Consider the following 72,089-nt stretch of genomic DNA (forward strand, 5'->3'; position numbering starts at 1 on the left):
CGCTATTGTGCTCTCAGAATATACCGCCCCTGAAGACAAGTCAAATGAATGATAAAACAACTATGTATATATATATTTTTTTTGTCTTATGTTACTAAGAAAAAAAAAGCGATATTGTATTGAATGGGTGTATTGAATGAATTCAATAAATAACAACTTAATAAAAAAAATAATAATGCCTTCGTGATACGGAAAGCGCTGATTTGTCGCCAATCTCGTCAGAATGGTCCATGGAGATATACTTATACTTACTTAGGGATACTTTTTTTTACCTCAGGTACCAATTTAGTGGCCCTTCTCTGTACATTTTCTAATGCATGAATATGTTTCTTCAAGTAAGGACTCCATACGGCATGTGCATACTCTAAATGTGGTCTGATCAAAGCTATATAGGAGTAAAAAGTTCCCCTTGCTAAACAAATGTTCGTCTTATCAGATTCATTAACCTATTGGCTTTATTGATCTTTGCCTGAAAATGTTGGTCAAAAGTAAGCTTTGTGTCAATGATCACGCCTAAATCTTTACTTGTTTCAACTTGTAATAGATTATGTGTAGCATTACCGTGTGTCATTGTGCAGCCATTAAATTCATCGTTCTTTTTTCCAATTGTAAGTACACAACATTTATCTGGGTGGAACTTTACTAACAGCCACTTGTCAGACCAGGAAACAAGACGATCTAAAGCTTTGTTGGAGCGGTCGTGGAGCGGAGAGAAAAAATCATCACCGCTCGCTACCGTTCACCACCGTTTAACCAAAGTTGGCCTCCGTTAAGGCAACGCCAAATACGCTCGGCCACCGCTGATGGTCCCTCCTACCGCTCCGAAAGTTTTGAGCTGCTCAAAATATTGCGAGCGGTGAGGAGCGGTCAATTTTCCGCTCCAGCAAAGTTGACTACTGCTCTAACAACGCCCAGTCAAAGTTTGGCACCGCTAGACGAAAGTTCGTGAACGCTTGGGTCCTCTAGGCCAACCCAGAAATCTTGAACGCTGGACAACCGCTGCTTCGCCAGCGTTGCCCGGCTGGTGATTAAACGGTTCACAAACTTTGTATATTGGTGGAGCGGTTGTAAGCGTTTTCCGAGCGGACACGGGATTGCTGGAACAGTGCTGGGCGTTAAAGTAGCGATCCATTGCGGTGATGAACCTTGGTTTAGCGTTGGTATGGAGGTGTCGGAGCGGTACCAGAATTTGGCTATAAATACGGGGAGAAATGAATAAGGAGCTCACTGTTTTAACTTATTTCTCTGATTTTATTTATAGACAAATGGACAAAGGTCAAATGACAGGCGCAGTCTTTATAGACCTGCGCAAGGCATTCGATTCAGTAGACCGTAAAATTTTGATAGAAAAACTACGTAAATATGGTATACTTGGAAAGGAAAGACATTGGTTTATCGAATACTTAACTAATCGGAAACAAAAAGTGGTATTAGGGAAATATGAGTCTGATTGGGGTACCACTGTGTCAGGTGTACCACAAGGCGCCAATTTGGGCCCGTTATTGTTCACTATTATGGTAAATGACCTTCCAAATGTGGTATCCGAATGCCAAGTGATGCTATACGCAGACGATGCTGTTCTGTTTTTCAGTAGTCAAAGCAGTGATGAAATTGAATCAGCCTTGAATTTTGATTTAAAACAAGTACACAAATGGTTAAAAGAGAACAATCTTACGTTAAATACAAACAAAATTGAATTTATGTTGTTTGGATCACAAATAAAATTGGCTAAACTTGAAAAAAATATTTCCATTAGAGTTAACCAACAACAAATTTTACAGGTCTACACTTACATGCAGATACTAAGGGGTTTGGCTAGATCCAACATTAAATTGGAAAGAACATCTGACAAAAACCAGTAAAAAAATAGGATCGAGGATAGCATTACTTGGTCGTTCGAGAAGATACTTACCTCTGGAAGGATTAAAACTCCTTGCTAATGCATTGATTTTACCTTTGTTTGAATACTGCAGTAATGCCTGGTCAAGTTGTGCTCAGAACACAAAATATATCATAATTAAACAACACAAAAAAATGGCCAGGGTAATTTTGGGAGCCAATCTAAGAACTCCTACCCAAACTAATTTAAACAAACTGAAATGGGTTCCAATCGAAGATAGATGGAAATATTTTAAATGTAAAATGATATTTTCTGTATTCTTTAATCAAAATCCAGCCTATTTGTTAAATATCTTTAAAAAATCTGAAACTGTACATAGTATTCGTACTCGTAGTGCACAAAGCACAGGTTTGATTTTACCCAAAATTCGAACAGAAATGGGCAAACAAAGTTTTTCATTTGCTGGTGCATTCATTTGGAACAATTTACCAAATTTTTTAAGAAATGCCCAATCCGAATCCTCATTTAGTCTTTTATTTTGGCGTTATAATAATCTTAATTTATAAACTGGCCCTTATGTGTTGTTCTTTTCTTTACAGTTTGTTCGTTTCAACTTACATTGTACACTATTTTACCCATGTTTGTTATATGTTTGTATTTTTGTTGTAGGGCCTCCAAGGACAACAGTATACCAATTACTGATGGAGCCACCCTACTAAAAAAAGACTTATAAATAAATAAAAATAAATAAATAAATTTGGAATCGAAATGGGATGATAATCCATGTTTTTTGCATTTACATGAGAAACGTTTTGATTTCCGTTTAAATTCTATCATCATCATTTCGCCCGGTGTCTAAGCTTTAAAGCCCCCTCACACCTGACCGAATGTAAGCGGACGAAGGGTGACGAATGGGAAAATGAACGAAATGCACGCGAATTCAACGAACATTTCCGTTAAATCATGCGATCAGTAACTATTGTCAAATTTTATCAACAAACGGTAAGCGAAGGATAAATATGACATGCACATTAAGGATATCGATTTTTCTGTTCACCTCTTTGAGAAAATTGCTGCCGAAGGTGAGCGAAGGGTTGATATAACCCAATAAGACGAAGGAAGAGTGAGCAATGGTTTGATATGGCGTGCGATTAGAAACGAAGACGAGGGAATAGATCAGGCAATCTTGTTCGCTGTGTCATCGTGTTGCTTCGTCACGGGTTCTTTCGAGATCGGTCCACTTTGGCAAAAGCGCGAAGAGGGACTATGTGCGACAAAAACATACGAACGATAAACGAACGATTACCGCAGACTAAATAAGAGATGCGAATTAAAACAGATGACCAATGATTTTTCAATTCGTCGGGAAATTTTAAACAAGTTCAAAATTTCCGCGCGATCGAATTTGAATAATCGCAGCTGTTAGTTCAGAAGATGTACGAACCCAAACACGAAAGGTAAATATGATTTATTATCAGTTACCATTGAAAACGATTTTTGAAAAATGCCTTTCGCCAGCCATCGCAAGGCATATTTCAGGCAATTCGGTTAGGTGTGAGGGGGCCTTTAAGTCGATACCAAATTTAGCTGCCCGTTTTTGCCCGTTTTTATGTTAGAGCCGATTTTACTTGAGACATCACCCCCCAAAACCTGTTAAAAAACGGTCATTTTTATACCGCGCAGTCATCGCAGCGCACCGTGTGGGGTGTACATTGCCGTTCATTTTTGCAATTTTGCACGGCGGGGACGATTCCCCTTCCATTCCATGAAATTCCGGGCATAATGTAAACAAAATGAAGGTTGATAACGCATATAAGGGCTACCCAGCCCTCTTCCAGAGATTAAAGTTACTCGTAGAATATTCAGCCAAAAACATTCATCATAGTAAAACATTCATTGTGTTATATACTCTGCGTTTTAACCAAGTCTACACAGCTTGATAAAGCGCGGTTAATATTTTTCAGATTTTAAAGTATTTTTTAATCTAATGATCATTTTGATGCCATGAAATTATTTTCAGGATCTCATACACACTTTTTAGGCATGTGAGAAGCATAAACCAACGTTCACTCTGATCATTCTTAAAGTAACACAACACAAAGTATATAAACTTCACATTGTTTAGCGTAATTTTTCTTTTCACAGATAGGTTTTAAGCAGCCAATCAAACTTTGTTATCAAAGTGACGTCAGACGGGCTTTAAATTATGTTTAGTCGATTCTACGCCCAAAATTACCCTTAATCTACATGTTAAAGTAAAAATATAACATGGAAAATAATTTTGGCGCACTTTCAACTCATTCTAGCTGGCCCACTGTTCGACGCCCGCATGCGCAGAACTCCTCTCTATCAACGCTCGAGTCACTGCTAAACCAACGCTAAAGCTACACTGGCTTCAGCGGTGCACCGCTAAGGCAACGCCCATGTTTTCGATTTTTTTCCCGAATTTTGTGAGCGGTGACGAGCGTTGTCGAAATTCGACCCTCTCTCCCTATTGCTCCACGACCGCTCCAACAACGCTCGGGCGGTGTGACCAGGCCTTAAGACTGCCTGTCATAGCTCGGCATCATTATCATTCCATGTTTATATATCTTCGTATCATCTGCAAATAAATAAATATTACTTGACGAAATCTGATCCGGCAGATCATTGATGTACATGACAAAAAGCAGGGGTCCGAGGACACTCCCTTGCGGAATTCCGCTAGTAACATCAGCCCAGTCAGAGAAGGCACCTTTAACACAAACACGGTGCTTCCTACCGACCAAAACATATCTGACCCACTCACATATGGGCTTGGATATGCCAAATCCCTCTACTTTGGCTAAAAGCCTCTGGTGCGGGACCTTATCAAAGGCCTTCATGAAGTTTACAGGTATATGACGTCAACTGCACCGCCAACCTCCAACATTATTGTCCAATCATCTAAAACATTGAGCAACTGCAACATAGTGGATCGACCAGATACAAATCCAAATTGGTTCACACTGAGAAGGTTGTTGCTTCTCACATGCTCATAATATTTCGTCCCCTAGAATAGACTCCATGATTTTACATACAAGTAAGACTTATAGGGAGTGGCGTAACTACGGGGGGGCATGGGGGGGCACGTGCCCCCCCAATCGGCTGACAAAAAAAAACGGGGAAAAGGAGAAAAAGAGGGAGAAAGGAAGAGAAACGAAGTGGGAAAGAAGACATTGTTCATTATAATGTTATATTATATCATAATTATGTTATGTTATATTACATAAGAAACATTTTTTTTCATAACTTTATGAAACATAATTCGCTCAGGGTCTATGTCTTCATTGTTCCTGGTGCTCGCGTTGTCTGTTTACCGAGATATATAATCCTGTTATACTAAAACCTCCCGTTTTCAAGTCAATATACACCAAACTGCCAAATATATTTCCTCGCACTTCGAGTTATTGTTTTATGTACAATAGTATGCTTCTTTTTCATGACTACTTAAAGTGATTGCCCCATTTTAAGGTCTTGATATAAAACATTTCCTGTCCGTGCTTACGTTCGCAGTAGTGGATTGGTGAAATATGTCTGCTCTCAATGAATTCCTAGAATCAGTCCTTAAATGTCCCTCTTTCTAATCTTAATATTAAAAATTTTCATACTATACAAGTAAGACTTATAGGTCTGTAGTTTAACGGGAGTTTGCGATCTCCCTTCTTGAAAACTGCACTAACATTGGCTTTCTTCCACATACTTGGGACTACGCCTGATGCAAGTGAGTTCGAGTAGATAATACTCAAAGGTTTTGCAAGAACAGATTCCAGTTCAAGCAAAACACGTGGATGTAACCCGTCCGGACCTGGTGATTTAGAAACATTCATTTTTTTTAATTTTTGCAATAGACATTCTTCAGTAATAATTACTGTGTCCAAAATAGGGACATCATGGCGTTGAACAGAAGGGATAGGTCCATCAGGATCTATAGTAAATACACTAGAAAAGTGTTTCAACAGTGCATTTTGATTTCTCTACATCAGATTTTGTCTTAATGAATCCAGTATATTTTCGTAATAGAGGTGGTATTCCACACTTAACTTTTGTCTTGAATTTTGCATACTGCCAGAATTTCTTAGGATTAGACCTAACCTCCTTGGCAATGTTTGACTCGTATCTTTTCTGACAATATCTTGCAGCTGCCTTTGCTTTATTTCTGATTGTGTTATAAATTTTCTTTTTCTCTACGGTTTTGTCCCTAATATACATTTCCCATGCTCTGTGCTTTTTCTTTATCAACTTCAAGTGTCATAATCCACTGGAAAATCACTACCCTTGCCCCATGTACGTCTACCACTTGTTTCAATAGGAGGAATACATTCTTCCTTAGCACAATCGATTATACTTAAAAGATTAGACCACTGCTGATATCAACATCACTCATTGCTGAAAGTTCTTCCTCCCAAGGAATGGCACTTAATTTCTCTCTCATACCTCTAAAGTTTCCTTTATCATACACAAAACGTTTTTCACCTTTGAATTACAATCGGCATAACAAAGCAAATCAAAAACCAAGACTGAGTGATCACCGAGTCCCAAGGGACTGCAATGTTTTCAATTGGCAACCATGCCTTCTTCACTAGTAAATATCAAATCAAGAACATTTGGTCTAGCATTGAATCTAAACCTCGTAGGATTTGTAACTTGTTGAAAGAGGAAAGCATCTCTAACACATTCAATGAATCTCAATTCTTCACTAGCTTCACTCTTTGAAGTAGTCCAAGAATTCCAATCAATCTCAGGGTAGTTAAAATCACCCATTAAGTATGTGGTCATATAATTTAACTCTGAAACCTGCGAGATCAGCCGACAGAGATTCTCATTATTCCCACAAGCAGCACTATCACTCCTATAAATGCCACCAATCAACAACTTATCAGATTGCTTCAAACACAACTCGATATGATATCGATCATATATTTTTTTTTAACAAGTAAAATAGCTATCCCTTCTGACAACAGCATCAGAATTGCTCCCAGCACCATTTGCAAGTCCTCTCAAACAGTGGATGACTCTTCATTTTCTGGAAACTCTCTCCCATGTTCGAAGTGTCCTTCCCTGGAAAGCAAGCTAAAAGAGTCTTCAGTGATCATCGATGCAAAAAAGACAGCTTGTGCATTTCTCAACTACGAGCATGAAAATGTATCTTATAAGATGCACAAGGTAAATCGAGAACTTGAGACTCTGAAGCGGCAATACTAATCTAATCTGAACACCTCTGCTGACCTGAAGGTTAAAATAACGGACCTTGAACTGAGATGCACGTCCATCCTCTCCTCAAATGATCATCTGCATGCTTTATGTCTGCACCATGGTATCATACCACCTGACTCTATCCCCCTGGGCAGTGCGGGTGGTCCACCTAAGGCCTCAAGTACTCTGAATAGAGGGACCTCTCAGGTCCTGAAAGAACCAGTTACCACCTCTAATCAGTTTTCTGTTCTCTGCGATTTGCCAGAAGCCACAGAGGGCTGCCCCTCTACCTCCTTCCCTGTCACCTCCCATCGTTTGAAGAAACAAAAACCGCCAACTGCATCTAACTCTCCTCGATCCAAGAGGTCTCATGCAACATATGCCCCTCGAATCGATGCAGTTTACAGCCCTACTCTCCGAAAATCCCCTCAAAGAAGACCCCCTCCTCCACTTCGTGAACAGAGACAGACCCCTCTCCCCACTGGGAATCCCCGTGGCTCCCCACCGCCTGTCAGCAATGTCCGCGCCTCTGTGGATCCACCCCTCCCGACCTTCAGAGCCAACAATATCACACCCCGCAGACGTTCATCCCCCCATCCTGTCTCTCCAAACTATGTTGCTCCTGTTTACGCACCGCCAAGTGACTTACCTCCGTGCCCTCCGTTCCCTAGACATATGAACTCCTTCACTTCATCTCCAGTGTCTACACTCCCGGGGCATACGTCCCATGGCCAGAACGATGCTGCTGGCTCATCCTATAGAGCCTCCCTCGCTGACCACTCGCTGCATACTGCTTTTGATGTCTCTCCCAACAACGCTTCTTTCATACCACCTCCTACTCTTAATCGCAGCGTCAGGATGAATATCGGCAAATCCTCCCCAACTTTAGCTCTTCCTGTTAGTGAGGGTTCCTCTCTACCGTCACATTCTCCCTTGCTCGCCAGCGTGAAGTCAGCAATATCCTCTGATGGCAAAGAACAGCACAGTCCCTCGCACCCTTCACAGGGGTCTGCTAGTGGCATCTCTCTCCCCTCCCCATGTCCCTCGACAGCTAGCACTTCTGTCCCCATCTCTGCGCCAACGACAGCGGTAGCTATTAACTTATCAGGCTCGCACTCACCGCCTCCTACTGGTCCTCAAAAGCAAACTAGTGATACGCTGATCTCCTCGCTCAACTCCTCGCACCACCCTCCCTCTGGCAAACCAAATCCTCTCACCAATGCTGCCCAGGTGAAGGCAGCAAACGTTACGAAACATTCCAATCACTACAGACATCTTCATAGTACCTCTATTTCACAAGCTCCCAGTACTCATCAGCATGTACCGCCAGCAGAATTTGTCTCCCAAGACTCCCTCCTGGATTTTCGCCAGGGCCGGGCCTCTCTGCGCACTCATATACAGCTCATGGAAACAGTGTACTATGCTGCAGCCCATGCCTTAAACAACCTGACTATCCCATATGTGTACCACGACAAAGTAATGATCTCCCAACTTCACATGATCCACCACCAGATCCTGGGAGCCACGCAAGCCAGTTTGAACCTCCTCCCCGCTCACCCCCAGTCAAATTAGGAACTCTCAATTCCCGTGGCCTTTCTTCCAGTGCTAACTTCATCACCTACCTCCTTCATGACTTGGATTTTTTGGCAATCCAGGAACACTGGCTGAATGTATATAACTGTGGCAAACTCTCCAGCATAGACTCTTCCTTCTCAACTTTCAGCAAGTGCCAGGAAGATATTCCCCTTCACAACCTTCCTGCTAGAGGCAGGGGAAAAGGAGGCGTGGCAGCCTTTCTCCGAACCTCAGCCTTTGGCAGTATACATGAGATTCCCTATTCCTCATCAAGAATCCAAGTTCTATCAACACGTCACCTTCCCGTCAGGCATGAATCTCACCTTCATAAACTGCTACCTCCCATGTAGCTCCTCTCAAGATGACCTGGCCGAATATAGCCTATGCCTATCCACCATCTCCATCATTATCTCTTCCCACACTAACTCTCTTATTGTCATAGTTGGGGACTTCAACGCTGACATATCTAGTCCTTCGCCAAAAAAGAAATCTGCTATTCTGCTCAACGAGTTCATTTGTGAAAATGGTCTAGCCAGTCTCCTACAAGATGTGGGCTCAAAGGAGCCAGATGATGGTTCACGCACCTCATTGATTGATGGTTTCTTAGTACCAGCTCACTCTTTCAGCCTCTTCAGCAAACCAGCAATCCTGAAAGAGCATCCACTTAACACATCTGACCATCGGCCAGTTATTGTATCACTTCACCCTCCTCACCAATCTGGTATAGTCTTCGCCTCATCATCCTCTGCTCCCATTGCTGAAGGAATTCAACGCATTTCCATCTCTTGGCCCTCTGACTCTGCTATCATCCGAGATAAATATACCATCCCTCTTGATTCCATGTCCGCCAAGATCTTTCTCAATTTAGACTCTCTGGAGCTTTCTTCCATAGACATTGACTCCATCTTCAATATCCTCCAGAAGAATATGCTTACTCTCTCTCTTGAACTTCCCCACAAAGTTAATTCAAAGAAAAGGTCTGGTAAACAAGAATGGTCACACGCTGTGAGCGAAGCATATGCCATCTCCCTCTCTACCTGGAAAGCGTGGAGGAATGCTGGCAAACCTACAGGCAAACAACAACTCACTCAGATCCAAGTACCTTACCGCCAAGAAGAACTTCCACAAATCCCTTAGGCAGTCCTCTGCTAAGGTTAAACTCAACACAAGATTGGAGATTGAAGGTGCCCAATCTCGTAATGCTCCTATTTTCTATAAGTTAGTCAACAAGCGAAAATCAAGTAATGCTCCAACTCAAAATCTAGCCTACTTAGAATATGACAACACACGCTTCACAGGAGAGCAGGTCATCGAAGGTTGGCAGAGATACTTCTCCATGCTCTCTGCCTGCCCTCTCAACCCAGCTGAAACCCCTGTAGAAGACCCGGACATCAATCATTCCCCCTCTCAGTCCTCTAGTTCCTGCCACTCCAAGGTAGCCTCCTCGTCATACCCACCCCTCCACTCTGGTACCGCCTCCACTCCTCAACAAGTTACTCTTACCCTGGAAGATATAGACAATGCAATAGCCTTACTCAGACCAAAGAAAGCCCCTGGATCGGATAACATAACCTCCAATCATGTCAAGCATTCAGGACCTATTACCCGCAGACTGCTTCTTCTTCTCATTCAATCTTGCATCAGAATTGGATACATCCCCTCCTCTCTGAAAGATGCCCTCATTATTCCCTTGCACAAAGGCAAAGGTAAACCCATACATGATCCATCTAGTTACCGGGGTATCTCCCTTACCTCGTGCATGTCCAAACTGCTGGAGAATGTTCTGAAGCCCCATATTGAAAAGCCTCTCTCCTCTGTCAATGTTCCGGACGAGCTTCAATTCGGGTTCCAGGCAGGAAAATCGTGTACTCTAACTTTTCTAACCCTAGCTCATGGAGCATTTTTACCCAATATTTTTTAGAGTGTAATAGTTACACCACTGGCGTGTAGAAAGAGGGGAAACGAAAAAAAAGTAAGGAAATTTTGTTGAAATGTTATATTTTCTGAATATTGTGTCAAAATCTTTCTCCAAATTATTTATTTTATTTAGAAAGGTGCATTTGGGGCCTATTCGCTTTGCTAGCTCATAAAATTTCAGAAGTTTTGCCCAATACGCCATTTTTGCCCCTCAAATTTATTATTTTCTCCTTGCGCCACTTTGTAACAAAGTGAATCAGGCCGGATGACAAGGGAGAGAGAAGGTGTCGTTTTCCGTATAGCACAAACTTTAAGGCCAATATAAAAACGGTTACAATTCGTAATTCCAAAGGTTCGTTTTTCCGAAGGTTCGTTATTCCAAAGGTTCGTAATTCCGAAGGTTCGTTTTTCCGAAGGTTCGTTATTCCGAAGGTTCGTAATTCCGAAACACGTAAATTTCTTATACCTCGATGTTCGTTAATCCGAAAACGAAAAAGGGTTCGTTAATCCGGAGATTTGTGGCGTTATTTAGAAGGTTCGTCAGTCCGAAAACGAAATAAGGTTCGTTATTCCAAAGGTTCGTAAGTCCGAAAACGAAATAAGGTTCGTTATTCCGAAGGTTCGTTCATCCGAAAACGAAATAAGGTTCGTTGTTCCAAGGTTCGTCAGTCCGAAAACGAAATAAGGTTCGTTGTTCCAAGGTTCGTCAGTCCGAAAACGAAATAAGGTTCGTTATTCCGAAGGTCCGATTATCCGAAAACGATATAAGGGTCTTTGTTCCGAAGGTTCGTCAGTCCGAAAACGAAATAAGGTTCGTTATTCCGAAGGTTCTATAATCCGAAAACGAAATAAGGTTCGTTGTTCCGAAGGTTCGTTAATTCGAAAACGAAATAAGGTTCGTTGTTCCGAAGGTTCGTTTATCCGAAAAAGAAATAAGGTTCGTTGTTTCGAAGGTTCGCTAATCCGAAAAATAAGGTTCTTTTTTCCGAAGGTTCGTTAATTCGAGAATGAAATAATCGCCGGTGAAGCCGGGAAAATGGGAAGGGTAAGCGTAGTGGAGGGGGTGGAGACACCGTTGCTGTTCAATTGTTATGAGGATGGGAAGGAAAAAGGAAGGGCGGCGGAGCAAAGACTTTTTAAATTGATTTCTGTTTATGGTATGATAAGTATTTAGGCTTTATTTTTCGCGAGAGTGTGTAACGAGAAAAATTTCCAAAGCTGATGTTGTAAAACTCGTTTTTGGTCAATTATTTCTAAAGGGCATCCTTGGGAGGTGTTGCGAACGTGAATCGTAAGCTCAAATTTTTGGACATATCAATAAGAAATGAAAATAAAACATTCTGAGCAGTTTTTGCAATCATTAAAAAGATGTGCATCTAACTGAAGAATTAAAAAGAGCGCGAAGTGTGAGCTGAAATATACTGACCAAAAAAAAAGGAACCTGTTAAGAATTGCGTTTAGTGTCCCATGGATAGGATACATCCATGGGCGTAAATCTGTCCCCAAAGGAAGGGGGACCAGGGGCTGGAAACTTTGACGAGCAAAGAAAAAAAAGGTTATCACCGAAAATTTAAGTTCATTTTAACCAAAAGCAATTTGTGAAGCAAAAAAAAGGGCATTCGCCCAAAATGTAAGGTCATTTAGTCCAAAATACATGAATTATTTCGATTGTGAATGATGTATTTCTCCATAATAACAGACCAAAAGTAGTAGGGGGCATTTCATATTGTGTACCCCCTGCTATTTTGGGTAGGGGGACGCGTCCCCCTGTCCCGCCCCCCCCCCGGGATTTCCGCCAATGTATGTAGCTATGCTAATTTGGAGTATGGGAGGAATAGGATTGAATGACATGAACACATAATCTTTAAATATGACCACATGAGTATGTTCTCCCAAATAATTTGATATCATAGTTATGTGGTACATGTTAACGCTTGGATGACCAAGAAGTTTTTTTTTGCAGTGATGTATATTTTGATTTGCGCCAAATTAAGGCATGATTGCAATAATGAATCCAGACGTCATGATGTCATAATCCTACAAGGGTTACATTAAAATCCATTTCAAAACACCTTTTCTGTAATTTACATTATAATTGTTTAATAAACACATTTTATTATCAATTCTCAGGTTGATTTCATTGAAAATGGATTAAAAAATATGTTTACTTACTCATGAAGGATTTTGACATCACTGGTATCTGGATTCATTCATTGCAGTCATGCCTTTCTTTGGTGCAAGTCAACACTTAGTTACATCACTGCAAAGAATACCTACTGGCTTCTGATTATTCACTTAGCGTGAAGACATACCACATAAATATGGTATCAAATTATTTGGGAGAATATATTCTTTCCAGCCATGTATATCGATTATGCGTCCATTACATATTTTTTCCTTAAATTGGGGATTTGTGAGGCGTCAATTCTTTTTTTACTCATACGGTATATAACACATTTCATGCTATACTTTCAACCACTTTCTGTAATAGAACTTCAGTGATAATATTCAAATGAAAAAAGAGTGTTTCTAATAGCAGCATTTTTAGTAAATTTGCATTAGGCCCTGTAGCATATAATATACAGTTGAGGCCAGAAGTTTACTTACACCCGGGAAATTAAAACAAAGTTGACACTTGCCAAACATCTTAAAATTTACTGTATCTTATAAAATGTTTGTGCTATCATGACGAATTCGATATCAAACATATGAGTATTTTTTTTACTCACACGGTAGTTGCATAAGTACACCTTTTTAAAGCCCGGCCCCACTGCACTTATTACGGATGCAAAGCGGATGTAAAACGGGAAAAGAAATCTTGCCATCCGTTGGAATACTATACACCGTTGTGTTCTGAATGCATACGTGCTACATACGCTCTATCCATCGAGCATCCGTCCACTGTGATTTCATCCGCGCAAACAGCTTTGAGCTGCACAAAACTTATAGAGTGGATGAACTTTCCGCCGGTACGAAGTCCGCAACTTATACGAGCAACAAACGTTCCATGTCCGTTATCATCGGTTAACCGTCCGCTGTATCCTCCATGCATCCTCTTGACATCCTCGCTACTCGCTACACAAATCCACTGAAGCTGAACAGCGGAAAGAGGGAGGAAAGACAAGGTACATGGAACGTCTATACATCGTTAGTAGCACGGAAATAGAATGGATGTAAGCGTATGCATGTCGTAAATAAAGTATTCAAATCAAACCCCCGCTAACCACTTCGGAGCAGTCATCCACTTCCATCCGTTTTCATCCACAAGGTTTCCGATGGACAACCGTTTAACATCCGCGCTACATACAACCCACGTCCGTTTTTTCGTTATGTTTTCGCAATTTTTGTTGTTGTTGCTAATTTTGTCAATTTCTAGAGCGGATGAAAACGGATGGAGCCATCTGCGAAATTTTGCTCGTCCGCTGTGTCCTTCATGAATACGTTATGTATCCGTCGGCCAGTGGGACCAGGCCTTTATATAACGCGGTTAAATGACTTTGAAAACGAGATTTATGAAAAAAATAAATCTTGAATCTGATATGCATACGGGAAATTCGTATTTATTACGGCTGAAATATCTGTACGAACAGATAAATAATCAGTTTAGTGTTTTCTCGAATTGCCATTTTGTATTTGCCCTTACCGACGAATTACAGTTAAATTAAATTGTACAACAATCTAAGTTGGTATGATGATTACGGAGAGTCTGGGGTTATATTTATTTATTTATTTATTATTTATTCGGCACTTCAAACATATTTAAGATAATTTACAAAGCAATATCGAACATTACATAAAATGACATACAAATCATACAGGTACGTGCAATATTTGATAGCAGTTTGTCCAGTGCATCAGTTGGTGGCCAGGGAAGAGGAGAGCAAACTTAATCACTGTGACCTAATGGTCCCTCCGCCCAACCAACCGATGCACTGGATATACTGGTAAAATTTGCATGAAAATAATCGCATCAGAAAATGAATAGGGATTATCAAATTGAAAATGATTGCACTAAATGTAAATGTAGATGTCCAATTTCAACTAAATGTTATATTCAAAGGGGTCTAAGGATAAGGTAATCAGTGTATAGGAAAATAAATGTAGAACTGAAATTTAGGAATATATCATAATAACCAAAATGAAGGTAATTATTAATGCATATACATTTATAACATCTTTATATTGAAACTGAAAGTTGATAATTATGGCACTAAAAATACTGAAAATTAAAGGATGAATATACTGTGATAATGTAATGACCATGACTCTTCAAACAGAGTATAGATGACGATGGCAAGAAAGCATAAAAAAGCATAACAGTGATAAAAGAAAATAATTAATATAGACATACATGTATATGAAATCTTCCTTAATAAGTGCAAAATATAACTGAACTAAACATAGACTTGGATTTATTGATTTGAAAAATGTCTTCATCAGATTTACATGCATTACTAACTAAATGGGGTCATGAGAAGAGATGTGAGATTTAAGACTGTTTTTCCAATTGTCATAGCTTACCAGTATAACGTCATTACGTAATCCAACAGGCAATCCGTCCCAAAGAATAGGAAATAAAAATAAGGCCGTATTAGCAAGTCGCTTTGTGCGAGCTCTAAGATGCCGAAAACGGAGGTCATCCAGACGCCTTGTAACCACATGGATGTTATCTCGAACATCGTCACAAGAAGTGAGACGGAGAAGGGACTTTACTACAAAGGTTATGATAATGTAATCACGACGAGACTTAAGACTTTGCCAGTTAAGCAATTGAAGTCGATTTTGGTAAGACATTTGCTGCCTTTGTTGCTTCAGAATGAGACGGGTTGCCCGGCGTTGGATGCTTTCTAACCTATCTGACAAACAGTTATTGTAAGGATTCCAGGCAGGTAAACCATACTCGAGTATCGGGAGGACCAATGATTTGTACAGGGCAAAAATGGCAGAGGGTGACAGACCAGACGAACGAGAGGTAAGTAAACCCAGTACCCTGTTTGCACGGGAGATGACATAAGTTACATGACTATCCCAGGAAAGTTTGTGATTCAGTACTATCCCGAGATACTTCATTTCACTCACTACCTCGATTGGGTCTACATTCACAAGGTAAGAAGGAACACCAACATCTTTCCTCATTAATCCTGCTATTCGCATTACTTTAGTTTTCTTCGCATTAAGTTCCATTCTGTTTTTTAAACACCATTTCGATATTCTGTTCAAGTCACATTGGAGAGCATGGCAGTCATCAGTACTTCTTATTGGACGATATATTAATGTGTCATCTGCAAATAGAGCACAATTGGATGACACATAGTCCGGGATGTCATTGATGAAGAGATTGAAAAACAGGGGGCCCACTATGCTTCCCTGGGGCACCCCTGAAGGCACACTGCCCCATTGAGAGAAGGTACCTCTAAAGATGACACGCTGTTGACGACCACACAAAAACGATTTGATCCAGTGCCACAGAGTACCACATATGTTGTACTGCAGAGATAATTTGTTGAGAAGGATATCATGTGGTATTTTATCGAAAGCTCGTGAAAAATCAAGGGAGATCACATCTACCGGACAAGAAGAAGGACCTTCTAGACAATGCATCCATTCATTAGTAAGATGCAGAACTTGAGTTACACATGACTTTCCTCTCTGAAAACCATGCTGCACACTGGTGATTGGACAAGAACTATTACAGTGACTCTGAATGGCTGTCGCAACAAGAGATTCCATGATCTTGCTGGCTAAGGATGTCAATGCAACCGGGCGGTAATTTGATGGACAGCTTTTATCTCCGGATTTGAAGACAGGAGTGATATGACCAGATTTCCAAGAGGTTGGAACTTTACCCAAGGCCAGTGATGTACTGAATATACGTTGCAGGATGTGGCATGACACAATGGCAGTTTCCTTCAGGAGCACAGCTGATAAGCCATCAGGACCAGGAGCTTTATTTGTCTGGAGAGAAACTAATTTCTGGTAAATATCGGTAACAGAGATGTCGAAAGATTGCAGTGACGTGATGGGAAAGTCACACTTTGGAGGTTCATGAGGAACTATGCTCGGCTCTGTGAATGACTTCTGGAAGCAACAAAGGAATTGACTCGCGATATCAGCAGGATTGCTAACAACGTGATTTTCGACGACGATCACAGGAGGGGGTAAATTTCTCTTACGTTCTCTCACGAAGGCAAAGAATCGCTTACGGTTGTCAGGAAGCAGGAATAGATTATTAACATATTGCCAATAAGCTGCCTTGATTTCATATTTCACAAGGTTTCGCGCTTCTTTGAAGAGGCACCAGTCAGCAAGTAAGTTGGACCGTTGAGCTCTAACAAACAGTTTACGTTTCTTGCAGATCATATGCTTTATTTCCTTAGAGATCCATGGCTTATATTTCCTGGTTCTCATTCGAGATCTGGGAATAGCATCTTTAGAAGCAGCTTCAAAGATGTCTAAAAATCCCTCCCACGAGGCATTTACATCTTCGGGATCGATGAAGAGGTTCCATGGTACAAGCTGCAACAGTCGATTCATATGCTTAAAGTCAGCTTTCGGAATGTTGAGAAATTCACGAAGCACCGACTTAGGAGCGAAGGATTTATGGGAAATAATCTTAAATACGATTCCATGATGATCACTAGGAACTGGGTTGGGACAGACAGATGCCTCCACGAAGAGGTCAGAACGATTGGTGAACACATGATCGATCAGGGTACCAGATGAAGGGTCGTTCTTGGAAGGACGGGTAATAGCACTGACAAGCTGACACAGTTCCATGGTGTTGCATATGGAGAGAAGCTGTGATGAATCGTTGGAGGAATTATCAAACAGGTCAACATTGAGATCTCCTGTGAGGATAATACCATCGTAATTGATTGAGATCCTCTGGATGTTGTCAATGTGGTTTTGAAGTACCTCCCAGTATTGGGCGTTATAGTTTGGAGGACGGTATAAAGATAACAGTAGCCACTTTTTATGCCGGAGAAGAAATTCAATGCTTAACAACTCCAGGTCAGGGTGTTCCAGGTTTTCCAATCTCCTAGGATAAAGGATGGCATCGATGGCAGTCAATACCCCTCCACCAGTCTTGTTCAATCTATCCTTACGAAATAGAACATAATTAGATGGAAACCCAAGTTCAACATCCTCGCAAGCAGGATTCAGCCAGCTTTCAACAATGCATATTATTTCTGAATGGACAGTAGCCAAGTGCGCTAATAAATTTGGCATTTTATGTCGAAGGGAACATGCATTAAACACAAGTCCAGTCACGTGACCATTTGGATGATCATGATAATTTACGACATGATTAGCAGTAGAGTTTTGACGAGTAGATGGACCAGGATTTGTAGCTATATCTCCAGACTGAAGAAGCAGTCGGAAAGTTGCAGTGGAGTTGGCATAATAATTAACAGGTAAACCACTATGCTTGTTTCTGGTAGGAATATACCTCACTGAAGATAATTCATAGCATGAAGGTAATATCGGGTAGAATTCCTGATGAACCAGAATAGTAAGGATTAGGGTTATTAAGCCACAGAACTCCATTGTTGTCCAGAGAAGACACACTACCTACTAATCCAGATATACAAAAGAGGGTCCAAGAGCTTAATTCCTCAGGTGAGTGAACTTGAACATGTTAACAGACTGAGAAGCTCACATGGAATTGAAGATATGGGACCACAGTCTACACAATCCAGAATGACTCGGTGATTGCTTCCCTTTAGTTTGAGCTACGATCAGCCATCTATCTTCCTACTTTCAGACAAAAATGTCACTTCTACGATCACCACTTGATCTTGAATACTTGAATATTCAATAATATTGAAGAAGGATTCAGATGTCTCTTGAAGAGGACGTTGGCTTTCCAATAAAAGATCCTACTTGACCACTCTTGCACTTCTGTCCTTCAGATAGATTGACTAGTTGACAAAGCTTTCGACAGAAAAAAAACTTCATCCGATGACTATTATGACTATCAAGTGTTCAATATTAGATTGATAAAAATTATAATCTAATTTAGACTTCAAGGCAGACATCTGCTTCTTGTATTAATAATTCCTCAAAATGTTCGCTCCCCCATCATACGCAGGTTGACTTGGTCTACAAACCCTCCTTCCAAATGTCATCCTATTAAAATTTTCCCTTCTCTCAATTTCTTATCACTTTCTCATCTGTTTTTCTGCTGTCTGCTTACCCCGTCTTCTCCTCCCCCTCCTTCTACTTTTACTACTACTACTACTACTACTACTACTACTACTACTTCTACTTCTACTACTACTACTACTACTACTACTACTTCTACTACTACTACTACTATTACTTCTCCCCCTCCTCCCTCTTCTTCTCCTCATTCTCCATCCCCTGTTTCTTCTTATTCTCCTCCTCAGTCTTCTTCTTCTCCCTCAGTTTTTCTTCATCTTCTTCTTTGTCTTCTTCTTCTTCTCCTCCTCCTCATTCTTCTTCTCTTCCTCCTCTTTCTTCTTCTTCTTCTTCTTCATCTTCTTCTTTTCTCCCTCTTCCTCTTCTTCCATGATTACGTCAACATATCTATTGTATTTTGGGGGTTTATAGGGAATATCCCTTTTTTTCACCATTGTACAATATTTTTCGTAACTCTCTCATTTAATTATGATATCTATATTATTTCTGAAAGACTTCTTTAAAAAAGTGGAAGATGCTAGCGCCATACAAGAATTTCTTCTTGACTGTCTGGTTGGTCACATTTATAGTTATGTCTGGTTCAGTCAAACCTGACCTCAATAATTTATATAGCCTACCTATTTTGATCTGAAAGCAAATGGCCCAATATCGATTCCCAATGATATGAGATTGAATCCAAAAGGTCGTAGAAAAGAAAATATTGTATGATACAGTCATACCAACGAAACCGACTCCAAAACCGACCGATAATATACCATTCAAAATAATGTAACAAAGCTTACATCGGTCACAATCGTTTTTGTTTGTCAGACTGCGATGGTGTGTCTTAGATTCTTTTAGCAACTTTCTTTTGACATTGTGCTGATCCTTTCAGCATATTTTTTATTTGAAATATTATTTTCTTAACTGAAAATCAGGCTCAGTATATTCAAGGATATTCTGATTGAATCCCATTCATCAGAACTTTGTTGAAATGATGCTCTTTCATCTAATGACGAATATTAAAGATTTGAAAATGCGTAGTAAATGGAATCGTGCTTTCGATCACAATGATTGATCCATTAATAGTCTAAAATATAGGGGTTTTTATCTATTTTTATTTTCTTCAAAAGTAATTACAAAATATAACTTGAAATGAAACTGTGGCCTTCCCCTTCCTGCCTTTATTTACTTGGTGAAGGATTAAATCACAAAATGCATTCGTTAAAAAAAAAGTTTGCTCATTCTGTCACTGATGCTGCTGATGTTGATAATGGGTTAAAAAAAGCAGTTTGAAGGTGACGAGGTTTCTCTGATAAGCGAAGTTTTGCCAGAGTTCAATAAAAAGAAGAACTTCATATAAAGTGACTAGTTGACAAAGCTTTCGACAGAAAAAAACTTCATCCGATGACTATTATGACTATCAAGTGTTCATGAAATGTTTGTATTAAATCAATATATTTTGCGATGACATCTCACACAATATATTGATTTAACCCATTTATACGGAACCAATGATAACTTGATTGACGGCAATAACCCTAGACATACTATCATCGACAATGAAATAAATATTGACGAGATATGTTCTTCCTTCTCATTATATATTGGCGAGATCGTTGAGGCAGCGAGACGAGCAGATAGAGGTGACCATTGCAGCTTTTGGTTTTTAGGACACAACCCCTTTGCCACCTGTTGACAAACGTAACATCTTTGTCTTTCTGAGGAATATAAGAGTTGAACACAACACTGTTTTCAAATTTGGATTGACGTTGGATGACACTCTTTCTGCACCATGTTCACCGATTTTGTCATCCTCAGAATGACTATTGGTTGTTTGGCGACTGTCTTTGGGATACCTGGTAACCTGGTAATTGTAGGCGTCTTTACGCGTCAGGGTATCAAAAATGCCACAGATATCACCTTCATCGCCCTTGCCGTCGTCGACCTCGTCGCCAGTATCATCAACGGGATGAAGATCGTCATGGTATTTTACCACGATGAGCATCCATGGGCGTGCTTCATCGAAGTCGTTGCAGCGAGATCGGCCCTCTATGCTGGACTGTTTCTCACAATCTGGATTGCCGTGTATAGGTATCAAGCAGTGTGTAGGCCGTTCAATAAGCGAATCGGAAGGCGAACTGCTACCTTGATCGCCATTGGGTGTACCGTAGTCGCTTTCGTGCTCCATATCCCATTCTTTTTCATCACCACCTCAGTCAAACTCGGCAGTGAGTACGGGTACGGATGCAATGTCTACGGCAACATTCCCTGGGGCCGGGATGTTTACGCCAAAACACAGGCCATTGTATTTTGTGTTTCTGCATTGGCCATTTCAGTCTTGTACGTTCGGATCTACAACTTCATACGTGCTCATCAGATAATTCGTCAGCAATTGACGATCGGATCTGCCTTCGTTGGTCGAGATCTAGCTAAAACTGTGAATGACAAGACACTGCCAACACCACCAGCGATTCCCAGCGTGTCAGCTTCTTGTGCAACTGTCGCAAGTACATCAGAACCTGATGACACCAACAGGCAGATGACGGCCCATTATTCTTTGTCATACAATAACGAACTAGGATCTAACATCTGTGACAGCCAACAAAAGCCCGTTGTGAAAACGATATCAAATGCTGAAGATGCTATCGAGTTAAGAATACTCAAGAAATCTGCGTCAAACATTAACATTAATGCAGAATCGAGAAATGACCAGACTTCCTTTCAAGAAAATGAGTCCCTACCAATACCCGCAATCTCAAATCCGAAAAGACTTTTTGCCATCAGCAAGAAGAAAAGCCAATCATTTGCGACTGGCACGAAGTCAATCAAAGACACTGGAAAAGCTCCACATCACCCTGCCAATGATAAAACGAAACCATCATCGAGCAAGCTTCAGAACACCCAATCCGACCATATGACCACTAGGGTCGTCATCATCATTACTGTCATATTCTTCATCCTCTGGCTACCTAATATCATCATCGATCAGGTTCCTTATCATCAGCTCAACAGAGTGAAAAGAGTCATCATCTACACCTTCTATCAAATCAAATATATCAGCCACATCACCAATGTGTTTGTATATTCATTCACCTACCGGCGATTTAGACAGACGTGCTGCAAAATCTTTCACAGTCAGTAGGCAGGTCCTCAAAAAGTAGCTTCTTTCATACAAGTGATATTCATAACTAGAGAGGTTTAGAATATATTTAATGAGCTGGGTGCGAACCAAAACACCTCTTTTTATTCGGCCATTGCTGTTCTAAAGTCTGATCTTGTCCCGATTAAAAAGTGCCACATATCAAGAGTGACATTGTAAGAATTAGTACAGAATTTCAGCTTTCTGGAGATATAGATATCATTGAGGCTCAAAACAAAAAATTTTAGCAAAATTTGCAAAAGAAAATAGAGGAAGAGAATTCAGTTTTGAATAAATTTTATAAAAATATTGTATACAAAATCAAATGACCAATATGAAAGAGTAACATTTACTCTATCTGATGGTGCAATCATATTTAATTCGACTTGAGTTTAAAGTAGGTAAATTGCAAGGAGTGGGATTCGGCCACGAGATGATTTGGAGGAATCTGTCCTATTCGCTCATTAGCATAGGGACATGCGGTCTGACTGTTCATTGATATAAATTCTTGTTTCTAAAATTAAGTCGGGATTAATGAGTAATTTGTATTATACTGTTATGTAATGATAAGACATATTTTCACATATTCAATATCATATAAATACATAATCAATACTTAATCAATACTTCTACAGGAAGTATACCAGCTCGATCCAACTTTCATAAGAAAGTATTTCTCATTGTCTCTAGTTTCTTTCCAAACATTCAGGCCACTTTACGACCACTACACAAATTGACCAGGAAAATAGTAAATTTGTATGGACTGATGAACATGATCAAGCATTTGAGAAAATTAAGGAATTCACATGCCACATTTGGTAGATTTTCCTTGTATAGTGATACTTCTAGAACAGGTTCTTATTTGACTCAAACTGTTCAAGGTAAGGAAAGAATCATTGGATTTTATTCCAAAGTCTTACCAAATGCATGCCAGAGATACAGTGTTACTGAATTAGAATTATTTGGACTCTTGATTAATGGTTGTGAATTTGATGCATTTGTTGATCATAGCTCAATAGTACAAATCATGAAATCAAAAGAAGAACATTGCACTAAACGCTTACAGAAGCTAATAATGAAATTGTCAGAGTATTCATTCAAAATTAGTTACAAGAAGGGATCAGAATGAGTTTTGGCGGACTTTCTTTCTCGCGCACCACGCGAAGATGATGTAGAAATCGACAATGTAGTTCCTATGGCATATAGTCTCTTTTCAGAAGAAGACTTATTTATTTGAAAGTGATGATTCACTTAACCCTGTACAACCCACAGAGCGAACTGTTACTAGGGCTTATGCCAAGAAGATGGGAATTTCAGTCCCAGATTTGTTTCCAAAGAAACTTTCAGATACCAGACAATGTGAACAGACCCCAATAAATTCAAGCGAAACGTCCCAGCAGACCACAAATGGCCCATTACCAATTACAAGGGATTTGCCTAGATCTCAGTCTCAGTATTACATTCCATATGGTCAGACTGAACTGAATAGTGATCCACCTGTTCAACCTAGTACTAGTAGACAGAATATTAAATGTTCAAGTCGAACCAAGGTAAGTTGACAAGAATAGAGAATCTTCTTTATGATAATTATAGGGATGTACCAAGTGATTTGTACACACCTCCTAGACCACTTACAACTAAAGTGAATAATGTAGTAGCCGGACGTGTTCCGAAACAACAAGAGGTAGACAAAATCATGGAGGTAATCAAGAGAAAGATTATTAGGGATTACAATTTGCCAATTGATATGAGAACTTTGAAGACCGAACAAGAACCATCACCATTTTATCGCATTTTATTAGCCAGTCTATGACTATTTGGCTTATGATATATTGCCAAGTGACAAGAAAGCAGCTAGAGCTGTACAAACCAAGTCAGAGCAATACATTTTGTGTGGTGGTCTTTTGTTTCGTTTATTCTTTCATGAAAATGACGTACGATTTCACCTTACAACTTGCTATCCCAGAATCTTTGACAGGCACGATCATATCACAGTATCATGACAATCTTCTTAGTAACCATCAAGGAACTATGCGTACGTACTTGACTATCAGACGTAATTTCTATTTCCCAAATATGTTTGAGAGGATAAGTAATTATGTTAAAGCGTGTCTTAGATGTCAACAGTTTCGTGGTAAACCAGACAAAGTCAGACCCTTTCATACTCGAGTCCCAGACTCATACCGCCCATTTGGTAGGATTAGCTTAGGCTTCAAATCTATGCCAAATTCAATCACAGGCTACAAACATTATTTTGATGGTTGTATGTGATGAGATAACTCGATTTGTGCACATTTGAAGACTTTAGATGCAGAGACTATCTGTGAAGCTTTGATTCAGAAAGTTATATGTGTATTTGGACCACCCTCTTGCATTGTAACTGATGCAGCCGCATCATTGACAGGCAAGTTATTGACGTACTTGTTGTGTGATACACTTCAGATAGAGAAGAAGGTAATTAGCGTAGAGAATCATGGTAGCTTGCATGTTGAAAGACATATCCGTACACTTTCACTGTTCTTGAAAGTGAATTTGAACCAATTTGGAAATGATTGGGTTAGATGTATTTTAACTACATGCTATGCTTACAATTCATTATCATCAGCTCAATTAGGGAATCGCAGCCCTTACGAGTTAGTGTTTGGACGGGAACCTCCCAACTTGTTGACTTTCAATCCTATGAAAGGATTATCCCAGACCTATGAGGAATATGTAGACCATCTTAAGAAGAAATTCCAACAAATTTTTAGAACCATGCTTTCATTGCAAATGAAGCAACAAGATAGACAGAACTCAAACATTTCACAGAAGCTAAGCAAGAGCCCAATCTACTCAGTAGGACAATCAGTCTATTTGTATAAACCAAGCTCTTCTTCCCTGACAGCAAACTCCAAGAAGATTGCTGCTGAATGGTGTGGACCTTTGGTAATCCATGAGGTACTAGACAGAACTCATTATACACTAAAGAGAGAAATCTTAAGAGATATGTTTAATTACAATAGGCTTAAACCCTGCTTTGTAAGAGCATCCAATGAAAAGAAAAATATCACTCATATCCAAAAGTTGAAACAAGCACTAGGTGAAAACCAAACACAGAATGACAAAGAAAGCTCTGAAAAAGAGACAGTACAATTCATCAATGAAAATGATGAAATTTTGTCAAGGTTTGATTGTGAACAAATCATGTGCTATCAACAAGCAGAACCAATATACACTTCATCTATGATAGATAATCAAGGTATAGCTACCCCTATAGGAAACTGACACAGGAAGAGTTAAGGAAACGAATTGACTTATTGTTGACTGCCCCTACCAGTGATATTATGACTCTTCAGAGAGGACGATTAAGTCAGGACATGAAAATTCTGGTTTCATTTGACAAACCACAAGTTGATAACAAAAAACCTAGTAGACAGGTGAATTTTTGGTGGAATATAGATGTGTACCCAGATCATGAACAGTTGATTCATAGAGTTTTGTGTGATTGGATTATACCAGTAACAGGCACTCCTAGGACATGTAGGAGGATGTTGCAGAATTTGTTTATGTAATTTGATGTGTGAAATTGACAAAGGTTTAGATATCATGTCTAAGTTTTTCTCTGTTTAACATACTGTATTTAGTATGCATCAAGACATTGATAATTTGGCAGATGTGATAATTTGCTTTTAGATCATTATATATTAAAATGATTGTTTACAAGTTTAAAAGCACTTGTTGGAGAACCGTTTTGAAAATTTATGACGTAGGAAAATTTTGTCTTATATGACGTTAACTTATACGAGTAAGGTTTGGATTATACATTATTCTGTGTTTGCACTTTATATGAAATAAAATTGGTCTAGATTTGCATAGAGTATATCCAATATCTTGAGCGCCCTCGTTTATTTCCGAAATCATAAAAGTGGAATAATTTATTGATTGGATTGGAGATTATTGATATATGTTCTGATAGTACAGTGAATTTGATATTTTGTGTTTTAATGATTGTTCAATTTTATTATGTATACCTTGTTCAATTGAATATATTTTATATTGCTTATATCATGACTGATTTTGAGAACTTTTTGATCTTTTTGAATCTAAATGTATTATATTGTGTATAAGATAGTTTGTACAGTGTAAATATGTGATATAGTTTTTCAGGAATAATGCACGAGTCTGCACTCAATTGGAAGTTTTCTATAATGATTTTATAGATGCACTTGTATTTTCATTTGATGCATGGTGTGAGAGTTTTGAGAGAAAGAGGAGGTAGAAGGTAAATTAGAAAGTTTCACAAATATTATTTTGTTTTATATGAATTTTAATTGTTAACTCCATTGGACCATTATTTCAATTTTTTTTTATACAAATGTGGGAAAGCCACATTTTCTAACAAAAGGGGATACTATGTGATGATAAGACATATCTCACATATTCAATATTATATCAATACATAATCAATGCTTAATCAATACTTCTACAGGAAGTATACCAGCTCTAACTTTCATAAGAAAGTATTACTCATTATTCTTCCAGCTAAACTTCTGACGCACACACATTTTATGGGTTTCTTATTCACTACATTTCATGTTCTCCCTAAAAGGTCAACTCCTCCGATTCAGAGTAAAGTTATGACGTACAGATTGTTTTGGTCAACTGTCCAAGGTTTATTTATTTATTTATTTGTTACCTTTGTATTTTCTTATGCCTATTATTACCATTGTTATAAGCTGTTATATTTCTTCTATGCCCCCAGGAGGGGCCGTCAAAGAAATAAAATCATTGTCATTGTCACCTGTTTGGTTGTAAAGAGTCTGGACCAGACCAATATAAAAGGGGTTCACTTCTGAACCAAATCAGATTGCAGAATAGAGATAACAAATTAGTTTTACAGAATATAAAGAGATTGGAGTTTAGAGCTACATAAAAGTATACTACATCAGTTTGCAGCATTTATATTATCTTCATCTTCAGAGTATAGTCACCATCAGACTTACTCATGTATTTGTCATTATCATCAAGTAATCGTCTTTAATTAATAAATGTATATAAATATATGAACTGTACATCCTGCATCGATTCGTCTCATTTAAGTCTGGTTGAAAATAAAAGAGCATTAGATCCAACGACAACACAACAATACTTTCAAACGTTTTGACGTTTTCAATCGAAATAAGGTATCACGGCTATCATTACATTGGGTGGTTTCATTCACAGTTTAAGCTGTTGGAAACGTTCCTTTCTACCACACTTCTCAAAGTGTTCTACTCTAGGAAACACGTGTTTTGAGAACGTCGTCAAATTACTATACTTTGGTGGGCTGGTATCATCTCACCTGAAGCAAACTTCACATTGTGTCTTCCACTTTATATCATATTCAAGTCCGTACTACCCTTTTTCTCACGGTCATTTCACCAAGAGAAAAATCTAAAATACCGCTTGTGCTAGCCAAATTAGTTTTGTGATAATATCTGTGTGATTTTGCGTATATTGTGTCAAATGTTGGGATCATGCAATAATTGAAACACTTTGAATATATTGGATGATTGTCCGTCGGATGTCTCTACACGCATAAAGTCAGTAAGTGCAGATTGGCTTATCAAGTTTTATATCAACCAACCCCCGCTTCACATCTTTTCCCGTATTTCAAGAGTTATCAACACATTCTTTTCGCTATAACAGTTCAGTTTTCATCATGATTATCATATGATCTGAATTAAAATAGTGATCATATTCATGATCTCGGATCAGAGACAGATCACCTAATTCGTCCTCATGACGGATTAAATTTCTAGTTGTTATTGTGTTTATCGTCAGAAGCATGCATCGTCACCGTTATCATCATGACAGCCACCTTTCGCAATCCTCACGGACGCTAATATTAGGGTCCCCTAACACAAAAGTTAACGCTTAATCATACACTTTCTTTTTAAGATTGATTGTACATTATAGTCAATAGAATCAAACGTAGAAAACTGCTCTACAATCAATGCTAAGATTTGTGTTACAGGGGGGTTACAGGCCCTACAGATGCTTTTCGTGTGCAAAATTCTTTCCCGCGACACCCGCACCATACATGCATGTACATTACGACTGATGGCTGGAGATATTCGAAATGCAGGACCTACAATAGATTATGACATGGATAAGAAAGTGGTTTTTCAAACGAATCGAGTACATATTGAGTGAGGAAAAAGTTACTGAATTAAGGCTTAGATATAGATCATTACAGTCCATCGAATCGATATTGCATTTAATGTGGATTATTGGTGGATGACTGGCAATTGATTCCATGGGTCAGATCAACTCTCTAGCCGAACCCATTTCGCATATGTACACAGCGTATGCAATACGTTTGCATGCGGGTTTCTTTTGCTTCTTTTGTTCACTCCTTCTACACAAACGATACGCCTCTAGCACACGATGTAAAGGGTATTATGTTTTACTTTCCCCAGAAATGGGGGTTAGATTCAAATTCCGGGGGGACCACTTCCATTGATGAGTGGATACCAGGCACGACCATGGGGTTTCGAAAAGTACCCTAAACAAGGGAAGCAAGTCTTTTCCAGATTATGAAGATGCATCTTTTAACAATTATTTGGCTTGTAAAACCCTACAAGTATTGGAAATATATCCCTTTTTTCAGTATTTTAATCATCGTTTTTGACACCTTTATAACGCTACATAATTAGGCCTATATGCGTAACGTACTTGCCCACTCTTTCCCTTTTTACGCGTGGTCGCGCCTGGTATACCCACTCTTCAATGGAAGTGGGCCCCCCGGGCGGCCTCTCGAGCTCTGGGAGGAACCAAATGTGGCTTTGGAAAGTCGTCCTAAATCGGATATCGCTGTTACCATAGTAGCAACCAGAATTTTGCACACGAAACGCAGATTAAATGTTTCCGTTCCAGATGCGAAACGAAAAAAAATCTCATATCACACAATTTGCATTGCAGGACAGAGTTTTACGACCATGACGACGGGCCCAAAAGTCTCTTCCAAAATCAACTACCGTCGCAAATAAGCGTTCGCGTTCTCCAACGAAAGGTCGGGAATATCATACAATTTCTGTTGAACGTAATCAATGCGATACAGTTTGATTATACCATTAGTTCAATTATCTCAACCCAGTAACTTACAGAATAATGGGATCTCGATTCTTTCAAACGACGCGTTTTCAGGATTGCGCCACATAATTGAAATCTTACCTTAAGTGTAGCTGAAACAAAAAACGGCTGCTTTCGACTCGCCTTACAGCCACCGTAGAGCAAATGTGACTGATAAAAGTAGCTATAAGTTTAGTTATTTATTTTATTTATTTATCTATATATTTATTTAAAAAATATTTATGCAGGATAAACATGTTCAGATAATTTGGTTTTCGACATGGTCCTGTAGACATACAAAATATCTCACAAGGTACAGAAAAAATGCTTTAAAAATCTGAGAAAAAAAATCAAACATTCTTTTTTTTGTATAGGCGGCCCGTCATATACTCTACTCCAAGACAAAGCACACCGCTCACTCAGTATAAGGCCATATTATCTGTCTTTTCGCTTTCGTTTTGAAACAGCAACCTCGGAAATAACAAAATATCAACGCTTCCAGAAGTGGTCTTCAAAAAATCAGGCCGTCTGAGATCGCTGTGAGTAATTCGAAAGGGGATTACGACAGTTAGCTACAGAGCCTCCCTGCTAAACAGATTCAATTCCAAATCGTAATAACGTCATCATCGGCTGTGACTTGAAGCCGATTTGGACTTTACCAAAGGGCTTGCCGCAAAGTAAAAAAATGATTTAAGTTTTCCTAACGATATGCCAAACTTTATTAAAAATAATTTTACTTCTTGGAACTTTCATATTTGATGCATAATGCGATTTTTTTTTAAATCGCGTCGCACCGGCCGGATCGCATATGCATGTGAGCGCTATTGTGCTCTCAGAATATACCGCCCCTGAAGACAAGTCAAATGAATGATAAAACAACTATGTATATATATATTTTTTTTGTTTTATGTTACTAAGAAAAAAAAAGCGATATTGTATTGAATGGGTGTATTGAATGAATTCAATAAATAACAACTTAATAAAAAAAATAATAATGCCTTCGTGATACGGAAAGCGCTGATTTGTCGCCAATCTCGTCAGAATGGTCCATGGAGATATACTTATACTTACTTAGGGATACTTTTTTTACCTCAGGTACCAATTTAGTGGCCCTTCTCTGTACATTTTCTAATGCATGAATATGTTTCTTCAAGTAAGGACTCCATACGGCATGTGCATACTCTAAATGTGGTCTGATCAAAGCTATATAGGAGTAAAAAGTTCCCCTTGCTAAACAAATGTTCGTCTTATCAGATTCATTAACCTATTGGATTTATTGATCTTTGCCTGAAAATGTTGGTCAAAAGTAAGCTTTGTGTCAATGATCACGCCTAAATCTTTACTTGTTTCAACTTGTAATAGATTATGTGTAGCATTACCGTGTGTCATTGTGCAGCCATTAAATTCATCGTTCTTTTTTCCAATTGTAAGTACACAACATTTATCTGGGTGGAACTTTTCTAACAGCCACTTGTCAGACCAGGAAACAAGACGATCTAAAGCTTTGTTGGAGCGGTCGTGGAGCGGAGAGAAAAAATCATCACCGCTCGCTACCGTTCACCACCGTTTAACCAAAGTTGGCCTCCGTTAAGGCAACGCCAAATACGCTCGGCCACCGCTGATGGCCCCTCCTACCGCTCCGAAAGTTTTGAGCTGCTCAAAATATTGCGAGCGGTGAGGAGCGGGCAATTTTCCGCTCCAGCAAAGTTGACTACTGCTCTAACAACGCCCAGTCAAAGTTTGGCACCGCTAGACGAAAGTTCGTGAACGCTTGGGTCCTCTAGGCCAACCCAGAAATCTTGAACGCTGGACAACCGCTGCTTCGCCAGCGTTGCCCGGCTGGTGATTAAACGGTTCACAAACTTTGTATATTGGTGGAGCGGTTGTAAGCGTTTTCCGAGCGGACACGGGATTGCTGGAACAGTGCTGGGCGTTAAAGTAGCGATCCATTGCGGTGATGAACCTTGGTTTAGCGTTGGTATGGAGGTGTCGGAGCGGTACCAGAATTTGGCTATAAATACGGGGAGAAATGAATAAGGAGCTCACTGTTTTAACTTATTTCTCTGATTTTATTTATAGACAAATGGACAAAGGTCAAATGACAGGCGCAGTCTTTATAGACCTGCGCAAGGCATTCGATTCAGTAGACCGTAAAATTTTGATAGAAAAACTACGTAAATATGGTATACTTGGAAAGGAAAGACATTGGTTTATCGAATACTTAACTAATCGGAAACAAAAAGTGGTATTAGGGAAATATGAGTCTGATTGGGGTACCACTGTGTCAGGTGTACCACAAGGCGCCAATTTGGGCCCGTTATTGTTCACTATTATGGTAAATGACCTTCCAAATGTGGTATCCGAATGCCAAGTGATGCTATACGCAGACGATGCTGTTCTGTTTTTCAGTAGTCAAAGCAGTGATGAAATTGAATCAGCCTTGAATTTTGATTTAAAACAAGTACACAAATGGTTAAAAGAGAACAATCTTACGTTAAATACAAACAAAATTGAATTTATGTTGTTTGGATCACAAATAAAATTGGCTAAACTTGAAAAAAATATTTCCATTAGAGTTAACCAACAACAAATTTTACAGGTCTACACTTACAGATACTAAGGGGTTTGGCTAGATCCAACATTAAATTGGAAAGAACATCTGACAAAAACCAGTAAAAAAATAGGATCGAGGATAGCATTACTTGGTCGTTCGAGAAGATACTTACCTCTGGAAGGATTAAAACTCCTTGCTAATGCATTGATTTTACCTTTGTTTGAATACTGCAGTAATACCTGGTCAAGTTGTGCTCAGAACACAAAATATATCATAATTAAACAACACAAAAAAATGGCCAGGGTAATTTTGGGAGCCAATCTAAGAACTCCTACCCAAACTAATTTAAACAAACTGAAATGGGTTCCAATCGAAGATAGATATATTTTAAATAGAAATATTTTAAATGTAAAATGATATTTTCTGTATTCTTTAATCAAAATCCAGCCTATTTGTTAAATATCTTTAAAAAATCTGAAACTGTACATAGTATTCGTACTCGTAGTGCACAAAGCACAGGTTTGATTTTACCCAAAATTCGAACAGAAATGGGCAAACAGAGTTTTTCATTTGCTGGTGCATTCATTTGGAACAATTTACCAAATTTTTTAAGAAATGCCCAATCCGAATCCTCATTTAGTCTTTTATTTTGGCGTTATAATAATCTTAATTTATAGACTGGCCCTTATGTGTTGTTCTTTTCTTTACAGTTTGTTCGTTTCAACTTACATTGTACACTATTTTACCCATGTTTGTTATATGTTTGTATTTTTGTTGTAGGGCCTCCAAGGACAACAGTATACCAATTACTGATGGAGCCACCCTACTAAAAAAAGACTTATAAATAAATAAAAATAAATAAATAAATTTGGAATCGAAATGGGATGATAATCCATGTTTTTTGCATTTACATGAGAAACGTTTTGATTTCCATTCAAATTCTATCATCATCATTTCGCCCGGTGTCTAAGCTTTAAAGCCCCCTCACACCTGACCGAATGTAAGCGGACGAAGGGTGACGAATGGGAAAATGAACGAAATGCACGCGAATTCAACGAACATTTCCGTTAAATCATGCGATCAGTAACTATTGTCAAATTTTATCAACAAACGGTAAGCGAAGGATAAATATGACATGCACATTAAGGATATCGATTTTTCTGTTCACCTCTTTGAGAAAATTGCTGCCGAAGGTGAGCGAAGGGTTGATATAACCCAATAAGACGAAGGAAGAGTGAGCAATGGTTTGATATGGCGTGCGATTAGAAACGAAGACGAGGGAATAGATCGTGTTGCTTCGTCACGGGTTCTTTCGAGATCGGTCCACTTTGGCAAAAGCGCGAAGAGGGACTATGTGCGACAAAAACATACGAACGATAAACGAACGATTACCGCAGACTAAATAAGAGATGCGAATTAAAACAGATGACCAACGATTTTTCAATTCGTCGGGAAATTTTAAACAAGTTCAAAATTTCCGCGCGATCGAATTTGAATAATCGCAGCTGTTAGTTCAGAAGATGTACGAACCCAAACACGAAAGGTAAATATGATTTATTATCAGTTACCATTGAAAACGATTTTTGAAAAATGCCTTTCGCCAGCCATCGCAAGGCATATTTCAGGCAATTCGGTTAGGTGTGAGGGGGCCTTTTTAATTCGATACCAAATTTAGCTGCCCGTTTTTGCCCGTTTTTATGTTAGAGCCGATTTTACTTGAGACATCACCCCCCAAAACCTGTTAAAAAACGGTCATTTTTATACCGCGCAGTCATCGCAGCGCACCGTGTGGGGTGTACATTGCCGTTCATTTTTGCAATTTTGCACGGCGGGGACGATTCCCCTTCCATTCCATGAAATTCCGGGCATAATGTAAACAAAATGAAGGTTGATAACGCATATAAGGGCTACCCAGCCCTCTTCCAGAGATTAAAGTTACTCGTAGAATATTCAGCCAAAAACATTCATCATAGTAAAACATTCATTGTGTTATATACTCTGCGTTTTAACCAAGTCTACACAGCTTGATAAAGCGCGGTTAATATTTTTCAGATTTTAAAGTATTTTTTAATCTAATGATCATTTTGATGCCATGAAATTATTTTCAGGATCTCATACACACTTTTTAGGCATGTGAGAAGCATAAACCAACGTTCACTCTGATCATTCTTAAAGTAACACAACACAAAGTATATAAACTTCACATTGTTTAGCGTAATTTTTCTTTTCACAGATAGGTTTTAAGCAGCCAATCAAACTTTGTTATCAAAGTGACGTCATACGGGCTTTAAATTATGTTTAGTCGATTCTACGCCCAAAATTACCCTTAATCTACATGTTAAAATAAAAATATAACATGGAAAATAATTTTGGCGCACTTTCAACTCATTCTAGCTGGCCCACTGTTCGACGCCCGCATGCGCAGAACTCCTCTCTATCAACGCTCGAGTCACTGCTAAACCAACGCTAAAGCTACACTGGCTTCAGCGGTGCACCGCTAAGGCAACGCCCATGTTTTCGATTTTTTTCCCGAATTTTGTGAGCGGTGACGAGCGTTGTCGAAATTCGACCCTCTCTCCCTATTGCTCCACGACCGCTCCAACAACGCTCGGGCGGTGTGACCAGGCCTTAAGACTGCCTGTCATAGCTCGGCATCATTATCATTCCATGTTTATATATCTTCGTATCATCTGCAAATAAATAAATATTACTTGACGAAATCTGATCCGGCAGATCATTGATGTACATGACAAAAAGCAGGGGTCCGAGGACACTCCCTTGCGGAATTCCGCTAGTAACATCAGCCCAGTCAGAGAAGGCACCTTTAACACAAACACGGTGCTTCCTACCGACCAAAACATATCTGACCCACTCACATATGGGCTTGGATATGCCAAATCCTTCTACTTTGGCTAAAAGCCTCTGGTGCGGGACCTTATCAAAGGCCTTCATGAAGTTTACAGGTATATGACGTCAACTGCACCGCCAACCTCCAACATTATTGTCCAATCATCTAAAACATTGAGCAACTGCAACATAGTGGATCGACCAGATACAAATCCAAATTGGTTCACACTGAGAAGGTTGTTGCTTCTCACATGCTCATAATATTTCGTCCCCTAGAATAGACTCCATGATTTTACATACAAGTAAGACTTATAGGGAGTGGCGTAACTACGGGGGGGCACGTGCCCCCCCAATCGGCTGACAAAAAAAAAACGGGGAAAAGGAGAAAAAGAGGGAGAAAGGAAGAGAAACGAAGTGGGAAAGAAGACATAATTGTTCATTATAATGTTATATTATATCATAATTATGTTATGTTATATTACATAAGAAACATTTTTTTTCATAACTTTATGAAACATAATTCGCTCAGGGTCTATGTCTTCATTGTTCCTGGTGCTCGCGTTGTCTGTTTACCGAGATATATAATCCTGTTATACTTAAACCTCCCGTTTTCAAGTCAATATACACCAAACTGCCAAATATATTTCCTCGCACTTCGAGTTATTGTTTTATGTACAATAGTATGCTTCTTTTTCATGACTACTTAAAGTGATTGCCCCATTTTAAGGTCTTGATATAAAACATTTCCTGTCCGTGCTTACGTTCGCAGTAGTGGATTGGTGAAATATGTCTGCTCTCAATGAATTCCTAGAATCAGTCCTTAAATGTCCCTCTTTCTAATCTTAATATCAAAAATTTTCATACTATACAAGTAAGACTTATAGGTCTGTAGTTTAACGGGAGTTTGCGATCTCCCTTCTTGAAAACTGCACTAACATTGGCTTTCTTCCACATACTTGGGACTACGCCTGATGCAAGTGAGTTCGAGTAGATAATACTCAAAGGTTTTGCAAGAACAGATTCCAGTTCAAGCAAAACACGTGGATGTAACCCGTCCGGACCTGGTGATTTAGAAACATTCATTTTTTTTAATTTTTGCAATAGACATTCTTCAGTAATAATTACTGTGTCCAAAATAGGGACATCATGGCGTTGAACAGAAGGGATAGGTCCATCAGGATCTATAGTAAATACACTAGAAAAGTGTTTCAACAGTGCATTTTGATTTCTCTACATCAGATTTTGTCTTAATGAATCCAGTATATTTTCGTAATAGAGGTGGTATTCCACACTTAACTTTTGTCTTGAATTTTGCATACTGCCAGAATTTCTTAGGATTAGACCTAACCTCCTTGGCAATGTTTGACTCGTATCTTTTCTGACAATATCTTGCAGCTGCCTTTGCTTTATTTCTGATTGTGTTATAAATTTTCTTTTTCTCTACAGTTTTGTCCCTAATATACATTTCCCATGCTCTGTGCTTTTTCTTTATCAACTTCAAGTGTCATAATCCACTGGAAAATCACTACCCTTGCCCCATGTACGTCTACCACTTGTTTCAATAGGAGGATTACATTCTTCCTTAGCACAATCGATTATACTTAAAAGATTAGACCACTGCTGATATCAACATCACTCATTGCTGAAAGTTCTTCCTCCCAAGGAATGGCACTTAATTTCTCTCTCATACCTCTAAAGTTTCCTTTATCATACACAAAACGTTTTTCACCTTTGAATTACAATCGGCATAACAAAGCAAATCAAAAACCAAGACTGAGTGATCACCGAGTCCCAAGGGACTGCAATGTTTTCAATTGGCAACCATGCCTTCTTCACTAGTAAATATCAAATCAAGAACATTTGGTCTAGCATTGAATCTAAACCTCGTAGGATTTGTAACTTGTTGAAAGAGGAAAGCATCTCTAACACATTCAATGAATCTCAATTCTTCACTAGCTTCACTCTTTGAAGTAGTCCAAGAATTCCAATCAATCTCAGGGTAGTTAAAATCACCCATTAAGTATGTGGTCATATAATTTAACTCTGAAACCTGCGAGATCAGCCGACAGAGATTCTCATTATTCCCACAAGCAGCACTATCACTCCTATAAATGCCACCAATCAACAACTTATCAGATTGCTTCAAACACAACTCGATATGATATCGATCATATATATTTTTTTAAACAAGTAAAATAGCTATCCCTTCTGACAACAGCATCAGAATTGCTCCCAGCACCATTTGCAAGTCCTCTCAAACAGTGGATGACTCTTCATTTTCTGGAAACTCTCTCCCATGTTCGAAGTGTCCTTCCCTGGAAAGCAAGCTAAAAGAGTCTTCAGTGATCATCGATGCAAAAAAGACAGCTTGTGCATTTCTCAACTACGAGCATGAAAATGTATCTTATAAGATGCACAAGGTAAATCGAGAACTTGAGACTCTGAAGCGGCAATACTAATCTAATCTGAACACCTCTGCTGACCTGAAGGTTAAAATAACGGACCTTGAACTGAGATGCACGTCCATCCTCTCCTCAAATGATCATCTGCATGCTTTATGTCTGCACCATGGTATCATACCACCTGACTCTATCCCCCTGGGCAGTGCGGGTGGTCCACCTAAGGCCTCAAGTACTCTGAATAGAGGGACCTCTCAGGTCCTGAAAGAACCAGTTACCACCTCCAATCAGTTTTCTGTTCTCTGCGATTTGCCAGAAGCCACAAAGGGCTGCCCCTCTACCTCCTTCCCTGTCACCTCCCATCGTTTGAAGAAACAAAAACCGCCAACTGCATCTAACTCTCCTCGATCCAAGAGGTCTCATGCAACATATGCCCCTCGAATCGATGCAGTTTACAGCCCTACTCTCCGAAAATCCCCTCAAAGAAGACCCCCTCCTCCACTTCGTGAACAGAGACAGACCCCTCTCCCCACTGGGAATCCCCGTGGCTCCCCACCGCCTGTCAGCAATGTCCGCGCCTCTGTGGATCCACCCCTCCCGACCTTCAGAGCCAACAATATCACACCCCGCAGACGTTCATCCCCCCATCCTGTCTCTCCAAACTATGTTGCTCCTGTTTACGCACCGCCAAGTGACTTACCTCCGTGCCCTCCGTTCCCTAGACATATGAACTCCTTCACTTCATCTCCAGTGTCTACACTCCCGGGGCATACGTCCCATGGCCAGAACGATGCTGCTGGCTCATCCTATAGAGCCTCCCTCGCTGACCACTCGCTGCATACTGCTTTTGATGTCTCTCCCAACAACGCTTCTTTCATACCACCTCCTACTCTTAATCGCAGCGTCAGGATGAATATCGGCAAATCCTCCCCAACTTTAGCTCTTCCTGTTAGTGAGGGTTCCTCTCTACCGTCACATTCTCCCTTGCTCGCCAGCGTGAAGTCAGCAATATCCTCTGATGGCAAAGAACAGCACAGTCCCTCGCACCCTTCACAGGGGTCTGCTAGTGGCATCTCTCTCCCCTCCCCATGTCCCTCGACAGCTAGCACTTCTGTCCCCATCTCTGCGCCAACGACAGCGGTAGCTATTAACTTATCAGGCTCGCACTCACCGCCTCCTACTGGTCCTCAAAAGCAAACTAGTGATACGCTGATCTCCTCCCCCAACTCCAGGAACTCGCTCAACTCCTCGCACCACCCTCCCTCTGGCAAACCAAATCCTCTCACCAATGCTGCCCAGGTGAAGGCAGCAAACGTTACGAAACATTCCAATCACTACAGACATCTTCATAGTACCTCTATTTCACAAGCTCCCAGTACTCATCAGCATGTACCGCCAGCAGAATTTGTCTCCCAAGACTCCCTCCTGGATTTTCGCCAGGGCCGGGCCTCTCTGCGCACTCATATACAGCTCATGGAAACAGTGTACTATGCTGCAGCCCATGCCTTAAACAACCTGACTATCCCATATGTGTACCACGACAAAGTAATGATCTCCCAACTTCACATGATCCACCACCAGATCCTGGGAGCCACGCAAGCCAGTTTGAACCTCCTCCCCGCTCACCCCCAGTCAAATTAGGAACTCTCAATTCCCGTGGCCTTTCTTCCAGTGCTAACTTCATCACCTACCTCCTTCATGACTTGGATTTTTTGGCAATCCAGGAACACTGTCTGAATGTATATAACTGTGGCAAACTCTCCAGCATAGACTCTTCCTTCTCAACTTTCAGCAAGTGCCAGGAAGATATTCCCCTTCACAACCTTTGGCAGTATACATGAGATTCCCTATTCCTCATCAAGAATCCAAGTTCTATCAACACGTCACCTTCCCGTCAGGCATGAATCTCACCTTCATAAACTGCTACCTCCCATGTAGCTCCTCTCAAGATGACCTGGCCGAATATAGCCTATGCCTATCCACCATCTCCATCATTATCTCTTCCCACACTAACTCTCTTATTGTCATAGTTGGGGACTTCAACGCTGACATATCTAGTCCTTCGCCAAAAAAGAAATCTGCTATTCTGCTCAACGAGTTCATTTGTGAAAATGGTCTAGCCAGTCTCCTACAAGATGTGGGCTCAAAGGAGCCAGATGATGGTTCACGCACCTCATTGATTGATGGTTTCTTAGTACCAGCTCACTCTTTCAGCCTCTTCAGCAAACCAGCAATCCTGAAAGAGCATCCACTTAACACATCTGACCATCGGCCAGTTATTGTATCACTTCACCCTCCTCACCAATCTGGTATAGTCTTCGCCTCATCATCCTCTGCTCCCATTGCTGAAGGAATTCAACGCATTTCCATCTCTTGGCCCTCTGACTCTGCTATCATCCGAGATAAATATACCATCCCTCTTGATTCCATGTCCGCCAAGATCTTTCTCAATTTAGACTCTCTGGAGCTTTCTTCCATAGACATTGACTCCATCTTCAATATCCTCCAGAAGAATATGCTTACTCTCTCTCTTGAACTTCCCCACAAAGTTAATTCAAAGAAAAGGTCTGGTAAACAAGAATGGTCACACGCTGTGAGCGAAGCATATGCCATCTCCCTCTCTACCTGGAAAGCGTGGAGGAATGCTGGCAAACCTACAGGCAAACAACAACTCACTCAGATCCAAGTACCTTACCGCCAAGAAGAACTTCCACAAATCCCTTAGGCAGTCCTCTGCTAAGGTTAAACTCAACACAAGATTGGAGATTGAAGGTGCCCAATCTCGTAATGCTCCTATTTTCTATAAGTTAGTCAACAAGCGAAAATCAAGTAATGCTCCAACTCAAAATCTAGCCTACTTAGAATATGACAACACACGCTTCACAGGAGAGCAGGTCATCGAAGGTTGGCAGAGATACTTCTCCATGCTCTCTGCCTGCCCTCTCAACCCAGCTGAAACCCCTGTAGAAGACCCGGACATCAATCATTCCCCCTCTCAGTCCTCTAGTTCCTGCCACTCCAAGGTAGCCTCCTCGTCATACCCACCCCTCCACTCTGGTACCGCCTCCACTCCTCAACAAGTTACTCTTACCCTGGAAGATATAGACAATGCAATAGCCTTACTCAGACCAAAGAAAGCCCCTGGATCGGATAACATAACCTCCAATCATGTCAAGCATTCAGGACCTATTACCCGCAGACTGCTTCTTCTTCTCATTCAATCTTGCATCAGAATTTGATACATCCCCTCCTCTCTGAAAGATGCCCTCATTATTCCCTTGCACAAAGGCAAAGGTAAACCCATACATGATCCATCTAGTTACCGGGGTATCTCCCTTACCTCGTGCATGTCCAAACTGCTGGAGAATGTTCTGAAGCCCCATATTGAAAAGCCTCTCTCCTCTGTCAATGTTCCGGACGAGCTTCAATTCGGGTTCCAGGCAGGAAAATCGTGTACTCTAACTTTTCTAACCCTAGCTCATGGAGCATTTTTACCCAATATTTTTTAGAGTGTAATAGTTACACCACTGGCGTGTAGAAAGAGGGGAAACGAAAAAAAAGTAAGGAAATTTTGTTGAAATGTTATATTTTCTGAATATTGTGTCAAAATCTTTCTCCAAATTATTTATTTTATTTAGAAAGGTGCATTTGGGGCCTATTCGCTTTGCTAGCTCATAAAATTTCAGAAGTTTTGCCCAATACGCCATTTTTGCCCCTCAAATTTATTATTTTCTCCTTGCGCCACTTTGTAACAAAGTGAATCAGGCCGGATGACAAGGGAGAGAGAAGGTGTCGTTTTCCGTATAGCACAAACTTTAAGGCCAATATAAAAACGGTTACAATTCGTAATTCCAAAGGTTCGTTTTTCCGAAGGTTCGTTATTCCAAAGGTTCGTAATTCCGAAGGTTCGTTTTTCCGAAGGTTCGTTATTCCGAAGGTTCGTAATTCCGAAACACGTAAATTTCTTATACCTCGATGTTCGTTAATCCGAAAACGAAAAAGGGTTCGTTAATCCGGAGATTTGTGGCGTTATTTAGAAGGTTCGTCAGTCCGAAAACGAAATAAGGTTCGTTATTCCAAAGGTTCGTAAGTCCGAAAACGAAATAAGGTTCGTTATTCCGAAGGTTCGTTCATCCGAAAACGAAATAAGGTTCGTTGTTCCAAGGTTCGTCAGTCCGAAAACGAAATAAGGTTCGTTGTTCCAAGGTTCGTCAGTCCGAAAACGAAATAAGGTTCGTTATTCCGAAGGTCCGATTATCCGAAAACGATATAAGGGTCTTTGTTCCGAAGGTTCGTCAGTCCGAAAACGAAATAAGGTTCGTTATTCCGAAGGTTCTATAATCCGAAAACGAAATAAGGTTCGTTGTTCCGAAGGTTCGTTAATTCGAAAACGAAATAAGGTTCGTTGTTCCGAAGGTTCGTTTATCCGAAAAAGAAATAAGGTTCGTTGTTTCGAAGGTTCGCTAATCCGAAAAATAAGGTTCTTTTTTCCGAAGGTTCGTTAATTCGAGAATGAAATAATCGCCGGTGAAGCCGGGAAAATGGGAAGGGTAAGCGTAGTGGAGGGGGTGGAAACACCGTTGCTGTTCAATTGTTATGAGGATGGGAAGGAAAAATGAAGGGCGGCGGAGCAAAGACTTTTTAAATTGATTTCTGTTTATGGTATGATAAGTATTTAGGCTTTATTTTTCGCGAGAGTGTGTAACGAGAAAAATTTCCAAAGCTGATGTTGTAAAACTCGTTTTTGGTCAATTATTTCTAAAGGGCATCCTTGGGAGGTGTTGCGAACGTGAATCGTAAGCTCAAATTTTTGGACATATCAATAAGAAATGAAAATAAAACATTCTGAGCAGTTTTTGCAATCATTAAAAAGATGTGCATCTAACTGAAGAATTAAAAAGAGCGCGAAGTGTGAGCTGAAATATACTGACCAAAAAAAAAGGAACCTGTTAAGAATTGCGTTTAGTGTCCCATGGATAGGATACATCCATGGGCGTAAATCTGTCCCCAAAGGAAGGGGGACCAGGGGCTGGAAACTTTGACGAGCAAAGAAAAAAAAGGTTATCACCGAAAATTTAAGTTCATTTTAACCAAAAGCAATTTGTGAAGCAAAAAAAAGGGCATTCGCCCAAAATGTAAGGTCATTTAGTCCAAAATACATGAATTATTTCGATTGTGAATGATGTATTTCTCCATAATAACAGACCAAAAGTAGTAGGGGGCATTTCATATTGTGTACCCCCTGCTATTTTGGGTAGGGGGACGCGTCCCCCTGTCCCCCCCCCCCCCGGGATTTCCGCCCATGTATGTAGCTATGCTAATTTGGAGTATGGGAGGAATAGGATTGAATGACATGAACACATAATCTTTAAATATGACCACATGAGTATGTTCTCCCAAATAATTTGATATCATAGTTATGTGGTACATGTTAACGCTTGGATGACCAAGAAGTTTTTTTTTGCAGTGATGTATATTTTGATTTGCGCCAAATTAAGGCATGATTGCAATAATGAATCCAGACGTCATGATGTCATAATCCTACAAGGGTTACATTAAAATCCATTTCAAAACACCTTTTCTGTAATTTACATTATAATTGTTTAATAAACACATTTTATTATCAATTCTCAGGTTGATTTCATTGAAAATGGATTAAAAAATATGTTTACTTACTCATGAAGGATTTTGACATCACTGGTATCTGGATTCATTCATTGCAGTCATGCCTTTCTTTGGTGCAAGTCAACACTTAGTTACATCACTGCAAAGAATACCTACTGGCTTCTGATTATTCACTTAGCGTGAAGACATACCACATAAATATGGTATCAAATTATTTGGGAGAATATATTCTTTCCAGCCATGTATATCGATTATGCGTCCATTACATATTTTTTCCTTAAATTGGGGATTTGTGAGGCGTCAATTCTTTTTTTACTCATACGGTATATAACACATTTCATGCTATACTTTCAACCACTTTCTGTAATAGAACTTCAGTGATAATATTCAAATGAAAAAAGAGTGTTTCTAATAGCAGCATTTTTAGTAAATTTGCATTAGGCCCTGTAGCATATAATATACAGTTGGGGCCAGAAGTTTACTTACACCCGGGAAATAAAAAAAAAGTTGACACTTGCCAAACATCTTAAAATTTACTGTATCTTATAAAATGTTTGTGCTATCATGACGAATTCGATATCAAACATATGAGTATTTTTTTTACTCACACGGTAGTTGCATAAGTACACCTTTTTAAAGCCCGGTCCCACTGCACTTATTACGGATGCAAAGCGGATGTAAAACGGGAAAAAAAATCTTGCCATCCGTTGGAATACGCTATACACCGTTGTGTTCTGAATGCATACGTGCTACATACGCTCTATCCATCGAGCATCCGTCCACTGTGATTTCATCCGCGCAAACAGCTTTGAGCTGCACAAAACTTATAGAGTGGATGAACTTTCCGCCGGTACGAAGTCCGCAACTTATACGAGCAACAAACGTTCCATGTCCGTTATCATCGGTTAACCGTCCGCTGTATCCTCCATGCATCCTCTTGACATCCTCGCTACTCGCTACACAAATCCACTGAAGCTGAACAGCGGAAAGAGGGAGGAAAGACAAGGTACATGGAACGTCTATACATCGTTAGTAGCACGGAAATAGAATGGATGTAAGCGTATGCATGTCGTAAATAAAGTATTCAAATCAAACCCCCGCTAACCACTTCGGAGCAGTCATCCACTTCCATCCGTTTTCATCCACAAGGTTTCCGATGGACAACCGTTTAACATCCGCGCTACATACAACCCACGTCCGTTTTTTCGTTATGTTTTCGCAATTTTTGTTGTTGTTGCTAATTTTGTCAATTTCTAGAGCGGATGAAAACGGATGGAGCCATCTGCGAAATTTTGCTCGTCCGCTGTGTCCTTCATGAATACGTTATGTATCCGTCGGCCAGTGGGACCAGGCCTTTATATAACGCGGTTAAATGACTTTGAAAACGAGATTTATGAAAAAATAAATCTTGAATCTGATATGCATACGGGAAATTCGTATTTATTACGGCTGAAATATCTGTACGAACAGATAAATAATCAGTTTAGTGTTTTCTCGAATTGCCATTTTGTATTTGCCCTTACCGACGAATTACAGTTAAATTAAATTGTACAACAATCTAAGTTGGTATGATGATTACGGAGAGTCTGGGGTTATATTTATTTATTTATTTATTATTTATTCGGCACTTCAAACATATTTAAGATAATTTACAAAGCAATATCGAACATTACATAAAATGACATAAAAATCATACAGGTACGTGCAATATTTGATAGCAGTTTGTCCAGTGCATCAGTTGGTGGCCAGGGAAGAGGAGAGCAAACTTAATCACTGTGACCTAATGGTCCCTCCGCCCAACCAACCGATGCACTGGATATACTGGTAAAATTTGCATGAAAATAATCGCATCAGAAAATGAATAGGGATTATCAAATTGAAAATGATTGCACTAAATGTAAATGTAGATGTCCAATTTCAACTAAATGTTATATTCAAAGGGGTCTAAGGATAAGGTAATCAGTGTATAGGAAAATAAATGTAGAACTGAAATTTAGGAATATATCATAATAACCAAAATGAAGGTAATTATTAATGCATATACATTTATAACATCTTTATATTGGAACTGAAAGTTGATAATTATGGCACTAAAAATACTGAAAATTAAAGGATGAATATACTGTGATAATGTAATGACCATGACTCTTCAAACAGAGTATAGATGACGATGGCAAGAAAGCATAAAAAAGCATAACAGTGATAAAAGAAAATAATTAATATAGACATACATGTATATGAAATCTTCCTTAATAAGTGCAAAATATAACTGAACTAAACATAGACTTGGATTTATTGATTTGAAAAATGTCTTCATCAGATTTACATGCATTACTAACTAAATGGGGTCATGAGAAGAGATGTGAGATTTAAGACTGTTTTTCCAATTGTCATAGCTTACCAGTATAACGTCATTACGTAATCCAACAGGCAATCCGTCCCAAAGAATAGGAAATAAAAATAAGGCCGTATTAGCAAGTCGCTTTGTGCGAGCTCTAAGATGCCGAAAACGGAGGTCATCCAGACGCCTTGTAACCACATGGATGTTATCTCGAACATCGTCACAAGAAGTGAGACGGAGAAGGGACTTTACTACAAAGGTTATGATAATGTAATCACGACGAGACTTAAGACTTTGCCAGTTAAGCAATTGAAGTCGATTTTGGTAAGACATTTGTTACCTTTGTTGCTTCAGAATGAGACGGGTTGCCCGGCGTTGGATGCTTTCTAACCTATCTGACAAACAGTTATTGTAAGGATTCCAGGCAGGTAAACCATACACGAGTATCGGGAGGACCAATGATTTGTACAGGGCAAAAATGGCAGAGGGTGACAGACCAGACGAAAGAGAGGTAAGTAAACCCAGTACCCTGTTTGCACGGGAGATGACATAAGTTACATGACTATCCCAGGAAAGTTTGTGATTCAGTACTATCCCGAGATACTTCATTTCACTCACTACCTCGATTGGGTCTACATTCACAAGGTAAGAAGGAACACCAACATCTTTCCTCATTAATCCTGCTATTCGCATTACTTTAGTTTTCTTCGCATTAAGTTCCATTCTGTTTTTTAAACACCATTTCGATATTCTGTTCAAGTCACATTGGAGAGCATGGCAGTCATCAGTACTTCTTATTGGACGATATATTAATGTGTCATCTGCAAATAGAGCACAATTGGATGACACATAGTCCGGGATGTCATTGATGAAGAGATTGAAAAACAGGGGGCCCACTATGCTTCCCTGGGGCACCCCTGAAGGCACACTGCCCCATTGAGAGAAGGTACCTCTAAAGATGACACGCTGTTGACGACCACACAAAAACGATTTGATCCAGTGCCACAGAGTACCACATATGTTGTACTGCAGAGATAATTTGTTGAGAAGGATATCATGTGGTATTTTATCGAAAGCTCGTGAAAAATCAAGGGAGATCACATCTACCGGACAAGAAGAAGGACCTTCTAGACAATGCATCCATTCATTAGTAAGATGCAAAACTTGAGTTACACATGACTTTCCTCTCTGAAAACCATGCTGCACACTGGTGATTGGACAAGAACTATTACAGTGACTCTGAATGGCTGTCGCAACAAGAGATTCCATGATCTTGCTGGCTAAAGATGTCAATGCAACCGGGCGGTAATTTGGTGGACAGCTTTTATCTCCGGATTTGAAGACAGGAGTGATATTACCAGATTTCCAAGAGGTTGGAACTTTACCCAAGGCCAGTGATGTACTGAATATACGTTGCAGGATGTGGCATGACACAATGGCAGTTTCCTTCAGGAGCACAGCTGATAAGCCATCAGGACCAGGAGCTTTATTTGTCTGGAGAGAAACTAATTTCTGGTAAATATCGGTAACAGAGATGTCGAAAGATTGCAGTGACGTGATGGGAAAGTCACACTTTGGAGGTTCATGAGGAACTATGCTCGGCTCTGTGAATGACTTCTGGAAGCAACAAAGGAATTGACTCGCGATATCAGCAGGATTGCTAACAACGTGATTTTCGACGACGATCACAGGAGGGGGTAAATTTCTCTTACGTTCTCTCACGAAGGCAAAGAATCGCTTACGGTTGTCAGGAAGCAGGAATAGATTATTAACATATTGCCAGTAAGCTGCCTTGATTTCATATTTCACAAGGTTTCGCGCTTCTTTGAAGAGGCACCAGTCAGCAAGTAAGTTGGACCGTTGAGCTCTAACAAACAGTTTACGTTTCTTGCAGATCATATGCTTTATTTCCTTAGAGATCCATGGCTTATATTTCCTGGTTCTCATTCGAGATCTGGGAATAGCATCTTTAGAAGCAGCTTCAAAGATGTCTAAAAATCCCTCCCACGAGGCATTTACATCTTCGGGATCGATGAAGAGGTTCCATGGTACAAGCTGCAACAGTCGATTCATATGCTTAAAGTCAGCTTTCGGAATGTTGAGAAATTCACGAAGCACCGACTTAGGAGCGAAGGATTTATGGGAAATAATCTTAAATACGATTCCATGATGATCACTAGGAACTGGGTTGGGACAGACAGATGCCTCCACGAAGAGGTCAGAACGATTGGTGAACACATGATCGATCAGGGTACCAGATGAAGGGTCGTTCTTGGAAGGACGGGTAATAGCACTGACAAGCTGACACAGTTCCATGGTGTTGCATATGGAGAGAAGCTGTGATGAATCGTTGGAGGAATTATCAAACAGGTCAACATTGAGATCTCAATGTGAGGATAATACCATCGTAATTGATTGAGATCCTCTGGATGTTGTCAATGTGGTTTTGAAGTACCTCCCAGTATTGGGCGTTAGAGTTTGGAGGACGGTATAAAGATAACAGTAGCCACTTTTTATGCCGGAGAAGAAATTCAATGCTTAACAACTCCAGGTCAGGGTGTTCCAGGTTTTCCAATCTCCTAGGATAAAGGATGTCATCGATGGCAGTCAATACCCCTCCACCAGTCTTGTTCAATCTATCCTTACGAAATAGAACATAATTAGATGGAAACCCAAGTTCAACATCCTCGCAAGCAGGATTCAGCCAGCTTTCAACAATGCATATTATTTCTGAATGGTCAGTAGCCAAGTGCGCTAATAAATTTGGCATTTTATGTCGAAGGGAACGTGCATTAAACACAAGTCCAGTCACGTGACCATTTGGATGATCATGATAATTTACGACATGATTAGCAGTAGAGTTTTGACGAGTAGATGGACCAGGATTTGTAGCTATATCTCCAGACTGAAGAAGCAGTCGGAAAGTTGCAGTGGAGTTGGCATAATAATTAACAGGTAAACCACTATGCTTGTTTCTGGTAGGAATATACCTCACTGAAGAAGATAATTCATAGCATGAAGGTTATATCGGGTAGAATTCCTGATGAACCAGAATAGTAAGGATTAGGGTTATTAAAGGGGAATCCAACCCAAATAAAAACTTGTTTTTATAAGGAAAAGAAAATTCAGACAAGTTGATAGGTGAAAGTTTGAACAATATTGGACAAACAACAAGAAAGTTATGAATCTTTAAAAGTTGTAAATATGGGTAATCACTATACCCATGGAGACTTCAAATTGGCCGCATATGGGATGTCATAGTGATGTAAGGCAAGGACTACTCTTCCATGTACTCCAATACATATTATGGCTAAAATGTCATTTTCCCCAAAAGTTTTATTTCAAATTATATTTTTCTTTCATGAGGACATAAAACAATATACTACCTGGGTTATATTTAGATTACTGCCCCAGGGGAATAGGTACTTACAAGAAAACCACAAATCCCTGATAATAAAGTACATGGCCTATGGGAAAGTTGTCCTTGCCCCTTGTCATAATTTACTTACCCAGTTGCCAATTTGAAATCTACATAGTATTAGTGATCTCAATTTTAAAGCAGCTATAACTTTCTTATTGCTTGTCCGATTTCTTTCAGACTTTCACCATTCTGTTTAATTTATTTTTCTCCTTCCCAAAACAACATTTTATGGCCAAGGCTGGGTTCCCCTTTAAGCCACAGAACTCCATTGTTGTCCAGAGAAGACACACTACCTACTAATCCAGATATACAAAAGAGGGTCCAAGAGCTTAATTCCTCAGGTGAGTGAACTTGAACATGTTAACAGACTGAGAAGCTCACATGGAATTGAAGATATGGGACCACAGTCTACACAATCCAGAATGACTCGGTGATTGCTTCCCTTTAGTTTGAGCTACGATCAGCCATCTATCTTCCTACTTTCAGACAAAAATGTCACTTCTACGATCACCACTTGATCTTGAATACTTGAATATTCAATAATATTGAAGAAGGATTCAGATGTCTCTTGAAGAGGACGTTGGCTTTCCAATAAAAGATCCTACTTGACCACTCTTGCACTTCTGTCCTTCAGATAGATTGACTAGTTGACAAAGCTTTCGACATAAAAAAACTTCATCCGATGACTATTATGACTATCAAGTGTTCAATATTAGATTGATAAAAATGATAATCTAATTTAGACTTCAAGGCAGACATCTGCTTCTTGTATTAATAATTCCTCAAAATGTTCGCTCCCCCATCATACGCAGGTTGACTTGGTCTACAAACCCTCCTTCCAAATGTCATCCTATTAAAATTTTCCCTTCTCTCAATTTCTTATCACTTTCTCATCTGTTTTTCTGCTGTCTGCTTACCCCGTCTTCTCCTCCCCCTCCTTCTACTTTTACTACTACTACTACTACTACTACTACTACTACTACTACTACTACTACTACTACTACTTCTACTTCTACTACTACTACTACTACTACTACTACTACTTCTACTACTACTACTACTACTATTACTTCTCCCCCTCCTCCCTCTTCTTCTCCTCATTCTCCATCCCCTGTTTCTTCTTATTCTCCTCCTCAGTCTTCTTCTTCTCCCTCAGTTTTTCTTCATCTTCTTCTTTGTCTTCTTCTTCTTCTCCTCCTCCTCATTCTTCTTCTCTTCCTCCTCTTTCTTCTTCTTCTTCTTCTTCATCTTCTTCTTTTCTCCCTCTTCCTCTTCTTCCATGATTACGTCAACATATCTATTGTATTTTGGGGGTTTATAGGGAATATCCCTTTTTTTCACCATTGTACAATATTTTTCGTAACTCTCTCATTTAATTATGATATCTATATTATTTCTGAAAGACTTCTTTAAAAAAGTGGAAGATGCTAGCGCCATACAAGAATTTCTTCTTGACTGTCTGGTTGGTCACATTTATAGTTATGTCTGGTTCAGTCAAACCTGACCTCAATAATTTCTATAGCCTACCTATTTTGATCTGAAAGCAAATGGCCCAATATCGATTCCCAATGATATGAGATTGAATCCAAAAGGTCGTAGAAAAGAAAATATTTTATGATACAGTCATACCAACGAAACCGACTCCAAAACCGACCGATAATATACCATTCAAAATAATGTAACAAAGCTTACATCGGTCACAATCGTTTTTGTTTGTCAGACTGCGATGGTGTGTCTTAGATTCTTTTAGCAACTTTCTTTTGACATTGTGCTGATCCTTTCAGCATATTTTTATTTGAAATATTATTTTTCTTAACTGAAAATCAGGCTCAGTATATTCAAGGATATTCTGATTGAATCCCATTTATCAGAACTTTGTTGAAATGATGCTCTTTCATCTAATGACGAATATTAAAGATTTGAAAATGCATAGTAAATGGAATCGTGCTTTCGATCACAATGATTGATCCATTAATAGTCTAAAATATAGGGGTTTTTATCTATTTTTATTTTCTTCAAAAGTAATTACAAAATATAACTTGAAATGAAACTGTGGCCTTCCCCTTCCTGCCTTTATTTACTTGGTGAAGGATTAAATCACAAAATGCATTCGTTAAAAAAAAAAGTTTGCTCATTCTGTCACTGATGCTGCTGATGTTGATAATGGGTTAAAAAAAGCAGTTTGAAGGTGACGAGGTTTCTCTGATAAGCGAAGTTTTGCCAGAGTTCAATAAAAAGAAGAACTTCATATAAAGTGACTAGTTGACAAAGCTTTCGACAGAAAAAAACTTCATCCGATGACTATTATGACTATCAAGTGTTCATGAAATGTTTGTATTAAATCAATATATTTTGCGATGACATCTCACACAATATATTGATTTAACCCATTTATACGGAACCAATGATAACTTGATTGACGGCAATAACCCTAGACATACTATCATCGACAATGAAATAAATATTGACGAGATATGTTCTTCCTTCTCATTATATATTGGCGAGATCGTTGAGGCAGCGAGACGAGCAGATAGAGGTGACCATTGCAGCTTTTGGTTTTTAGGACACAACCCCTTTGCCACCTGTTGAAAAGCGTAACATCTTTGTCTTTCTGAGGAATATAAGAGTTGAACACAACACTGTTTTCAAATTTGGATTGACGTTGGATGACACTCTTTCTGCACCATGTTCACCGATTTTGTCATCCTCAGAATGACTATTGGTTGTTTGGCGACTGTCTTTGGGATACCTGGTAACCTGGTAATTGTAGGCGTCTTTACGCGTCAGGGTATCAAAAATGCCACAGATATCACCTTCATCGCCCTTGCCGTCGTCGACCTCATCGCCAGTATCATCAGCGGGATGAAGATCGTCATGGTGTTTTACCACGATGAGCATCCATGGGCGTGCTTCATCGAAGTCGTTGCAGCGAGATCTGCGCTCTATGCTGGACTGTTTCTCACAATCTGGATTGCCGTGTATAGGTATCAAGCAGTGTGTAGGCCTTTCAATAAGCGAATTGGAAGGCGATCTGCTACCTTGATCGCCATTGGGTGTGCCGTAGTCGCTTTCGTGCTCCATATCCCATTCTTTTTCATCACCACCTCAGTCAAACTCGGCAGTGAGTACGGATGCAATGTCTACGGCAACACTCCCTGGGGCCGGGATGTTTACGCCAAAACACAGGCCATTGTATTTTGTGTTTCTGCATTGGCCATTTCAGTCTTGTACGTTCGGATCTACAACTTCATACGTGCTCATCAGATAATTCGTCAGAAACTGACGATCGGATCTGCCTTCGTTGGTCGAGATCTAGCTAAAACTGTGAATGACAAGACACTGCCAACACCATCAGCGATTCCCAGCGTGTCAGCTACTTGTGCAACTGTCGCGAGTACATCAGAACCTGATGACACCAACAGGCAGATGACGGCCCATTATTCTTTGTCATACAATAACGAACTAGGATCTGACATTTGTGATAGCCAACAAAAGCCCGTTGTGAAAACGATGTCAAATGCTGAAGATGCTGTCGAGTTAAGAATACTCAAGAAATCTGCGTCAAATATTAACATTAATACAGAATCGAGAAATGACCAGACTTCCTTTCAAGAAAATGAATCCGTACCTGCAATCTCAAATACGAAAAGACTTTTTGCCATCAGCAAGAAGAAAAGCCAAACATTGACGACTGACACGAAGTCAATCAAAGACACTGGAAAAGCTCCACATCACCCTACCAATGATAAAACGAAACCATCATCGAGCAAGCTTCAGAACACCCAATCCGACCATAAGACCACTAAGGTCGTCATCATCATTACTGTCATATTCTTCATCCTCTGGCTACCTAATATCATCATCGACCAGGTTCCTTTTCATCAGCTCAACAGAGTGAAAGCAGTCATCATCTACACCTTCTATCAAATCAAATATATCAGCCATATCACCAATGTGTTTGTATATTCATTCACCTACCGGCGATTTAGGCAGACGTGCTGCAAAATCTTTCACAGTCAGTAGGCAGATCCTCAAGTAGCTTTTTTCATCCAAGTGATATTCATGACTAGAGATGTTTAGAATATATTTAATGAGCTGGGTGCGAACCAAAACACCTGTTTTTATTCGGCCATTGCTGTTCTAAACTTGTATCAGATTTCATGATTCTGGTATCATTGTAAAGAAGAAGAAGAATCCTTCTTTCATGTCGTGTGTTTAAATTTATATAACAATGTTGTAATGTAGGTGAAACTTTTGATCTAAAGCATGCTACAAAATAATTATTTTCACCTGTCAAAAGTTGTTGATTTTACACTTTATTTTGTTTGAGCCCAAATGATTTTAGATCATGATGAAGCTGAATATGTATGCTTTAAAACATTTTAAAAAAATTAGCAGCTTAAAAACAAGAATACTGCACTTTGATTGTTCAAAGAGACTGCACACCAACTTAAATTCCAACCATTCCCACACTGAGCCCTCCAAGGTCACACTCACCACGTGGCAATCAAATTACCCGCGTCTGTTGTTTTGTGAACCTTATCCAGCCAATCAGAACTATGGATTTCATGCTACTCCAAGATTTTATAAACCTCGTCTTGTAACTTGGCGGGAAAAGTCTGATCTTGTCCCGATTAAAAAGTGCCACATATCAAGAGTGACATTGTAAGAATTAGTACAGAATTTCAGCTTTCTGGAGATATAGATATCATTGAGGCTCAAAACTAAAAATTGTAGCAAAATTTGCAAAAGAAAATAGAGGAAGAGAATTCAGTTTTGAATAAATTTTATACAAATATTGTATACAAAATCAAATGACCAATATGAAAGAGTAACATTTACTCTATCTGATGGTGCAATCATATTTAATTCGACTTGAGGTTAAAGTAGGTAAATTGCAAGGAGGGGGATTCGGCCACGAGATGATTTGGAGGAATCTGTCCTATTCGCTCATTAGCATAGGGACATGCGGTCTGACTGTTCATTGATATAAATTCTTGTTTCTAAAATTAAGTCGGGATTAATGAGTAATTTGTATTATACTGTTATGTGATGATAAGACATATTTTCACATATTCAATATCATATAAATACATAATCAATACTTAATCAATACTTCTACAGGAAGTATACCAGCTCGATCCAACTTTCATAAGAAAGTATTTCTCATTGTCTCTATAGTTTCTTTCCAAACATTCAGGCCACTTTACGACCACTACACAAATTGACCAGGAAAATAGTAAATTTGTATGGACTGATGAACATGATCAAGCATTTGAGAAAATTAAGGAATTCACATGCCACATTTGGTAGATTTTCCTTGTATAGTGATACTTCTAGAACAGGTTCTTATTTGACTCAAACTGTTCAAGGTAAGGAAAGAATCATTGGATTTTATTCCAAAGTCTTACCAAATGCATGCCAGAGATACAGTGTTACTGAATTATAATTATTTGGACTCTTGATTAATGGTTGTGAATTTGATGCATTTGTTGATCATAGCTCAATAGTACAAATCATGAAATCAAAAGAAGAACATTGCAATAAACGCTTACAGAAGCTAATAATGAAATTGTCAGAGTATTCATTCAAAATTAGTTACAAGAAGGGATCAGAATTAGTTTTGGCGGACTTTCTTTCTCGCGCACCACGCGAAGATGATGTAGAAATCGACAATGTAGTTCCAATGGCATATAGTCTCTTTTCAGAAGAAGACTTACTTGAAAGTGATTATTCACTTAACCCTGTACAACCCGCAGAGCGAACTGTTACTAGGGCTTATGCCAAGAAGATGGGAATTTCAGTCCTAGATTTGTTTCCAAAGAAACTTTCAGATACCATATTATATTATAGGATTTGCCTAGATCTCAGTCTCAGTATTACATTCCATATGGTCAGACTGAACTGAATAGTGATCCACCTGTTCAACCTAGTACTAGTAGACAGAATATTAAATGTTCAAGTCGAACCAAGATTAGTTGACAAGAATAGAAAATCTTCTCTAGATGATAATTATAGGGATGTACCAAGTGATTTGTACACACCTCCTAGACCACTTACTACTAAAGTGAATAATGTAGTAGCCGGACATGTTCCGAAACAACAAGAGGTAGACAAAATTATGGAGGTAATCAAGAGAAAGATTATTAGGGATTACAATTTGCCAATTGATATGAGAACTTTGAAGACCGAACAAGAACCATCACCATTTTATCGCATTCTATAAGCCAGTCTATGACTATTTGGCTTATGATATATTGCCAAGTGACAAGAAAGCAGCTAGAGCTGTACAAACCAAGTCAGAGCAATACATTTTGTGTGGTGGTCTTTTGTTTCGTTTATTCTTTCATGACAATGACGACGATTACACCTTACAACTTGCTATCCCAGAATCTTTGACAGGCACGATCATATCACAGTTTCATGACAATCTTCTTCTTCAACCTACACTGACTGCCTCCTTCAATCCTGAAGATTCTTGCAGTATTATAGTACCGGGGGCCGGCAGGTGCAATACACCGGGTGAACACCCTACTCTTTGACGAATAGTTTATTGGTTTTAACGTGCATAGGTTGTGACTCTCCTATACACGGGACCAACATTTGCGTCCTTTCCGATGGACGGAGTGTTTTCCAACTGCATTCACACCTGCACTGAATACAGTGGTGAGGCACGCTATCACACAACGCTATAGCATCATATTTTTTTGTTAGACGCGTTTCGGCATGAGCGGGACTCGAACCCCTCACGTTGAGATCTATGCGCTTTAACCGACTGAGCTACGCTGCATCCTGCCTCCAAGGAACTATGCGTATGTACTTGACTATTCTATTTCCCAAATATGTTTGAGAGGATAAGTAATTATGTTAAAGCGTGTCTTAGATGTCAACAGTTTCGTGGTAAACCAGACAAAGTCAGACCCTTTCATACTCGAGTCCCAGACTCATACCGACCATTTGGTAGGATTAGCTTATTATAGGCTTCAAATCTATGCCAAATTCAATCACAGGCTACAAACATTATTTTGATGGTTGTATGTGATGTGATAACTCGATTTGTGCACCTTTGAAGACTTTAGATGCAAAGACTATCTGTGAAGCTTTGATTCAGAAAGTTATCTGTGTATTTGGACCACCCTTTTGCATTGTAACTGATGCAGCCGCATCATTGACAGGCAAGTTATTGACGTTGTTGTGCGATACACTTCAGATAGAGAAGAAGGTAATTAGCGTAGATAATATAGCTTGCATGTTGAAAGACATATCCGTACACTTTTACTGTTCTTGAAAGTGAATTTGAACCAATTTGGAAATGATTGGGTTAGATGTATTTCAACTACATGCTATGCTTACAATTCATTCTCATCAGCTCAATTAGGGAATCACAGCCCTTACGATTTAGTGTTTGGACGGGAACCTCCCAACTTGTTGACTTTCAATCCTATGAAAGGATTATTCCAGACCTATGAGGAATATGTAGACCATCTTAAGAAGAAATTCCAACAAATTTATAGAACCATGCTTTCATTGCAAATGAAGCAACAAGATAGACAGAACTCAAACATTTCGCAGAAGCTAAGTAAGAGCCCAATCTACTCAGTAGGACAATATTATTAGTCTATTTGTATAAACCAAGCTCTTCTTCCCTGACAGCAAACTCCAAGAAGATTGCTGCTGAATGGTGTGGACCTTTGGTAATCCACGAGGTACTAGACAGAACTCATTATATTCTGGCCACACTACAGGGAGAAATCTTAAGAGATGTGTTTAATTACAATAGGCTTAAACCCTGCTTTGTAAGAGCATCCAATGAAAAGAAAAATATCACTCATATCCAAAAGTTGAAACAAGCACTAGGTGAAAACCAAACACAGAATGACAAAGAAAGCTCTGAAAAAGAGACAGTACAATTCATCAATGAAAATGATGAAATTTTGTCAAGGTGTGATTGTGAACAAATCATGTGCTATCAACAAGCAGAACCAATTGATGAGAGTCTATACACTTCATCTATGATAGATAATCAAGGTACAGCTACCCCTAGAAAACTGACACAGGAAGAGTTAAGGAAACAAATTGACTTATTGTTGACTGCCCCTACCAGTGATATTATGACTCTTCAGAGAGGACGATTAAGTCAGGACACTTGAAAATTCTGGTATCATTTGACAAACCACAGGTTGATAACAAAAAACCTGGTAGACAGGTGAATTTTTGGTGGAATATAGATATGTACCCAGATCATGAACAGTTGATTTCATAGAGTTTTGTTTGATAGGATTATACCAGTAACAGGCACTTCTAAGAGGATGTTGCAGAATTTGTATATGTAATTTGATGTGTGAAATTGATAAAGGTTTAGATATCATGTCTAAGTTTTAGAGTTTTTCTCTGTTTAACATATTGTATTTAGTATGCATCAAGACATTGATAATTTGCTTTTAGATCATTATATATTAAAATGATTGTTAAAAGTTTAAAAGCACTTGTTGGAGACCCGTTTTGAAAATTTATGACGTAGGAAAATTTTGTCTTATATGACGTTAACTTGAACGAGTAAGGTTTGGATTATACATTATTCTGTGTTTGCACTTCTTTTATATGAAATAAAATTGGTCTAGATTTGCATAGAGTATATCCAATATCTTGAGCGCCCTTGTTTATTTCCGAAATCATAAAAGTGGGATAATTTATTGATTGGATTGGAAATTATTGATATATGTTCTGATAGAACAGTAAATTTGATATTTTGTGTTTTAATGATTGGTGAATTTTATTATGTATACCTTGTTTAATTGAATATATTTTATATTGCTTATATCATGACTGATTTTGAGAACTTTTTGATCTTGTTGAATTTAAGTGTATTATATTGTGTATAAGATAGTTTGTACAGTGTAAATATGTTATATAGTTTTTCAGGAATAATGCACGAGTCTGCACTTAATTGGAAGTTTTATATAATGATTTTATAGATGCATTTGTATTTTCATTTGATGCATGGTGTGAGAGTTTTGAGAGAAAGAGGAGGTAGAAGGTAAATTAAAAAAATTCACAAATATTGTTTTGTTTTATATGAATTTTAATTGTTAACTCCATTGGACCATTATTTCAATATTTTTGTTTACAAATGTGGGAAAGCCACAAAAAGGGGATGTTATGTGATGATAAGACATATCTCACATATTCAATATTATATCAATACATAATCAATGCTTAATCAATACTTCAACAGAAAGTATACCAGCTCTAACTTTCATAAGAAAGTATTACTCATTCTTCTTCCAGCTTAACTTCTGACGCACACACATTTTATGGGTTTCTTATTCACTATATACATTTCATGTTCTCCCGAAAAGGTCAACTCCCCCGATTCAGAGTAAAGTTATGACGTACAAATTGTTTTGGTCAACTGTCCAAGGATTATTTATTTATTTATTTGTTACCTTTGTATTTTCTTATGCCTATTATTGCCATTGTTATGAGCTGTTATATTTCTTCTATGCCCCCAGGAGGGGCCGTCAAAGAAATCATTGTCATTGTCATTGTCACCTGTTTGGTTGTAAAGAGTCTGGACCAGACCAATATAAAAGGGGTTCACTTCTGAACCAAATTAGATTGCAGAATAGATATTACAAACTAGCTTTACAGAATAGAGATTGGAGTTTAGAGCTACAGAAAAGTATACTACATCAGTTTGCAGCATTTATATTATCTTCATCTTCAGAGTATAGTCACCATCAGACTTAACTCATGTATTTGTCATTATCATCAAGTAATCGTCTTTAATTAATAAATGTATATAAATATATGAACTGTACATCGATTCGTCTCATTTAAGTCTGGTTGAAAATAAAAGAGCATTAGATCCAACGACAACACAACAATACTTTCAAACGTTTTGACGTTTTCAATCGAAATAAGGTATCACGGCTATCATTACATTGGGTGGTTTCATTCACAGTTTAAGCTGTTGGAAGCGTTCCTTTCTACCACACTTCTCAAAGTTTTCTACTCTATAGGAAACACGTGTTTTGAGAACGTCGTCAAATTACTATACTTTTGTGGGCTGGTATCATCTCACCTGAAGCAAACTTCACATTGTGTCTTCCACTTCATCTCATATTCAAGTCCGTACTACCCTTTTTCTCACGGTCATTTCACCAAGAGAAAAATCTAAAATACCGCTTGTGCAAGCCAAATTAGTTTTGTGATAATATCTGTGTGATTTTGCGTATATTGTGTCAAATGTTGGGATCATGCAATAATTGAAACACTTTGAATATATTGGATGATTGTCCGTCGGATGTCTCTACACGCATAAAGTCAGTAAGTGCAGATTGGCTTATCAAGTTTTATATCAACCAACCCCCGCTTCACATCTTTTCCCGTATTTCAAGAGTTATCAACACATTCTTTTCGCTATAACAGTTCAGTTTTCATCATGATTATCATATTGATCTGAATTAAAATAGTGATCATATTCATGATCTCGGATCAGAGACAGATCACCTAATTCGTCCTCATGACGGATTAAATTTCTAGTTGTTATTGTGTTTATCGTCAGAAGCATGCATCGTCACCGTCACCATCATGACAGCCACCTTTCGCAATCCTCACGGACGCTAATATTAGGGTCCCCTAACACAAAAGTTAACGCTTAATCATACACTTTATTTTTAAGATTGATTGTACATTATAGTCAATAGAATCAAACGTAGAAAACTGCTCTACAATCAATGCTAAGATTTGTGTTACAGGGGGGTTACAGGCCCTACAGATGCTTTTCGTGTGCAAAATTCTTTCCCGCGACACCCGCACCATACATGCATGTACATTACGACTGATGGCTGGAGATATTCGAAATGCAGGACCTACAATAGATTATGACATGGATAAGAAAGTGGTTTTTCAAACAAATCGAGTACATATTGAGTGAGGAAAAAGTTACTGAATTAAGGCTTAGATATAGATCATTACAGTCCATCGAATCGATATTGCATTTAATGTGGATTATTGGTGGATGACTGGCAATTGATTCCATGGGTCAGATCAACTCTCTAGCCGAACCCATTTCGCATATGTATACACAGCGTATGCAATACGTTTGCATGCGGGTTTCTTTTGCTTCTTTTGTTCACTCCTTCTACACAAACGATACGCCTCTAGCACACGATGTAAAGGGTATTATGTTTTACTTTCCCCAGAAATGGGGGTTAGATTCAAATTCCGGGGGGACCACTTCCATTGATGAGTGGATACCAGGCACGACCATGGGGTTTCGAAAAGTACCCTAAACAAGGGAAGCAAGTCTTTTCCAGATTATGAAGATGCATCTTTTAACAATTATTTGGCTTGTAAAACCCTACAAGTATTGGAAATATATCCCTTTTTTCAGTATTTTAATCATCGTTTTTGACACCTTTATAACGCTACATAATTAGGCCTATATGCGTAACGTACTTGCCCACTCTTTCCCTTTTTACGCGTGGTCGCGCCTGGTATACCCACTCTTCAATGGAAGTGGGCCCCCCGGGCGGCCTCTCGAGCTCTGGGAGGAACCAAATGTGGCTTTGGAAAGTCGTCCTAAATCGGATATCGCTGTTACCATAGTAGCAACCAGAATTTTGCACACGAAACGCAGATTGAATGTTTCCGTTCCAGATGCGAAACGAAAAAAAATCTCATATCACACAATTTGCATTGCAGGACAGAGTTTTACGACCATGACGACGGGCCCAAAAGTCTCTTCCAAAATCAACTACCGTCGCAAATAAGCGTTCGCGTTCTCCAACGAAAGGTCGGGAATATCATACAATTTCTGTTGAACGTAATCAATGCGATACAGTTTGATTATACCATTAGTTCAATTATCTCAACCCAGTAACTTACAGAATAATGGGATCTCGATTCTTTCAAACGACGCGTTTTCAGGATTGCGCCACATAATTGAAATCTTACCTTAAGTGTAGCTGAAACAAAAAACGGCTGCTTTCGACTCGCCTTACAGCCACCGTAGAGCAAATGTGACTGATAAAAGTAGCTATAAGTTTAGTTATTTATTTTATTTATTTATCTATATATTTATTTAAAAAATATTTATGCAGGATAAACATGTTCAGATAATTTGGTTTTCGACATGGTCCTGTAGACATACAAAATATCTCACAAGGTACAGAAAAAATGCTTTAAAAATCTGAGAAAAAAAAATCAAACATTCTTTTTTTTGTATAGGCGGCCCGTCATATACTCTACTCCAAGACAAAGCACACCGCTCACTCAGTATAAGGCCATATTATCTGTCTTTTCGCTTTCGTTTTGAAACAGCAACCTCGGAAATAACAAAATATCAACGCTTCCAGAAGTGGTCTTCAAAAAATCAGGCCGTCTGAGATCGCTGTGAGTAAGTCGAAAGGGGATTACGACAGTTAGCTACAGAGCCTCCCTGCTAAACAGATTCAATTCCAAATCGTAATAACGTCATCATCGGCTGTGACTTGAAGCCGATTTGGACTTTACCAAAGGGCTTGCCGCAAAGTAAAAAAATGATTTAAGTTTTCCTAACGATATGCCAAACTTTATTAAAAACAATTTTACTTCTTGGAACTTTCGTATTTGATGCATAATGCGATTTTTTTTTAAATCGCGTCGCACCGGCCGGATCGCATATGCATGTGAGCGCTATTGTGCTCTCAGAATATACCGCCCCTGAAGACAAGTCAAATGAATGATAAAACAACTATGTATATATATATTTTTTTTGTCTTATGTTACTAAGAAAAAAAAAGCGATATTGTATTGAATGGGTGTATTGAATGAATTCAATAAATAACAACTTAATAAAAAAAATAATAATGCCTTCGTGATACGGAAAGCGCTGATTTGTCGCCAATCTCGTCAGAATGGTCCATGGAGTTATACTTACTTAGGGATACTTTTTTTACCTCAGGTACCAATTTAGTGGCCCTTCTCTGTACATTTTCTAATGCATGAATATGTTTCTTCAAGTAAGGACTCCATACGGCATGTGCATACTCTAAATGTGGTCTGATCAAAGCTATATAGGAGTAAAAAGTACCCCTTGCTAAACAAATGTTCGTCTTATCAGATTCATTAACCTATTGGCTTTATTGATCTTTGCCTGAAAATGTTGGTCAAAAGTAAGCTTTGTGTCAATGATCACGCCTAAATCTTTACTTGTAATAGATTATGTGTAGCATTACCGTGTGTCATTGTGCAGCCATTAAATTCATCGTTCTTTTTTCCAATTGTAAGTACACAACATTTATCTGGGTGGAACTTTACTAACAGCCACTTGTCAGACCAGGAAACAAGACGATCTAAAGCTTTGTTGGAGCGGTCGTGGAGCGGAGAGAAAAAATCATCACCGCTCGCTACCGTTCACCACCGTTTAACCAAAGTTGGCCTCCGTTAAGGCAACGCCAAATACGCTCGGCCACCGCTGATGGTCCCTCCTACCGCTCCGAAAGTTTTGAGCTGCTCAAAATATTGCGAGCGGTGAGGAGCGGGCAATTTTCCGCTCCAGCAAAGTTGACTACTGCTCTAACAACGCCCAGTCAAAGTTTGGCACCGCTAGACGAAAGTTCGTGAACGCTTGGGTCCTCTAGGCCAACCCAGAAATCTTGAACGCTGGACAACCGCTGCTTCGCCAGCGTTGCCCGGCTGGTGATTAAACGGTTCACAAACTTTGTATATTGGTGGAGCGGTTGTAAGCGTTTTCCGAGCGGACACGGGATTGCTGGAACAGTGCTGGGCGTTAAAGTAGCGATCCATTGCGGTGATGAACCTTGGTTTAGCGTTGGTATGGAGGTGTCGGAGCGGTACCAGAATTTGGCTATAAATACGGGGAGAAATGAATAAGGAGCTCACTGTTTTAACTTATTTCTCTGATTTTATTTATAGACAAATGGACAAAGGTCAAATGACAGGCGCAGTCTTTATAGACCTGCGCAAGGCATTCGATTCAGTAGACCGTAAAATTTTGATAGAAAAACTACGTAAATATGGTATACTTGGAAAGGAAAGACATTGGTTTATCGAATACTTAACTAATCGGAAACAAAAAGTGGTATTAGGGAAATATGAGTCTGATTGGGGTACCACTGTGTCAGGTGTACCACAAGGCGCCAATTTGGGCCCGTTATTGTAAATGACCTTCCAAATGTGGTATCCGAATGCCAAGTGATGCTATACGCAGACGATGCTGTTCTGTTTTTCAGTAGTCAAAGCAGTGATGAAATTGAATCAGCCTTGAATTTTGATTTAAAACAAGTACACAAATGGTTAAAAGAGAACAATCTTACGTTAAATACAAACAAAATTGAATTTATGTTGTTTGGATCACAAATAAAATTGGCTAAACTTGAAAAAATATTTCCATTAGAGTTAACCAACAACAAATTTTACAGGTCTACACTTACAGATACTAAGGGGTTTGGCTAGATCCAACATTAAATTGGAAAGAACATCTGACAAAAACCAGTAAAAAAATAGGATCGAGGATAGCATTACTTGGTCGTTCGAGAAGATACTTACCTCTGGAAGGATTAAAACTCCTTGCTAATGCATTGATTTTACCTTTGTTTGAATACTGCAGTAATGCCTGGTCAAGTTGTGCTCAGAACACAAAATATATCATAATTAAACAACACAAAAAAATGGCCAGGGTAATTTTGGGAGCCAATCTAAGAACTCCTACCCAAACTAATTTAAACAAACTGAAATGGGTTCCAATCGAAGATAGATGGAAATATTTTAAATGTAAAATGATATTTTCTGTATTCTTTAATCAAAATCCAGCCTATTTGTTAAATATCTTTAAAAAATCTGAAACTGTACATAGTATTCGTACTCGTAGTGCACAAAGCACAGGTTTGATTTTACCCAAAATTCGAACAGAAATGGGCAAACAAAGTTTTTCATTTGCTGGTGCATTCATTTGGAACAATTTACCAATTTTTTTAAGAAATGCCCAATCCGAATCCTCATTTAGTCTTTTATTTTGGCGTTATAATAATCTTAATTTATAAACTGGCCCTTATGTGTTGTTCTTTTCTTTACAGTTTGTTCGTTTCAACTTACATTGTACACTATTTTACCCATGTTTGTTATATGTTTGTATTTTTGTTGTAGGGCCTCCAAGGACAACAGTATACCAATTACTGATGGAGCCACCCTACTAAAAAAAGACTTATAAATAAATAAAAATAAATAAATAAATTTGGAATCGAAATGGGATGATAATCCATGTTTTTTGCATTTACATGAGAAACGTTTTGATTTCCGTCTAAATTCTATCATCATCATTTCGCCCGGTGTCTAAGCTTTAAAGCCCCCTCACACCTGACCGAATGTAAGCGGACGAAGGGTGACGAATGGGAAAATGAACGAAATGCACGCGAATTCAACGAACATTTCCGTTAAATCATGCGATCAGTAACTATTGTCAAATTTTATCAACAAACGGTAAGCGAATGATAAATATGACATGCACATTAAGGATATCGATTTTTCTGTTCACCTCTTTGAGAAAATTGCTGCCGAAGGTGAGCGAAGGGTTGATATAACCCAATAAGACGAAGGAAGAGTGAGCAATGGTTTGATATGGCGTGCGATTAGAAACGAAGACGAGGGAATAGATCAGGCAATCTTGTTCGCTGTGTCATCGTGTTGCTTCGTCACGGGTTCTTTCGAGATCGGTCCACTTTGGCAAAAGCGCGAAGAGGGACTATGTGCGACAAAAACATACGAACGATAAACGAACGATTACCGCAGACTAAATAAGAGATGCGAATTAAAACAGATGACCAACGATTTTTCAATTCGTCGGGAAATTTTAAACAAGTTCAAAATTTCCGCGCGATCGAATTTGAATAATCGCAGCTGTTAGTTCAGAAGATGTACGAACCCAAACACGAAAGGTAAATATGATTTATTATCAGTTACCATTGAAAACGATTTTTGAAAAATGCCTTTCGCCAGCCATCGCAAGGCATATTTCAGGCAATTCGGTTAGGTGTGAGGGGGCCTTTAAGTCGATACCAAATTTAGCTGCCCGTTTTTGCCCGTTTTTATGTTAGAGCCGATTTTACTTGAGACATCACCCCCCAAAACCTGTTAAAAAACGGTCATTTTTATACCGCGCAGTCATCGCAGCGCACCGTGTGGGGTGTACATTGCCGTTCATTTTTGCAATTTTGCACGGCGGGGACGATTCCCCTTCCATTCCATGAAATTCCGGGCATAATGTAAACAAAATGAAGGTTGATAACGCATATAAGGGCTACCCAGCCCTCTTCCAGAGATTAAAGTTACTCGTAGAATATTCAGCCAAAAACATTCATCATAGTAAAACATTCATTGTGTTATATACTCTGCGTTTTAACCAAGTCTACACAGCTTGATAAAGCGCGGTTAATATTTTTCAGATTTTAAAGTATTTTTTAATCTAATGATCATTTTGATGCCATGAAATTATTTTCAGGATCTCATACACACTTTTTAGGCATGTGAGAAGCATAAACCAACGTTCACTCTGATCATTCTTAAAGTAACACAACACAAAGTATATAAACTTCACATTGTTTAGCGTAATTTTTCTTTTCACAGATAGGTTTTAAGCAGCCAATCAAACTTTGTTATCAAAGTGACGTCATACGGGCTTTAAATTATGTTTAGTCGATTCTACGCCCAAAATTACCCTTAATCTACATGTTAAAGTAAAAATATAACATGGAAAATAATTTTGGCGCACTTTCAACTCATTCTAGCTGGCCCACTGTTCGACGCCCGCATGCGCAGAACTCCTCTCTATCAACGCTCGAGTCACTGCTAAACCAACGCTAAAGCTACACTGGCTTCAGCGGTGCACCGCTAAGGCAACGCCCATGTTTTCGATTTTTTTCCCGAATTTTGTGAGCGGTGACGAGCGTTGTCGAAATTCGACCCTCTCTCCCTATTGCTCCACGACCGCTCCAACAACGCTCGGGCGGTGTGACCAGGCCTTAAGACTGCCTGTCATAGCTCGGCATCATTATCATTCCATGTTTATATATCTTCGTATCATCTGCAAATAAATAAATATTACTTGACGAAATCTGATCCGGCAGATCATTGATGTACATGACAAAAAGCAGGGGTCCGAGGACATTCCCTTGCGGAATTCCGCTAGTAACATCAGCCCAGTCAGAGAAGGCACCTTTAACACAAACACGGTGCTTCCTACCGACCAAAACATATCTGACCCACTCACATATGGGCTTGGATATGCCAAATCCCTCTACTTTGGCTAAAAGCCTCTGGTGCGGGACCTTATCAAAGGCATTCATGAAGTTTACAGGTATATGACGTCAACTGCACCGCCAACCTCCAACATTATTGTCCAATCATCTAAAACATTGAGCAACTGCAACATAGTGGATCGACCAGATACAAATCCAAATTGGTTCACACTGAGAAGGTTGTTGCTTCTCACATGCTCATAATATTTCGTCCCCTAGAATAGACTCCATGATTTTACATACAAGTAAGACTTATAGGGAGTGGCGTAACTACGGGGGGGCATGGGGGGGCACGTGCCCCCCCAATCGGCTGACAAAAAAAAACGGGGAAAAGGAGAAAAAGAGGGAGAAAGGAAGAGAAACGAAGTGGGAAAGAAGACATAATTGTTCATTATAATGTTATATTATATCATAATTATGTTATGTTATATTACATAAGAAACATTTTTTTTCATAACTTTATGAAACATAATTCGCTCAGGGTCTATGTCTTCATTGTTCCTGGTGCTCGCGTTGTCTGTTTACCGAGATATATAATCCTGTTATACTAAAACCTCCCGTTTTCAAGTCAATATACACCAAACTGCCAAATATATTTCCTCGCACTTCGAGTTATTGTTTTATGTACAATAGTATGCTTCTTTTTCATGACTACTTAAAGTGATTGCCCCATTTTAAGGTCTTGATATAAAACATTTCCTGTCCGTGCTTACGTTCGCAGTAGTGGATTGGTGAAATATGTCTGCTCTCAATGAATTCCTAGAATCAGTCCTTAAATGTCCCTCTTTCTAATCTTAATATCAAAAATTTTCATACTATACAAGTAAGACTTATAGGTCTGTAGTTTAACGGGAGTTTGCGATCTCCCTTCTTGAAAACTGCACTAACATTGGCTTTCTTCCACATACTTGGGACTACGCCTGATGCAAGTGAGTTCGAGTAGATAATACTCAAAGGTTTTGCAAGAACAGATTCCAGTTCAAGCAAAACACGTGGATGTAACCCGTCCGGACCTGGTGATTTAGAAACATTCATTTTTTTTAATTTTTGCAGTAGAAATTCTTCAGTAATAATTACTGTGTCCAAAATAGGGACATCATGGCGTTGAACAGAAGGGATAGGTCCATCAGGATCTATAGTAAATACACTAGAAAAGTGTTTCAACAGTGCATTTTGATTTCTCTACATCAGATTTTGTCTTAATGAATCCAGTATATTTTCGTAATAGAGGTGGTATTCCACACTTAACTTTTGTCTTGAATTTTGCATACTGCCAGAATTTCTTAGGATTAGACCTAACCTCCTTGGCAATGTTTGACTCGTATCTTTTCTGACAATATCTTGCAGCTGCCTTTGCTTTATTTCTGATTGTGTTATAAATTTTCTTTTTCTCTACAGTTTTGTCCCTAATATACATTTCCCATGCTCTGTGCTTTTTCTTTATCAACTTCAAGTGTCACTACCCTTGCCCCATGTACGTCTACCACTTGTTTCAATAGGAGGGATACATTCTTCCTTAGCACAATCGATTATACTTAAAAGATTAGACCACTGCTGATATCAACATCACTCATTGCTGAAAGTTCTTCCTCCCAAGGAATGGCACTTAATTTCTCTCTCATACCTCTAAAGTTTCCTTTATCATACACAAAACGTTTTTCACCTTTGAATTACAATCGGCATAACAAAGCAAATCAAAAACCAAGACTGAGTGATCACCGAGTCCCAAGGGACTGCAATGTTTTCAATTGGCAACCATGCCTTCTTCACTAGTAAATATCAAATCAAGAACATTTGGTCTAGCATTGAATCTAAACCTCGTAGGATTTGTAACTTGTTGAAAGAGGAAAGCATCTCTAACACATTCAATGAATCTCAATTCTTCACTAGCTTCACTCTTTGAAGTAGTCCAAGAATTCCAATCAATCTCAGGGTAGTTAAAATCACCCATTAAGTATGTGGTCATATAATTTAACTCTGAAACCTGCGAGATCAGCCGACAGAGATTCTCATTATTCCCACAAGCAGCACTATCACTCCTATAAATGCCACCAATCAACAACTTATCAGATTGCTTCAAACACAACTCGATATGATATCGATCATATATTTTTTTTTTAACAAGTAAAATAGCTATCCCTTCTGACAACAGCATCAGAATTGCTCCCAGCACCATTTGCAAGTCCTCTCAAACAGTGGATGACTCTTCATTTTCTGGAAACTCTCTCCCATGTTCGAAGTGTCCTTCCCTGGAAAGCAAGCTAAAAGAGTCTTCAGTGATCATCGATGCAAAAAAGACAGCTTGTGCATTTCTCAACTACGAGCATGAAAATGTATCTTATAAGATGCACAAGGTAAATCGAGAACTTGAGACTCTGAAGCGGCAATACTAATCTAATCTGAACACCTCTGCTGACCTGAAGGTTAAAATAACGGACCTTGAACTGAGATGCACGTCCATCCTCTCCTCAAATGATCATCTGCATGCTTTATGTCTGCACCATGGTATCATACCACCTGACTCTATCCCCCTGGGCAGTGCGGGTGGTCCACCTAAGGCCTCAAGTACTCTGAATAGAGGGACCTCTCAGGTCCTGAAAGAACCAGTTACCACCTCTAATCAGTTTTCTGTTCTCTGCGATTTGCCAGAAGCCACAGAGGGCTGCCCCTCTACCTCCTTCCCTGTCACCTCCCATCGTTTGAAGAAACAAAAACCGCCAACTGCATCTAACTCTCCTCGATCCAAGAGGTCTCATGCAACATATGCCCCTCGAATCGATGCAGTTTACAGCCCTACTCTCCGAAAATCCCCTCAAAGAAGACCCCCTCCTCCACTTCGTGAACAGAGACAGACCCCTCTCCCCACTGGGAATCCCCGTGGCTCCCCACCGCCTGTCAGCAATGCCCGCGCCTCTGTGGATCCACCCCTCCCGACCTTCAGAGCCAACAATATCACACCCCGCATACGTTCATCCCCCCATCCTGTCTCTCCAAACTATGTTGCTCCTGTTTACGCACCGCCAAGTGACTTACCTCCGTGCCCTCCGTTCCCTAGACATATGAACTACTTCACTTCATCTCCAGTGTCTACACTCCCGGGGCATACGTCCCATGGCCAGAACGATGCTGCTGGCTCATCCTATAGAGCCTCCCTCGCTGACCACTCGCTGCATACTGCTTTTGATGTCTCTCCCAACAACGCTTCTTTCATACCACCTCCTACTCTTAATCGCAGCGTCAGGATGAATATCGGCAAATCCTCCCCAACTTTAGCTCTTCCTGTTAGTGAGGGTTCCTCTCTACCGTCACATTCTCCCTTGCTCGCCAGCGTGAAGTCAGCAATATCCTCTGATGGCAAAGAACAGCACAGTCCCTCGCACCCTTCACAGGGGTCTGCTAGTGGCATCTCTCTCCCCTCCCCATGTCCCTCGACAGTTAGCACTTCTGTCTCCATCTCTGCGCCAACGACAGCGGTAGCTATTAACTTATCAGGCTCGCACTCACCGCCTCCTACTGGTTCTCAAAAGCAAACTAGTGATACGCTGATCTCCTCCCCCAACTCCAGGAACTCGCTCAACTCCTCGCACCACCCTCCCTCTGGCAAACCAAATCCTCTCACCAATGCTGCCCAGGTGAAGGCAGCAAACGTTACGAAACATTCCAATCACTACAGACATCTTCATAGTACCTCTATTTCACAAGCTCCCAGTACTCATCAGCATGTACCGCCAGCAGAATTTGTCTCCCAAGACTCCCTCCTGGATTTTCGCCAGGGCCGGGCCTCTCTGCGCACTCATATACAGCTCATGGAAACAGTGTACTATGCTGCAGCCCATGCCTTAAACAACCTGACTATCCCATATGTGTACCACGACAAAGTAATGATCTCCCAACTTCACATGATCCACCACCAGATCCTGGGAGCCACGCAAGCCAGTTTGAACCTCCTCCCCGCTCACCCCCAGTCAAATTAGGAACTCTCAATTCCCGTGGCCTTTCTTCCAGTGCTAACTTCATCACCTACCTCCTTCATGACTTGGATTTTTTGGCAATCCAGGAACACTGGCTGAATGTATATAACTGTGGCAAACTCTCCAGCATAGACTCTTCCTTCTCAACTTTCAGCAAGTGCCAGGAAGATATTCCCCTTCACAACCTTCCTGCTAGAGGCAGGGGAAAAGGAGGCGTGGCAGCCTTTCTCCGAACCTCAGCCTTTGGCAGTATACATGAGATTCCCTATTCCTCATCAAGAATCCAAGTTCTATCAACACGTCACCTTCCCGTCAGGCATGAATCTCACCTTCATAAACTGCTACCTCCCATGTAGCTCCTCTCAAGATGACCTGGCCGAATATAGCCTATGCCTATCCACCATCTCCATCATTATCTCTTCCCACACTAACTCTCTTATTGTCATAGTTGGGGACTTCAACGCTGACATATCTAGTCCTTCGCCAAAAAAGAAATCTGCTATTCTGCTCAACGAGTTCATTTGTGAAAATGGTCTAGCCAGTCTCCTACAAGATGTGGGCTCAAAGGAGCCAGATGATGGTTCACGCACCTCATTGATTGATGGTTTCTTAGTACCAGCTCACTCTTTCAGCCTCTTCAGCAAACCAGCAATCCTGAAAGAGCATCCACTTAACACATCTGACCATCGGCCAGTTATTGTATCACTTCACCCTCCTCACCAATCTGGTATAGTCTTCGCCTCATCATCCTCTGCTCCCATTGCTGAAGGAATTCAACGCATTTCCATCTCTTGGCCCTCTGACTCTGCTATCATCCGAGATAAATATACCATCCCTCTTGATTCCATGTCCGCCAAGATCTTTCTCAATTTAGACTCTCTGGAGCTTTCTTCCATAGACATTGACTCCATCTTCAATATCCTCCAGAAGAATATGCTTACTCTCTCTCTTGAACTTCCCCACAAAGTTAATTCAAAGAAAAGGTCTGGTAAACAAGAATGGTCACACGCTGTGAGCGAAGCATATGCCATCTCCCTCTCTACCTGGAAAGCGTGGAGGAATGCTGGCAAACCTACAGGCAAACAACAACTCACTCAGATCCAAGTACCTTACCGCCAAGAAGAACTTCCACAAATCCCTTAGGCAGTCCTCTGCTAAGGTTAAACTCAACACAAGATTGGAGATTGAAGGTGCCCAATCTCGTAATGCTCCTATTTTCTATAAGTTAGTCAACAAGCGAAAATCAAGTAATGCTCCAACTCAAAATCTAGCCTACTTAGAATATGACAACACGCGCTTCACAGGAGAGCAGGTCATCGAAGGTTGGCAGAGATACTTCTCCATGCTCTCTGCCTGCCCTCTCAACCCAGCTGAAACCCCTGTAGAAGACCCGGACATCAATCATTCCCCCTCTCAGTCCTCTAGTTCCTGCCACTCCAAGGTAGCCTCCTCGTCATACCCACCCCTCCACTCTGGTACCGCCTCCACTCCTCAACAAGTTACTCTTACCCTGGAAGATATAGACAATGCAATAGCCTTACTCAGACCAAAGAAAGCCCCTGGATCGGATAACATAACCTCCAATCATGTCAAGCATTCAGGACCTATTACCCGCAGACTGCTTCCTCTTCTCATTCAATCTTGCATCAGAATTGGATACATCCCCTCCTCTCTGAAAGATGCCCTCATTATTCCCTTGCACAAAGGCAAAGGTAAACCCATACATGATCCATCTAGTTACCGGGGTATCTCCCTTACCTCGTGCATGTCCAAACTGCTGGAGAATGTTCTGAAGCCCCATATTGAAAAGCCTCTCTCCTCTGTCAATGTTCCGGACGAGCTTCAATTCGGGTTCCAGGCAGGAAAATCGTGTACTCTAACTTTTCTAACCCTAGCTCATGGAGCATTTTTACCCAATATTTTTTAGAGTGTAATACACCACTGGCGTGTAGAAAGAGGGGAAACGAAAAAAAAGTAAGGAAATTTTGTTGAAATGTTATATTTTCTGAATATTGTGTCAAAATCTTTCTCCAAATTATTTATTTTATTTAGAAAGGTGCATTTGGGGCCTATTCGCTTTGCTAGCTCATAAAATTTCAGAAGTTTTGCCCAATACGCCATTTTTGCCCCTCAAATTTATTATTTTCTCCTTGCGCCACTTTGTAACAAAGTGAATCAGGCCGGATGACAAGGGAGAGAGAAGGTGTCGTTTTCCGTATAGCACAAACTTTAAGGCCAATATAAAAACGGTTACAATTCGTAATTCCAAAGGTTCGTTTTTCCGAAGGTTCGTTATTCCAAAGGTTCGTAATTCCGAAGGTTCGTTTTTCCGAAGGTTCGTTATTCCGAAGGTTCGTAATTCCGAAACACGTAAATTTCTTATACCTCGATGTTCGTTAATCCGAAAACGAAAAAGGGTTCGTTAATCCGGAGATTTGTGGCGTTATTTAGAAGGTTCGTCAGTCCGAAAACGAAATAAGGTTCGTTATTCCAAAGGTTCGTAAGTCCGAAAACGAAATAAGGTTCGTTATTCCGAAGGTTCGTTCATCCGAAAACGAAATAAGGTTCGTTGTTCCAAGGTTCGTCAGTCCGAAAACGAAATAAGGTTCGTTGTTCCAAGGTTCGTCAGTCCGAAAACGAAATAAGGTTCGTTATTCCGAAGGTCCGATTATCCGAAAACGATATAAGGGTCTTTGTTCCGAAGGTTCG

At 39.6% G+C, this 72,089-nt stretch overlaps 2 protein-coding genes and 2 pseudogenes across 2 annotated transcripts; all 4 read left to right on the plus strand.

The window, feature by feature from the left end:
- Positions 1-20,483: 20,483 nt before the first annotated feature.
- Positions 20,484-25,381, plus strand: LOC135156093 (uncharacterized; annotated as a pseudogene).
- Positions 25,382-36,146: 10,765 nt separating this feature from the next.
- Positions 36,147-38,363, plus strand: LOC135156094 (mucin-2-like). Its single transcript, XM_064107228.1, has 2 exons — positions 36,147-36,161; positions 36,813-38,363. Exons 1-2 carry the CDS (start codon positions 36,147-36,149, stop codon positions 38,361-38,363), a joined length of 1,566 nt encoding a protein of 521 aa, XP_063963298.1.
- Positions 38,364-50,794: 12,431 nt separating this feature from the next.
- LOC135153070 (uncharacterized) lies at positions 50,795-52,132 on the plus strand. Its single transcript, XM_064107229.1, has one exon. It carries the CDS (start codon positions 50,795-50,797, stop codon positions 52,130-52,132), a length of 1,338 nt encoding a protein of 445 aa, XP_063963299.1.
- Positions 52,133-52,460: 328 nt separating this feature from the next.
- LOC135156095 (uncharacterized) lies at positions 52,461-56,442 on the plus strand (annotated as a pseudogene).
- The last annotated feature ends 15,647 nt before the right edge of the window (positions 56,443-72,089 follow it).

The sequence above is a fragment of the Lytechinus pictus genome, chromosome 12 (assembly GCF_037042905.1).
Source record: "Lytechinus pictus isolate F3 Inbred chromosome 12, Lp3.0, whole genome shotgun sequence".
Taxonomy (NCBI): domain Eukaryota; kingdom Metazoa; phylum Echinodermata; class Echinoidea; order Temnopleuroida; family Toxopneustidae; genus Lytechinus; species Lytechinus pictus.

Bases quoted from the DNA above. Each gene is read 5' to 3' on its own strand.
- LOC135153070 (XM_064107229.1), top strand. From the start codon at position 50,795: ATGTTCACCGATTTTGTCATCCTCAGAATGACTATTGGTTGTTTGGCG.